General features: G+C 38.9%; 2 protein-coding genes across 6 annotated transcripts in view; one reads left to right on the forward strand and one right to left on the reverse strand.

The window, feature by feature from the left end:
- Positions 1–9,109: 9,109 nt before the first annotated feature.
- On the reverse strand, positions 9,110–45,267 carry LOC122079402 (protein MICRORCHIDIA 2-like). Of its 5 annotated transcripts, XR_006140430.1 has the most exons (20): positions 44,910–45,267; positions 44,752–44,826; positions 43,636–43,670; positions 43,240–43,318; positions 43,060–43,149; positions 39,165–39,240; positions 31,906–31,984; positions 31,667–31,795; positions 28,959–29,057; positions 26,598–26,705; positions 26,348–26,497; positions 23,380–23,469; positions 23,176–23,227; positions 22,983–23,094; positions 14,737–15,040; positions 14,278–14,366; positions 11,237–11,279; positions 10,822–11,121; positions 10,673–10,690; positions 9,110–10,113 (listed from the first exon to the last, which is right to left on the reverse strand). XR_006140430.1 is itself a non-coding variant. In XM_042645836.1 (18 exons), exons 1-18 carry the CDS (start codon positions 45,148–45,150, stop codon positions 11,005–11,007), a joined length of 1,968 nt encoding a protein of 655 aa, XP_042501770.1. In that variant the 5' UTR covers positions 45,151–45,267; the 3' UTR covers positions 10,559–11,004. The 5 variants fall into 5 exon arrangements, 2 of the variants coding, with proteins under 2 accessions (XP_042501770.1, XP_042501771.1); XR_006140429.1 differs by lacking the exon at positions 9,110–10,113 and having other exon boundaries at positions 10,289–10,690; XR_006140431.1 differs by lacking the exon at positions 9,110–10,113 and having other exon boundaries at positions 10,559–10,777; positions 10,882–11,121.
- Positions 45,268–49,516: 4,249 nt separating this feature from the next.
- Positions 49,517–72,089, forward strand: part of LOC122077788 (V-type proton ATPase subunit a2-like) — a 26,583-nt gene continuing 4,010 nt past the window's right edge. The window contains exons 1-11 of the mRNA XM_042643660.1: positions 49,517–49,771; positions 51,227–51,271; positions 52,210–52,335; positions 52,429–52,536; positions 52,620–52,730; positions 52,856–53,029; positions 54,542–54,679; positions 55,420–55,527; positions 56,002–56,109; positions 65,184–65,332; positions 69,828–69,981. Coding sequence (XP_042499594.1) covers positions 49,631–49,771; positions 51,227–51,271; positions 52,210–52,335; positions 52,429–52,536; positions 52,620–52,730; positions 52,856–53,029; positions 54,542–54,679; positions 55,420–55,527; positions 56,002–56,109; positions 65,184–65,332; positions 69,828–69,981 — 1,362 coding nt within the window. The 5' untranslated portion in view covers positions 49,517–49,630. The remainder of the gene's footprint in view (positions 49,772–51,226; positions 51,272–52,209; positions 52,336–52,428; positions 52,537–52,619; positions 52,731–52,855; positions 53,030–54,541; positions 54,680–55,419; positions 55,528–56,001; positions 56,110–65,183; positions 65,333–69,827; positions 69,982–72,089) is intronic.

Below are 72,089 nucleotides of genomic sequence, written 5' to 3' on the forward strand. Positions count from 1 at the left end.
TCATGAAATGTAACCCAAGTGTCTAGATGTATGGATATTCTTTCAAATACTTAACCTACTTTGTTGAATCCAAGAAACATGGTGAAGTCTACTGAGTGGAAGTGATGTTAGATGATCTAGTCATTGGAAAAGGACAATAATTGCAACTAGAGCAAGACTAGGGAGCATGTCTTCTGGTATTTTCTCCCTTTCTGTTACTGTGCATTGATTTATGTACCTTGGGAGGGGGAAAGCAAGGAAGATAAAGGTAAATATGGCATAATATATAGTAGGCAATGTGCTTATTATAATATACAAGATACTAAAATTATGCTTTGCCCACTGGAGTTCATCACTCAGTGATGCCTCTAATCTGAATGACTGTATTCCTCCAACTTTATATGTATAATTCCAATAGAAATCTTTCAAGGTGTAATTAGTTTATTAAACCTAATTTTTCTAAAGGATAATCTCTTGGGAGAATAAATTTGTATGGCTCTTATGAGATTTCAATGGAAAATATTATTCTTCTGATAAAAGGTTGCAGTTTGGACCAAGTTTTATGGGTTTACCGTATCCCTTAAGGATGCGATCAGATGGCTATTATTTTTTATCAATTATAAATCTTAGCTTTCATCAAAAGTTGATTGTCTTGCATAGCTACATTTGGTTTTGTGTGTGTGTGGCTTCCCATTCCAAAATTGAAGCAACATAAAGCCCAAAATTTGGTTGCTTCATATAGGGTTCCTTTCTTGACACACTTGTTAAATAGCGAACCCAAAAATTGGGTTTCTGTACCTTGTTTTCTCATACTTGGTTTGGTTTCAGCTGTATGATTTTCTCTTATTTAGGTCAGTAATTTCCTATAGCTCTAAAATATGAGGATCTTCTTGTTGGCCACACACTATACACCATTCATGTTACATTTAATGGTAATGTGGAATTCATATGTATATTTATGTGCCGGTAAATTATATTTTCGACTTGATTATGGAAGGGAATTATTTTCCGCTTTCAGGATCAGTTGCATACTTATATGATAAACTGTATAGTCAAACAAAACCACCATTCAGAAAATGAACTTTTCAAATAAGTCCAGCCAATTTGTCAATAAAGGAAGAAAGCAGATGAGATAGATGGGTTTGTAACTAAAGTAGCTATATACATGTTTCTTTCAAGACATTAGCCCCACCTCGTGATGTTTATGAAGATTTGATCACTGAATTCCTAGCTGGATTCTCATTTTAACTTTGGAAAGGAACTACCAAGAAAAGGAACTTTTGAAAGAAAAGATGGGAGAGACAGATTAATGTCCCTAAATATGCATGAGAGAGAGAGAGAGAGAGAGAGAGAGAGAGAGAGAGAGAGAGAGGGTTTGAACAAGACTGCATGCGAGACTAAGTCCTGCAAGGAATGCTAGGGTTTCATTATAGGAAAGAGAATTGGACTAGCGTAGGGCAGGGCGTGGCAATGTTTAGGGTAGTAGGGTGAGGCCTCGAGAATGGGAATCTAAAGTCTTAAGTTGAATGATAGATTTGTGGGGATAGTTTGTTTGATGAGCTGTGTTGAGAGTGGTCCCTGTTACCTTCTTGTTCTTACAGAATTAAAAAAACACTGAAAAGGTGTTTTGAGTTGTTGGTGAATGTTTTGTTGCTGGTGTAACATGGATAGTACTGTCTCTGTGGTTGGTTAGGTATCTTAGCTTTATATGAACTACTGAGATCGCTATGTTGAAGTATGTACTACGTATGTGCTTGTGAGTAGTACTAGCAGAGATGAAATGAATAGCTACCATAGTTGCAGTGACCTTCCCTTCTCTGCAAACATAACTTCTTATCTGTAAACATTTTGGGTTGTCCTCTTAACTCTAACCTAAGTATGGAAGTTTTGATTTTGCGGAGTTTAGGGTTTTTTTTTCTCACATAATTGCTGGGTTTTTCAGATTTGAGAGGTCGATTCTAGTGTTTCTGAGACTGATTCCAGCCGATTCTTGCTAATTCTGATTGAATTGTTCACGACCGATCTTGATTTTGGACGTTCTATTTTGCAGGTTTTAGGGTTTTCTCATAGAATCACCAGGTTTTTCAGATTTGAGAGGCTGATTCTAACTGGTTACAATCTAATTACTGATTGATTTGGCCTAGATTCCGATTTTCATAAAACTGGGTACAATATATTAACACAAACACACGAAGGTTTCTTAATTTGTAGGATAAATTATGACAAATGTTTGTTACAAACTTTCTGAACTGTTCTTCCCAAATCAGGGTTTAGAAAGAACAAAATCGGGATCTGGATTGGAATTGGAATTGGTTTGAATTAGTTAACTCTGAGAAATAGTGAAGTTGGTAAGGGACCTCCACCTTAGCGTGTGGTTCTGAGTTTTGACTCCTTTTATTTCCTTGGGGGCAATCGCACAGGAATGTTTTGTGCTCTTCACTACTTTTGGTGAAAGTTGAATGTTTTCATTCAACCTCGGTTTGACTTGATCCATGCAGTTGTTCGGTTGATATGTACTTATGGGACTAGTTAGGCCTTCACTGTCAATAGGATCATAAATGGTGATCGCCAACTAACTGATCTTCCAATTCACTAGTCTAGCTGATTCTGATCGAATTTGCCATGGCTGATCCCAATTCTGGACGTTTTTATTTTGCCCTTTTTAGGGTTTTTCTCACCGAAGCATTAGGGTTTTCAGATTTGGAGGCCGATAGTGTTTTGAAAACTGATTCCAGCTGATTCTGACCGATCTTAATCTGATTATGATCAAATTGGCCAAGGTTCCGATTTCTTAACACTGGGTACAAACCTACAAGGTATTAACACAAACACATGAAGGTTTCTTAATCTGATGAGTAAAAGACAAATTATTTTAAAAGAAAAAAAAAAGTAAGAGAGATAAATGTTTGTTACAAGCTCTCTAAATGCAAATTACCTTCAAAACTGTTCTTCCCAAATCAGGTTTAAAGAGAACAGAATTGGGATCCGGATTGGATTGGAATCGGTTTGGAATAGTTAGGAGTAGGGGTGTCAATTAGTGGCCCGACCCGACTAAACCGATCGAGAACGACCGTTTATAGACCGGCCCGACCCGGACCATTTATTAAACATGTCGGGCTTGAGCCCGGCCTCCTGTTTATAAATGGTCGGTCTCGGTTTTGTTACTTAGACCGTCGGGCGCCCGATCGAGACCAATCGAATAACACCCGACCGAGACCGGCCTATTGTGCACCGACTTGGCCCGACCTTTTAATGATTGTAAAATACCTATTTTACCCCCCAAATTAAAGAATAAAAACTAAAAAGTAAAGACATTTTCACATTTTAAATAATGGTTATATTGGGTATCATATATTGATTTATTGTCATTTTTTTGGGCTTGCATGAGTGGGCCAGAATATAATAGCACATTTTAAAGAGGGTCCGTTTAAAAACTGGTTAAAGCCCGTTTAACATTAAACATGTCCGTAGCCGGGTTAAGGCCGGATTAAAGCCCGATTAAGGTAGTCCGATTATAGCCCGAGACCGACGGATCGACCGAATATAAAGTGTACCATGCCCTCAATAACTAAGCCCGATTAGTTAAATGGGAGGACACGGTGTAGCCTTTGAAAGTCTTCAAGCCCGATTAAGCCCGACCGAAACTGAACCGGCCCGACCGGTTGACACCCTAGTTAGGAGTCAGTTAGAATCGGTTAAAATGTGCCCTAACCCTAGAAATGGTGTGGTTGCCTTCTTTTTCTTTTATTCCCCTAATAGCTGTTTGTGGATGCAAATATAAGGTTGCACATGTATAGGAAAACAAAAGGAAGGAAAGCAAAATTGATATAAAAGAGAAAAATGGAAAGTTTTATAATCTTGATCATGTAACTTACTTGGCAACTCTTATCATATTTGGCAGCTATAGTTTTCAGGTAAAAATTTTCCCTTTTCAAATCAAAAGAATTTGATTGCGAAGTCAAGTATAACTAGTTTTGGAAGGTTTTTGGATTTAATCAATAATCTTGTTAGATAATAATTATAAAAAAAAAATTATTATTTTACTATTGTTTTGATTTCATTTTCCTTAGCTTTATTTCTTTACACAACAAGATGGAGTTCATAGGAAACATAACTGACCAATATGGTAATCCTTCACTTTTTTCCGTCTTTAATCCGAGAGGTATCCGAGAGGTGTCTGAGAGGTGACATGTCACGATTATCCTTAGAATTCATGAATTATATTATTCCACAGTATAGTTATTTATTTTGCCCTTCTATAATTCTACGGCAAGAGAACCGTGTCCACTTGCAAGGCCATTACGTCAGGCGCCAATGTGTAGACCAGTGGGAGGTCATATGGAGGCATCTAGGCTAGGGGTAATGTAGTCATTTCACACCTTCTCCATTTTACCATTATTTTTTATCAGTTTGAATTTATTTTTTTTTTGTTAAGAATCCCAGTTACCTCTCTCTCTCTCTCTCTCTCTCTCTCTCTCTCTCTCTCTCTCTCTCTCTCTCTCTTCACAGTATAGTTATTTATTTTGCCCATATATAATTCTAGGGCAAGAGAACCGAGTCCCTTGCAGGGCAATTGCGTTAAGCGCCAACATGCAAACCAATATCATGTGGAGGCATCTAGGCAGGGGCAATGCAATTATTTCACACCTCCATCATTTTATCTCAGTTATCAATCTTTTTTGTTAGGAATCCAATTACATCTCTCTCTATGTTCAGGTGTAGAGCCATGTACACGGACTGGGTTTTTTTCTCCATAATTCTATTATCCCCATTACATTTTTTTCCTAGGATTCCCTATTACATGGCATCTAGGCAGGGGCAATGCAATTATTTCACACCTCCATCATTTTATCTCAGTTATCAATCTTTTTTGTTAGGAATCCCAATTACATCTCTCTCTATGTTCAGGTGTAGAGCCATGTACACGGACTGGGTTTTTTTCTCCATAATTCTATTATCCCCATTACATTTTTTTCCCAGGATTCCCTATTACATCTCTCTCTCTCTCTCTCTCCAAGCTTTTTGGATGCAAATTACCATCAAAACTGAATTAGGGGTTAGAAGGAATACAATCGAAATGTGGATAAGATTGGGATCGGTCTGGATCAGTCAAGAAGTGATTGCAATTGTTTAAAATGTGCCCTAATATTAGAAATCCAGTACGGATATATTCATCCAGCTGTGCTCCCCATTTTTAGAACATTGGCCCAAATCCTCTCACATGCAACAGAACAGTCCAAGTAGAAATAATGGTGTGGTTCCCTTTTTTTTTTTTAATCGTTCTCTTAACATTTCTATAGGGTTGCTTGTATATAGGGTTGCAGGCATAGGGAAATAAAAGGAAAGAAAGTTAAATTGATTTAAGAAAGATGAGGGATGGTTTTTTTTGTTTTTTTTTTTTTTTTTTTTTTTTTTTTTACAATCATGATAGGTACGGTTACAAACATTTTCATTGTAATATTGATTTGATCTCATTTCCCTTTAGTTTATTTCCCTCGCAACCTAATGGAGCCTGTAAGAAATAGAATTGACCAATATTGCCATCTTCCAATTTTTGCCTCTTAATCCAAAAAGGCGACATGGCGTTTATTCCTAGAATTCGCATTCGGGTGCTGGAATTCTATTATTCCATTGTAGTTACTCTCTCTCTCTCTCTCTCTCTCTCTTTCTTTATATATATATATATATATATATATATATAGAGGTAAAACTTGGGAAATGCATAAGCATTTTGACACACTTTTTTTTCGCTATAAATTCATAGATATTAAAATAACAGGATCAGCACCCGTGACTCTTTTAATGTCTAGTTGTAGAATTCCTAGTTAGAGTAGCAAGGAGGGGTATAATTAATTTTTCCAAAAATTGAAAAACAATCTCAGTGGAGTGACCTTTGACTCCAAAATTTTGGTATTTTTTGTTAGATCTAAATCCAACATTTTTTGCCCCCAAAGGAAAAAAAAAAAGTATGATCTATTCATAGGGTAGTCCATGTTCAAACTCTTACTGCAATAAACTGACTTGGGGTAGGAGCTATCTTGGGTTCAATGGCTACTGACATAGAAACATCCAAGAGTAGTTGAGAGAGGATTTCAATCTCAAATGAACCAACTCCAGACAACTCCCAGAAACAAACAGAATGTAAAAAGGGTTTAGATTCATGCACTGAACAGTTACAACGGATGAAAGCAAAGATTGAATTGTAAGAGTTGAAACATCAAATGTAAGTACTTTTCCAGGCAGATTGCATATAGAAGAAATTGGAATCGAATGGTTTACTTGTTTAGGTGTTGTTCCTAAATTATTGTCCATCTGCAAAGGTTTTGGATATATAATCCAAAGTTAAGAAGAATGGATTCCTTCCACATTGACACATTTCTCCTCCCAACCTCAGTGTACACCTTTATCTCCCCTGGCAATGGATTCCTTCCACAATGATCAATCTCAACTTTAAAGGTAAAAGTTTCTTGCACAACCTTCTTAAGGGACACATTTAGTTTCGCAATATGGAAGAATGATGTGATTAATCCGACCATTACATATATATATATATATATATGTATGAAATTTCATACAAATTCAATTATATATCCTCCCATGTATATTTGTTCATCCGGATACTCCGAAACATTCTCTTGGTAGTCATAAGTTTTTTAAAGGTTTGGGGTTTCTACTTGTATAGAAATTTTCAGTCTCATTTGACTTGTTAACGTAGCAGAACTAGATGAGCTGCCTTCCTCCATTACCTTTTATATCAACCTAAAGAGTTGCCAACTTGCCATTGTCTTATTTTGTAGGGAAAATTTTATCTTGTTGTAACCAAAGTAAGTCAAAAGAGTTCAAAATTTTACTTTGTCCTTTTAACACAATACATTTTTTTTATGGTTCATTCATTTCACGTGTTAAAAAAAAAAAAATGCTCACCCTATAACGTGTACCTGCATCAGGACAACTTTTATGATTGATAATAGTAAGTTATTTTTAATTATCTTAAAGGTAAAAAAAAACCCTGATAATGTTGTACCTATGTCAAGACACAATGGTTGCGAAAGATCGCACTGCCTACATTGAAAATGCTTGTGCACACTCTCCCATTGGCCACGGCCACTGGTGTGTATGTATGCTATTGGATAGCATTCTCTCACCCTATTTAAAAACTCTCTTTCCCGACACCCTAACTTTAAGATTATTGAGAAGAAAACAAAGAACAATCAAACCAAAGTTACAACTTTTTCATTCACTACATTTTTAATGGTCTCAATTGTTTTTAGAATTAGACATCAAATGTTCGTTTGTGCAGTTATTGGTAGAAAAGAAGGCTAATACGACTAAAGAGGAATGCAGTGACGGGTAACGCAACAGGCTAGAATTGGGTGTGGGGTTGCAGAATATCAATGAATATTATAAGGAAAGTATGTTTATAAAAGTTTAACGATACTTGTATATAATTGATAACTTATCTCTTTTGTACGAGCCGTAAACTCGGACGTCCTAAGTTCAATTCTCACTGGGTATATCTTGAGCCGCTCACAGGGGGGTGTTTAATGCCCTTCACTGCTTTCAGTGAAAGTTTCCATGCCTAAATGGTCTACTGATTGTGTATACAATCCAAAGGTCAAAGGTTTAAGGCTTGTTCTCAACTCAATAAAAAGAAAACTTAACTCTTATAGTTTAAAACTCGAACTCGTGGCCTATGACCTTGGGCTCTCGAGCACGGTTGGTCGATTGGATTTGTATTGATCATTCTCTAAAACTATCATTATGCACTCTTGTCCTCAAACACATGAACAGTAAAATGACCACCATATCCCCTTTATTGGATACCTCAAATCGTGCTCCCATTGGCCCCTGTGATGGCACAACCAGGGCCCCACGACTAGGTAGCATTGTCTCTTTCTTATCTTAATCTTATTTTTCTTTGCCATAAAAAAGGGAAATGGTTTTCATGCACAGACGCACAAGAGGGCCGGTGTTAAGATGTGTTAAAAAAAAAAGGGGGAAGATTTTCATGCACGGAACCATTTTCCAAAAAAAACGTATGTTTATAAAAGTTAAAACGGACTGAGATATTAGTCTTCTAATTTCAGATTTGTTGGATCATGTTCAACTGATGGGACAGAAAGAAAAAGAGATCCCCGACTTCCACTCTGTTTCATCCTATACTGATATACATCTGATACGTGTATCAATCAATATGGTTAAAAAGTGGGGGCCGGGGGGAATTATTTGATAAAATTAAAATCTCATGCGTCAAGAACGATTATTTAGGAAAAGTTTGAGATTAATCATTAAATTTGATATTTAATTTTTATAAGGATTTCCCCATCTATTGAATTTGATGCTTGTGGACCGCCATACCAGCTTGGCGGCAGTGCATCATCGTGGGTTGATGTGTCCAATTGCTTATGACAATTGAACGACTGATCTCAAGGAATCGCCTAGCAGAAATCACTAGCCAAACATGTTCACAACCTCAACCCAAGGAAAAATCAAGGTGTTCTGGGTGAAAGCACCTCCCATCCTCAAATCTAAACGCCAAGCAACCCAAGCTTAATATATAATCTAAGGCTCCATTTGGTTGCAAGAGAAATAATTAAGCGAGGGAAATGAAATTTTCAATCCTAAAAATTAAACTTTGATAATCATTATCCAATATGATTGTAAAAACTATATAAATATCTTATCATATTTGGTAGTGAACTTTTTAGATGTAATTTTATTTTACCAAGGGATTAATATGCAAAAAAAAAAAAAAGTGCAGTTTTATAATCATATATAAAATGATATAATGATTTAAAATAACTAATATAATCATGTGTGGTAATGATTATAAAAAGTTTTATTTTTATGTTTGAAAATTTCACTTCCCTTCCCTTCCCTTAATTTCCCTTGCAACCAAACAGAGCCAAATGCATTCCAAGAGAGAATTTTGTGGGTAGGTAATTCCATCATACACATATCAAGTTTTAGTCTTAATCAAATTTGTCAATGCAAACTAGAACTTTGAAAATCCACAACGCTGTGGCGCTTTTTTTTTTTTTTCGGGTGATAAAGAAAATGCACAACCATGGTAGAGATGATAGTAGTGAGTACCATACGCATGCAGTATGTTGATAGATAGTGCATTATATGATTAAATTTGAGCCTCAAATTTGACAATTCACCTACCAAGATCATATCCATCCAACGCCCGACTAACCACATCATTATTCTACCAAATGGCAAAATTTTACAACCATAAAATAGAGGGTTTCCCACCCTGTCAATCTTGGGATGAATCTGCACAGTACATCAATATGTGTTTTGATCTACTTAGACCCACATTTTCAATAGAAAAGTGAAAAAAAAATTTATGTGATCAGGAAATTGACCACTAGCAGTGTAACAATCTTTTTCCCTTAAAAATTATAAAAGATCAAGGGTGCCACTCTGCTAGTCTCGCATGGGTGTCCTTCCTAGTTCCTAGTATTGTAATAGATACTAAAATAAGGGTGATTAATGTCACAACAATTTGTGCCATTTTCAAAAAGTCTCAAAAAGACAAATCCAAGCAACCCAATTTTTGTTGGTATTCCTATCTAAATCGTTTATTCCTACTCAAGTTAGTGAAAGTGCATAATAATGACTAGAATACTGGTACACATGCATGAACATACACAAGATGCATGTCAATATACGAGGATATTCGATTGAATATTCTGAAATTTTACACATGATTAGTCTAGAATATGTTCTCTATCCAACGGTCAAAATGGACATGTCATCTATACTTGTGACAAAATGGGTGTCTAACGAGGTTTGAAAAAGTCACAAACCCTTGTGATTAAAATATTCCACCAAAGACAAGCAAAACTTATACTCATTTGAATTCAAAAGATGAAGCTCTGAACGACCACCTAATTCTGGCACATGGAATGATGCATTAAGCATTCACACTATTGGATATCCAAGGAATGACTTTCGTTTGGGTAGAAAAGGACGATATGGCTTAGCAATGTATCAAATCTCATAATCAAATTCGATCATATACCATATGCTGCCCTTTTAATATTGTACTCACCCAACTTTAGCGTTCCCTACCATAGACTTGGATTTTCAAAACTAAATATTTCCACTTGGCCAACTCCACTTGACCTGAAACTTAACACGAGAGGCTAGACTAAGTGGATATTATTTGAGAAAAAAAAAACGGAGAAATTATTGTAACACAAAAATACCCTTAATAACACCCACTTCCATGCTAAGTGGGGAGAAAAGACTATGCCAATCTCAGAAATTTTTTTAGCATTTACTACATATTCCCCATTTCTTTTTCGTTTTGTATTTTTATCCTAATTTTGAGGCAAAAGTTTTCCTTCGTGGGAGATGAATCCCCTCACCATTGGTGGTGTGACCATGCGATGGGACTATAGTATCATCACAAGCTTCCACCCCCCTATTGTTTAGGGTTGAAATTATCCCTCTCCTTGGGTATCCAATGGTACCAATACCCATGATGAAGGGTTCCTTCGGTGAAAGGTTACTCGGTCTAATGTTTTAGGGGTTTAATCCGACAGCAATACCAGACACTGCCAAGAGATGCTGTTCTGGGAATGCCACCCAGTAGAATTGTTCCCACGATTGAAATTCCGCATACAAAAATCCAAGGCAAGAAGTTTGGTCACCATGGGAGAACTTGGGCTAAACAAAATACCTGAAGAAAGTTCAGCACCTGCATATCCAAACCTCTGGGTGTCAACCTTTCAATTACACCAACCCGGTTCAAAAACTAATGGATTGCGGATGCATGACCACGGACCTACAAGAATATGATACAGGAAAAACAAAGTCGTCGATACTTACAGATTGCCATAGAGACGAAGGAAATTGCAGACACTTCACATATAAACCAATAACTGCTACCTTCCAACCCGCTCTATCTTACAAATTTAGAAGGCAGCGTAGACTTCTGCAGCTGATACAATAATGAACTTTCTTCAGGTCATGCCATACTGATCTATCCTCTCAGAAGATTAACCTGTGGTATCAAATCTCATTAGTTCGTAGCTTCATAAGCTTTTGCTTCCTTTGACTTTCTAAATGTGAAGAAAGTTGAGCACATTTTCTTCTAGTTTCTTCCAATTCCCTCTCTAGTTCTGCGATCTGGAAAAATGCAGGAAGATGAAGGCAGATATTAACTGCTTAGTACTTGAAAAATATGCATTCCAATTAACGGAAAATACTGTGAATAAGCTCACAGAAGCATCATTTTCCATACCGTCTGTTTTAAATCACTCTCCTTCTCTATGTGCTCTTCACACCTGTTCAAGAAGGTTTCCTTTGGTTTATATCAACAATAAAGTACAGCAACTATGACAAACAACACTTGCCCTATCAATAACCCCCCCCCCTTCTCATAAGTCTTGGCAGTACAGTAGGTTCTCCTAAAATTTTCCAATTTGCAAGTTATCAAGATTTTAATTGTTGATTTTGTGTATAAGCATGGTGTTGGGTGGACTCCATCACATTCCCCAGGAAGTTAAATAAAGAAAATAAATACAACCATGTATAGATCATCTTTGATAAATGCCCCAAAATTTGGACATCCCATTATTGGAATCATTAAGATTAAAACAAAGTGTTACAGGGTTGAATTCTAATAGAAGGTTGAAAGATAGAGCAGGAGGTAGAGGATATAGATGAGGAAGAAGATATGTTAGGCACAACAAAAATAAAGGAAATAGAAAGGACTATCACATTCCACCACATGGCAGAAAGAGGTCATCAGTGGCCAAAAGCTCCAACTCTGATAGACACGAACCCAGATCCCCACCAATAAAAAGGGGGGGGGAGGGAAAGCAGCTACAATTGATGTTATCAAGGGCTATCATGAACTACTATCTACCCTTTAAGTTTTACGAAATACTGGAAGAAAATGAAAATATTAAAAAGTATAGTTCTTACTATTTGAATTGGTTGAATCGCCGAGACAAGTCAAAAAATGGGCAAACCAGGTAAAAATTATGGTCCGAGTTTGTCCAAGTCACTAGTGACTCGGTGTTTATACCCAAGTCACATGAACTCAGAGTCTGATCACTTCTCTCCCCTTACCTGTGTCCCCATTCAAGACTCTGAACTCTGGAAACCAGCCATTACAGTCTTGGTGATGATGGCGCTTTTCATGTCACAGCTGTTGTCGGTGAAAATTCCCGGCTCCACAGCAATAGCTACGTTCATTGCTCTAACACAAATTCTCAAAGCAAAATGGACTTCAGAATTCCCCAGCCACTAACAACCAGACTACCCAAGAGAATCTCTCTTTAAATATCCCCGGTTCCACAGCAATGGCTATGTTCATTGCTGTCCAAAGCTGTGAAGCAATCACTACAGCCGGCATTGGCACCACCATCTCCGGTGGCACAGCAGTGAAGTTCCAAAGTTGAAACAACCACTGCTGCCGGTCGATTGCTCTGCCCTAACTTTGATCCGTTCTTTCATTCCCTCTGTTGGTCGTTCTCTTTCCCTTTTGGTATTTTGGACACAAATGCCAACTAGTACGGCAGTTAAAGTGGATTGGAGAGATTGGGGATTTCAAGGTGGAGTGCAGACCAGATCGCAAATAGGCCGTAGCTCGCAAGCATTTCTCCAAAGAAAAGCAATCCGAACACACTTAGTAGCAAAGAGCACCAAACACTCACACACACACACAGTTACCAGAGGTTTGGCCTGCAACAATCTTGATTTCAAACACTGAATTACGGACAATCTCATTATCCAAACACTGAAAACAGTAGTATACCACTATACCTGCAACACTCCCTCCGACTGATTGATGTCAAGAATGGTGACAATGCTCTCGATTTTGACAATTCAAGTTTAGTAGTAACTGGCGAAGAAGAGCTGATTAGATACATAATCACAGCGAGAAGATAATCATGAAGATGAAGAGAGTAGGAAATTATGAATCATAGGAGATATGCGTAATACATATTTGCATTCACAAGGGAAGAGGGGAGAGAGAGAGAGAGAGAGAGAGAGAGTGGGATATTTTTCCGTCCAGCATCTGGAGGGACTGCAAAAGACAGGAAGACGTATTGTCCACAATCTTTTAGGAGAGAAGAGATGATAGGGGAGGGGAGCGGAGAGGAGTTGGTGGACCTAACTGTAGCTCTCCCACTTCCATTAACAGGAACCCCACCACTGGCAGTCTTATGTAAAGAGGACCGGAAGAGAGAGAGAGAGAGAGAGAGAGCTTTAGTGAGTGCAACAGTGAGTACTGGTGAGGAAAGAGTCAGAGACGTGAAGATACAGAAGTTGCCTGACATGCATTTTAAGAAAAAGAGCACCCCAGTGCATGAGGCTCCCACTACTGCAGGGTCTGGGAGGGGCAAATAAATGCAGTCTTACCCCTAATATACTGGGATTCCAGATCACTTGACATTTGTTTGGCCACCCCTGCTGGCTAAGTTGATCACCGCTAGCCACCCTACTGGCCTCGCTGACCATCGCCTGATAAAAGTATATTTTAACATAGAGATAGGGAGAGAGTTACTTAATGGCAGAATCAAAGAGCTTCCCTTATGAAAAGGCAAACCATTTTCTTGGAAAAGAGTTTCACCCAAAATAGGGATAGCGTAAGGAAATTGGGAGAAAGGGGGAATACACCTCACTAGACCATTTTTTCTGGACCAAAAGACTCTGGCATCGGCTATGAATCTTTGAGATCAGGCAACCATTGTAAGTATTATCCCTAAAAAAAGTCCCGAGACTTCATAGAATAATCAAAATTACCTTCACCTTCCCACAAGTGGCCTCTTTGAGTGAGGTGCAGACTCCACGAAGGCAACAGCTTTGAAGCCCAAGTTTCTTTAAATGTATCAAATGCAGAACATTGTTGAGAGCTCCATTGGCCCATGAAGAAAACATCGCTAGACCATTTTTTCTGGCCGAAAGGACTCTGGCTTAAAATAGCCAAGAGGCTGCATAGAATGATCAGAATTATCTTCACCTTCCCACGAGTGGCCTCTTTGAGTAACTCACAGTTTTCTGGAATTGAAAATGTTTTCAGGAATAGTTCTAGGGTGATTGTACTTAGTTTTCTAGAGTTCTTCAGGGGTAGAAAAGTCTACTAGAGCTCGGGAGGTTGCACACTTTTTGGAGTGGGAATATGTCAGGTTGTTTCCCCATTTTCATGAGGGTACCATTTTGTCAACCAGTTCCTTCTTCAGTTGGTTTGTTTCATATTCTGGTTTCTTTGTATACAATTTACCATTATTGATTTGAAAATACTTCGAAAAAAGAGAACTGGATGTTGGTTACCTCAAAAATAATTGTATGTTCTCTTCACATATCTGATCAACTAATGGGGTTGCTGAATTATCTAAAGATGCCATTCTGTTAGGGGAGCCCTGCATGATAAAAAAAATGAACTATGTGAAACTATTAATTATTTGATAAAAGACCACAGCTAAATAACGGTTATGCGCTAGAATAGATGCATGTAGCAGGCTTCCAGTGACAACCGCATGGAGATACACCATCCCGTATACATAAATACAATGTCTACATACATGATACATTTGCATACAAGCATAAACAAAAAACATAACCCCAGGTCAGTTTGCATAGGAGTCCGTTCTAGGAGTCCATTTCTACCAATTAAATCTGAAACAAACCATATTATCTTGCATCTGACCAACCTAAACAGGCACTGTTTCTGAGATGTTCTTCATGAAAATTAGCAGATATACTAGGAACAAAGATTCAAAATCAACTTACAGCTGTGAGACCAGTAACAGGTTGAACAGTAGGCATTCCTTCCTGAACATTAGAAGTGAGACAAGTACCAGATGGTGAATTGTTCAATTCTTGCCTCATGTTAGCAGCAAGGTCAATGACAGGTGGATCTGTATGCATTTCCTTTTGAGCATTAGCTGAACTACCAATGACATGACGATCAGCAGGAAATTCCTTCTGTGGATTAGTGGGAACTCTAACAGATGGCTGATCAGCAGAACATTCTCTGCGAGTACGATAAGCAGAGCCTGGAGTCTGATATCCTATCAAGTGACAGTGTTTTGTCCTGCATTCTCCATTACAAATTCCAGTAAGACATAAAATTCCAGTCGAATCATTAACAAAATTCTCTGTAAAACATTAGAATCAGGCATTCATTGTTTCTTGTTGAAAACTGGTCATATTAACCTGCTATACACAAAAAGGATCTCTCCATGGCCCTCAGAGATAGCTTCTCACCACAGGCTATCGTTTGCTGCTACAAGGATAGCTGATTTGGCTGTTCTCATAATTGGATAAATAGGTTAGGGGCTGGATTAGCCATCTATCGACTTCATGCTTCATCTCAATGTATGCCCACCAGTTATTGAACTATTCCATTATATTTTGGAAAATCCAACTGTTTACAGAATTTTTTTATCTTTTTATAACTTTTCTCAAAGCTTTACTTCCCAGTGGTGCAATATTATTCGGGATGAAACTTGCCACATGAGCAGATGCTGGTGTGGACAACATGACCAGAGAGTAGTAGAAAACATAGTTGTCAAGGCATCCGACTAGGCGTCCACGCTTTAATCTTAGGCCCAAGGCAACAGCACACCTTGTTGACACTTCACGAATTTTTGTGTTTAATGTTTTTTTTTTCCCAATGAATATGCTTATATTACATCCTTTTTTTTGTTATATGTTGATTTTCTCATATTAGGTTATTACTTGCATAATTATATCATACAACAACAACAATAACATCTAAGCCTTATCCCAACTAAATGGGTATTAAAGCCAAAGACCCCAAAGAGCAACAGACAACGAAACAAGAGCGGGCCACAGCTAACAAAAATCTAATAACCAATAATAAGGAGACCTAAAACCAAACAAAGCAGATCATCTCGAGAGAAAGCACTCAAACCAGAAAATGAGGATAGCTGCAATAACTACAGACTTGCCTATCAACACAACAAAAAGACACTGCAAAAGTCAAGACCACAGATAACCATCCCCTAACAAATGCCAAAACCATCCTCCGAGGCAGCAGAAGAAAGCTTGTTGGAGCCTGAGGGGAGAACGAAACACTCTGCATGGGCAAGGGAGAAAGACTACAAGAAGCCCAGGAGAATCCCTGATACATCAGACAGGATGGGATGGAAGCGACAAGAGCCTCTCTTAACTAGGCAATGAAGAGGCCAGGTGGGACAATCTCCTGGACTAAGGATGGGAGCTTAAATGAGGCCAGCAGAAATAAGTGAAACGTTGCAGCTTTGTCAGTTCTTGTCAACTTGGAATTTCCACACCTCAAGTTTCGATCTCTTAGCTTGTTGTCTCCCACTTGCTTTTTTCGGAAACAATGGTGAACAAATACAATGGGTTATAGTGTGGGGCTGCTGCTCCCAAACTGCTTCTTCCATGCAGGCACTCAGGTATCCTTCTGTCAGGATGTAGAAGCAAGCACGGTGTGCCAATTAAAGGCTGGTCAAAATTGGTTCATACCAACAACAACTGGTCTGCCAGAGATTATATATGATGCAGAGGATCGGCAGGAGAAGGTTGGGCTATCTCTGTCCAAGGACCTCACAGTGATAGCCAGCAAAGCTCTTAAAGAGTAACAACACATCAGTGAGGTTGAACAAGGTGTTTCACTTTCACTAACTACTATTTCAACTAATTTCTAAGTACTTGATAAAAGATCCAACTGGAGTTGCCGATTTTCTAGGACCAATGGGGAGATGAAGATTCAACATGGAGAGGGCAACGCTCATGAGTGTTGGTGGCATCTTATTGGTATCATTTCCATCTGCAACCATGGCATTGCAGTTCATTGTAGGACTACCGAAGAGTGTTGAAATATGGACGGAAGAATTGACAAGAGAGCTGAAGAAGAAGGTGAAGTGAAAGTACTTAATGACCCTCTCTAAATAATATGTCATAAGCCAAGGACATTTCTTTTTTTCAAAGAACAATGAGGATGGTGCTATATGGAAGGATAAGTCTCAGAAACCGACCTTTGGACAGGTAATAAACTCCATAGACTAGCCATGTATCAAATTTGGGTTCCATCTCAACCATATACCTGTCATTTTTTAGCTTTTACCCTTTTTGTTTTCAATGGTTTAAATGCTCTCAGACAGCCAAAACATGATTTTCAACCCATGACCAAAGCTTTATATCTCCACATTGGAGAATTCACTTGTGCTAAAACTTACCAGATGGACATATGCAAGGAATTAAAATATGGTATCGGAGATGGAGCGGGCTAAACTGCTTCCCATCTGAATCGACCTACCAAACCACTACTGCCTCTGACCTTTTGCCAACCAATTCAGTTATTTCATATTCAATATTAAACTTGGTTGAATTTGAATACAGATAGACCTATGCCCAATCCAAGACAAGTTTACCCTTCTCTAACCTATAACATGAATCTAAAAATAGGACTTTAGAGGCATCCAATATGTTTGTTTTTATAACTCGTAGGGATCTATAAGTTCAGTTCCTAGAAATTTGTAAGCTTTATGTAATTTATAGGGATACGTTTAAATGTATAAAGGTAAAGGTTGAGCTCAAGACAAACAAAAATGTATGACGTGGTACGCCTCAGGGCATGTCTACCCAAAGTTCCATTCCTCCTTGCAAAGGGGCAGAATCCTCCTCCTTGGCCAGCATTTGGCAAGAAGGCCTTTCCAAAGAGCTGAGGAGAACAGGCAATCAAAAAAGAGGTGATCTACATGATGTAGATAAGTCACTTAATGGGCTTATTTTATTGCAAATAAACCTTGGGTTGGGTTATGTATGTGTTGGGTTTTCTTTGTAACGGACCACTTTAATGGGCCTAAAATATGGGTAAAAAGTAGGAAAACATGATTTAATTCATTAGTTTAGTTAGAGTTCTGTTTTGAGTCTATTTTCTTTGTTATTTCAGTTCTTAGTCAATTTAGGTTAGTTAGTTACCTACTTCATGTTGGAGTTATAGTCCTAGTCCTAGTCCTATCATGAGTCCAAATCCTGCTAGGAGTGTCTAGTCCTATTTGTAAACTAGCTCCTACTTATGATAGGATTGCTATTCTACCCTCTTTAAATAGAGGAGCCTATGTACTCATAATTTCAGATTCGAAGAATGATGAATTGAGTTGGTGTTTGAGAGCCTTAGGGTTGTGAGTGATTCTTCCCCTCCCCTTTTTTTAAGTGATTTCTCTCCCTCCCTGGTTGGATCTGTGCAATATCTCTGTTCCTGTAAAATCCTTATCATTCTCTCTCCTAGGTCTGAAATCAAAAAGCGCATAACTCTCAAACCAGCGATCAAAAGCACTTCATATTTGGGGGTTTTTGTACCCTCCTTGGGCCCTACAATAGACCAAATTTGCAGCTCACTTGGAGCCCTACAAACCTGACCGCACCTCTCTCTCTCCAGCTCTATAGAAGGTCTTTCTCTCTCCTATCGAGTTGGGTATTGGGCTGGTTTTGCTCCTATATTGGTATTGTATCCTTGGGGGTTTATTTGAAGGTCTTATTTCTTTGTTTCCTGGTCATATTTGTCTTGTTTGAAGTTATAAACTGTGGAGGTTATTTCTTGTACTCTACTACATTACTACATCTTCCCAATCATTCCAACAAAGGCAAAAGTTAGGAGAGGCCATGGTTTAAAGTATCGGGGTGTATCGTATCGTATCGTATCGTATCGGCAGCTACATATCGGTATCGGGTTGATATCGATATGATACATACCGATAAGATACATGACCTTTTTCAAAATTTTGGGCATTGAACTGTATCAATGGGTATGATACGGTACGATATGTACCAATACATGTCGATACAATTAAAAATCTAAATGCATCAGTACGTATCATATGATATGGTTCAATGGGAACCGATATCATATGATACAGGTTGAAACGTCTCTTAAAATGGGGGCAGAACTCAGTTCAGTTCTCAGATATGAAACCAGAAGTGCAGAGGCGACTTTTTGGCTCCTTTTCTCTTGAAAAAAAATCAGATTTCTCAAAAGGGGCAGAATTCATTTCATGCAACCAGAATCTCAAAACCCTCACAACACACCTCCTTTGTAGATAATCCCTTATATATAGTCTCGCACATTACATAGATTAACCCTAATCCCAGAAAGTACAAAAATATCTCCAATAAACAATTCCCAAAAAAAATCGGGCTCTTGACCCTTTGCAACCCCCACGGTACGCTTATTGTGCATATGTTTAGAAAGTGCACAACATCATCCTAGCCACTCCTAATCTTGAAGAACCTCCCAGCAATGAATTTGAACCAGCCCGACACTCTTCATGGGACTAATGCCAATGGCAATAGACTACATGTAAAAAGCCTCACCCTCTATAACAGTTTCAATTGAATGAACTTGTCTCTCTAGACGGCGTTCTCAATATTAGTGTTTATGCATGATAAATGCTATATGTTGCTTATTTAAACTCTTTCTTTTATGCAAAAGTGTATTTACATATGTATCCTGTCCATTTATGTATATCTTTAGCGTATCTCTCATAGCTCTCTTAAAATGACCTGATTAATACGGCGATCGATACCGATATTTTAATCCTTGGGAGAGGCTGGAATCCAACTCTAAATATGGAAGGCTTGCGGTGGGAGAGAGCACACCAGACCATGAAGCTGTGACGGGGAATGTGACTTTTGAACCAAACAATCTTGAACCACGAGATCCTTGGGATCCTTTGCCCAGATGAGGTCCCAAGCTAAGGAAGAACTGAAAAGGCCCAAAGAGGAAGGGGCCAAGTAACAAGATGACCACTATCACCAGGCCTTCTATTGATGGAAGGAAGAGCCCTCCTAGATTTCCAAAAGAGTAGGGGAGGAGGAAGGTCTCAAAAGAATATCTTGGACCAAAGCCTTTTTGTCGAACCCCAAGTTGTACTTGATTCTGTTGGCAACAGAGGCGAATAAGAATACCCTGAGGGTGCCAATGGTCCAACCAAAGGCGGGTATAAGAACCATCATCAATCAGGGTCTTAATAGCCCCGGAAGTAACAATTTTCTGTTTTAGAATCTTCCCCTCAAAGAGTCGTATCAAAGGAGCCTAGAATAAATCCAATCGACCCACAGATGCTTGTCTTCTTTTCTAGAATCTTCCAAATCAACTTTGATGTAAGGCTAGTAAGAACTACCCAACCTCAGTTAGGATCCCAAAACTCCAACTAACAACTCACCTATCTATAGGGAAATCTAAAATCAGACTTACAGGCTTAGAGCGAGAGAGTCCAAACCTGGGCAGAATTGGGGAAGCCTACAGCTGCCTGTAGGGAGCTCTGATGTGGTCAATAGCTCCTCCTGTGTTGCTGATCAAACCCCCCAAAATATGTGGCTGATTGGGGTTCAGAGGGTGGAGATCTGGCTTGGTCAATCCACCCTCAAAACCCTGAAAGCTTGAGGCCGATCTGGTAGGTTGGTTCCTGCTCTTGTTCCTTGTAGATTACTAATCTTCTAGCTTCAATAAGTCTTCTAAAACACTAACTAACTCACAACAATAGGAAATAAAAGAGAAAAGAAAGAGAGTCGATGGAGGGGTTGAGAAGGGGGGAGAAGAAGTAACGAATGGGTATCTCACCCCTCAAGGTAACAGCAATCTCAACCACGAGTGAAAACTCAATTTCATTATTTAAAACTTGTCTAACTGATTACAATCGATGGTAGCCCCTTTATAGGCTTACATGAGTGAATTTAAAAAAGGAAACTAAAGCTGGAAATAAACTTCCTAACTCGCTAACCAAGTAAGAATAAGTTAAAAACTAACAACTAAACTCAAAAGAAAACTAGCCTAAGTTACAAAATAGGAAACTACCTTGACTAACTAGACAATCCAAAACAGTAAACTAAATCCTATGCTAGTTGGGCCAATTCGATGGCTGATGGAGCTCTTCTCTTGAAGCTGAATAAGGGACAGCAGTATAGATCCTTCTAGAAGATTCTTTTGAAGACAAAACTTGGAGATCAAATATGTGATCGACAGGAAGATGGGTTGGCTGCTGAGCAAGGAAACCGAACAACTGTCTAAATCTTGGCTGAGAACCTATTGCTTGATGGGGAAGAATACCTTGCTGTGGAGGAGTCCAAGAATGGAAACCTGGAGTGCTGCACAGCTGGATCGATAGGGCCAAACAAGGAAACTTCTAGAGGCTCCAGCTGGGGCTGCATAGCAACTGGTTCAATGACCCCTAAAGGCCTGGAAATCTGGTTCACAAGCAGGCCCAAGGTTGGCCCAGAATAGGCCAGATCTCGGTTGGTTCTTTGGGTGGTTCAGACCATCTACATCAAACTTGGTGATACCTGAAGAGTTGACATCTCTTATTCTTCTAATACCGAGACCCCCCTCCTCCTTGGGCAGACAAACAAAAGCCCAACTAGTGGCATGAAGGAACTTAGCACAATCTAAGCCTCTCCAGAGGAAGGCACACATCAACGAGTCAAGTTTCTGAATGCAAGTTTTGGGGAGCCCATAAATACCTGACCAATAGATGTAGCTTGCCCTTTCAAAGTTGGATTCTTTTGCCCATGTGGTTTAGGATAGTGGAGCAATGGTGAATGTCAACCTAAAGCGGATCAAAGGCAGCCGAAAGATACTTAACCGGAAGTCAGACTAAAGAAAACCCGGTTTTCTCACGCAAACAAAGCTTGAAAGCCTCAGAAACACCATACACAAACAAGAGAGATTTTTTAAGGTTAATGCGCAGACTTGAGAAGGTTTTAAAAATGGTCAAGCGGTCCATAATAGACTCAATAAAGAGTAGGTTCGCTTTTGAGAAGATATAACAAGAGAGGGCGGCTTGCGCCAACCCTGGCGAGTATCAACAGTGGAGGCAAAGTAGCCAGCCTGGTTACCGTTGATGAAAATAGACAATTGGACAGAACAAATACAATGATAAATCCAATTGACGAAGGGGGGAAGCCCATCTTGACAAAGATGTTTGAGATGAAGTCACACCTTGAGTAAAAATCTTTAAAAATGTCACCATTCATAAGAGCAACAGAGGAATGGTTTTGACATTTTATCTATCAAAACCTCTAACAATCTCATTACAAATGAGGATATTATCTGAAATACTTCTTCTAGGGATGAATGCAGACTGGCTAACAAGGGAGTCAACAACCAACTTGAGCTTGTTGGCAAGAACTTTGACTGTAAACTTAAAAGATCAGGTTGCATAGAGATATAGGCCTAAAGTCCCCCCCCCCATGGAAGAAGCTCCTTCTTTCTTGGGGATGAGGCAGGGAAGGTGTAATTAACCTCTTTGATTTGACTAGGGTTGAAGAAGAAGTTCTGAATGGCCTTAATGAGGGCCACTTCGATGATTTCACATGCTAAGATGAAGAAGCCCATACTGAACCCATCTGGACCTGGAAATTTGTTTCCTTTTTAATAAAGGTAAGCTTTCAAAACTTTGAATATGTAGTTACCTTAATGAGAGACCAACTAATACCTATTCAGGAGCTACCAGATAGCCTATTAACTATGCAGGGAAAACCAAAAATTATCTTTTCTTTTCTCTAAAAATTTCAAGTAATCAGACAGTGGTTATCATGACCTAATCTGGGTATAGAACATTTCAACAATCCAACTCAGGCAGTTCACCACAAAATTGCACAGTTTGAATGATCCTGTCCGGTTCCTTATGCACATTGGATCAAGACCAAACAGACCTGGCCAGCTGAATGGTCTGGCTTCCAAAACAATGGTTTGCAGCCTTATTCTTAGCAGCAAACCATAAGAAAGTAAAAAAGAAGACAGATAGGGTGACTAAACACCATCAAACTCAAGGAAATGGAATAGAGCTCCCTTAGAATTTCAATTACTGACTACATGGAGTCCTAGCTCCCACAGGCATATCTGCCACGGAATATATACCTACCTCATGATCATCCTCTTATAAAGAACTGAATAAATGATATCTCAATACAAATACCTCACATCAAATGATCACAATAAGAAACCTCCACAAAATAAGAGAACAAGTTATAAAGAGGAGGCAAACCAGTATTCGGTTATTATTTGTTTAAGCTTCATTTCCAGCCGAATAAACAGAGATGTTCTTTCAAAATCTTGCTTGTCATGTGCTGGTTCAATAAAATTGGCTTCAAGAACCCCTGGCAACATATAAGTGAACAAATAAATATAGGCATTTATTGGAAATATTTGACAATAGAACTGTAGCAGCTAGCGCATACCAATAACACCCAATCCCATGGAACCACCATCACTAGTTACTTTCCAGAAGGGCTGAAAGAAGAGAAAGTTACAACATTACCAAAATTATTTGAACAACATGCCAAAAATTTGAAAGATTGATGTCATCCATTAAGTCACAAGAAAACAAACCCAGCAGAAAGACAATGATAAATATCATAATTTTAATCACTAATGGAGCATACCCTGATGAGACGATTTTTATGGTAGACGTTGAACCCAGATATCGGTAGAGGAGCCTCTTTCATAAACCCAATAGTTGTCTCCACTAAAACCTAAAGCAGACATGACATAAGATTTTGCAGTGTGCAAAAATATCAAGGAGAGAGAAATGGCACCTCAACCATATAAAGACTTAAAAAAAAAAAAACAAAAAAAAAAAAAAAAAAAAAAAACAAAGTGAACGCCAACAAAAAAACAAAGTGAACGCCAACCCCTCGAAAAGGCCAAGCAACTTTGATATAATGTGCATACTATACATGCAACTTCAAAAGAAGGGGAACCATACATAAAATTGTAAAGGTCATCTATTATAAGCAAATACATATACCCTATATTTGAATCCAATAAAACAGTTCAAAAATCAAATTCCAAAAAGATAAAAAGTCAACCCCCCTATCCAAGAACAAAAACTGGATTTTTTGCTGTAGAGTCAATTTTTAACTTTCAAATGCTTGGGCCTTTTCTCAATTTTGAAAATTTCATAAATCTTCTCCATAAAATTATTTTCATTCAAGTGATTTTAACAACATTTGTGCACTTTAAAATAAGTTTGACCGGAACATAACACAATCATTGCAAGTTAATTTAAGTAATCTTAGATTTGTTGGAAAACTAGTTTTGTGTTGTACCTAATACAAAAAGTCCTGCGTAAAAATAAAATCATTTGACCATGCAAACTTATTAGAGAACAAGAACATTTCTCTTAGATTTTTATGACTTAATGTTGATTTTTTATGATATGCATATGTAACATACTAAATAATGTTAGAAAATAGTGGAAATAAAAAATAACACTTGGTCGCCTTAGCGCTTTGGCACCCCTCTACAGCCCTAGGTCGCTTAAGCGCCCCTCTACCGCCTTGGATCGCCGTGACAACTACAACTTCAACTGTCCGGTTTGAGCTACTAATCATGAAACATGAAAAGTATATATTTTTTTTAAATTCATAAACCGAGTCAATGATAGTTTAACTCAACTACCCTGTTAAGACGGTCAATGACTCACTCAATGATTTCAAGAATACTTGTGGTTTCAATGGCTAGTATGATTGTAAACGGAGCCATGCACTATTGGTCTGATCAGTGACTCCAGTTTTCAAAACACTTACTCCATCCTATTATAAATATCAGTCTATTTACAATTCAGCCACCATCCTTATAAAATTCATGTTATTTACAATTTTTCCACTAATCTTTGTTTTAAGTGTTCTCTTGCTATTGTTGGCCCATAGTGATTCCAAATAGGGTTTCTGAATCCACACCTATTTGGTGTATCCCTCATCTTCAACAATGAGTAATATTAATCAAGTCCAAAAAGGACTCGAACTTCTCTGTAGTAACTGGCTTGGTAAACATATATGCAAGATTGCGACCTGTATGAATTTTTCTCAAATGAATGCTGCCTTCTGACACGAGCTCCTTGATCCTGTAAAACCTAACATCACTATGCTTTGTCCTCGCATGAAATACCTCATTCTTTGTAAAATGTATGGCACTTTGACTATCACAATGTAACACTATACCTCATTGCTCCAATCCCAACTCACGAACCAATCTAGCCAACCAAACTCCTTCCTTGGCAGCCTCAACTGCCGCCATGTACCCTAAAAGCGATGTTGGAGGTAATGGAAAAACAAGAACAAACAATGCATTGATAGTGAAGTAGAATCTCATCTCATTGATGACGTAGGTAATCTTGCCGAACCTCATAAACCTATGTGCATTGTTTGTTCTCGCTTTTCCATTACCTCCTGCATCGCTTTTAGGATTGCGTTTCTACACAATATTCTTATGAACTCACAAATATGCAGAGGCATAAAGAACAGATGGGATCAAAAGGTCCAGGGGTTAACTGAAAACTTTTAAGGGATCGAAGATGCCAGCTCAACCATCCAGCATGTTTGGATGGAAAGGAACAGAAGATTCCGGAATTCTGTTTTGTCCACTAGCAAAAGAATTATATTTCTGCTACTCATCACACAAATATAAATTGTAGATTTCAATGATTCGTCTCATACCATTCAAGATGATCCAAGGAAAAGGGAGCCGTTATGTAGCTGGAATATTCAGGTACATTTAGTACAGATTGTAGCTGCACAAGTATCCCTTACTGGCAGTTCTGCCAGGTTTAATTGCATCTTCAGACTCTTCTGGGTCCCCACCCCAACCCAGCCATTGCAGTTGGAACTGTTCCCGAGATAATAATTATTCTTGATCTTGACAGGGTGGTATGGAGGGTGCAAGAAAAGCTGGAACGAGCACAATTTTTTCTATAGGTTCTTCCTGTGATCAACAGGGTGGTATATGGAGAGTGCAAGAAAAGCTGGAACAAGCACTATTTCTTCTATAAGTTCTCATGGATTACATGATTGCAATCGGCTCCCTCTTGAAGTGCAATTAATAGGAATAGAAGGACTATGGATAAAGAAGATTGGATAGATACCTCCCTCTCTTCACAGAGAAATGAACAGAAGGCAGACTTTTTGGTATGGTTAGAAATGACACTACTGTAATTATGTAGTTATGACTTACAACTCCACATGATCTCCCTGTTGACAATGTGACATTGTGTTATCTTTTAGGATAGTAGGGGATGTAGATACTTCCACTTGTAAGCAAGCTGAAGTGCTGGACATGGGGTTATACATCCACCACCATGTGAGGGTATTTTGGGTATTATGTCATCTTTTCACTTTGGAGAATGAGAAGCCAATTAATTCTCTATCTCATATGCTTTATTTCTCGTTAACTTTTCTTCTTTTTCTTCTCTTCATTTCTTTTCCTTATTTTCTAAAACCCAAACCTACATCAGGAAGTTTCTCAATCAAACCAACTAATGATGCAAGTAGCAGGAACATGATGACATTTTCTACTGCAAGCTGTGATGGCAGAACAAGAAGATGAAGAAGTTGTTTCACTTTACTTACTAACCTCCTTTGATGTAATCCCCAGTTTTGGTCTATACTTTACCACCTTTGGAAACTTCAACTCATCTGCAATATTAAACTGCTGAACAGACTTCCCCCTTAAAATAATACGGAAATTTGAGAATCTTCTGAGATACAAAATGGAAGCATATTCCTGAACAAAAGTCAATTATTTTATCAGTGTCATTAGGATGCATCACATGTATAAATCAATTGGCATGGAAACCAGATAGAAGATTATATTAAAAACTCACCCTTAGTGAAAAGCGAATGCGGTAGGATAAGAGGGACCTAACTAATCTGCTGTGCTTATTTGTTCTTGCAGAACTACCACAGATAGCTTCATCTCTCAAACGAATATCCTATATGTAGAAATTAGGTCAAAAACAGATAACTAAAATCAATAAGATGGTATGTTTGACATTTTTTCTTAATACAATTATACCACATTATGTAGAACAAACTAGAAAGTAAATTTTTATATCTAAAGACAACATTACATCTCTAATCAAAATATATACTTGCAGCACCATCCACATGGTGCTCAAAGCACACTATAGACATGGCACTTTATCTGCATCAAATGAGCACAACCTGAGAGTGCTCCTATGAAAAACGCCTCAGCCATCAACATTCTAATGGTAAGCACTAAGCAATAATACATGATGTCGGGCAGCAAGACATGAAGCGTTTTAGATTTGAGAAAAACCCTAGCATTTGAAAGTTGAAACCGCCCCTATGACAAAAAACTCAGTTTTTGTTCTTGATCTAGGGGGCTGAATTTTTTTTCCTTTTGGAATTTGAATTTTTTTTTCTTTTCTTTTCTTTTCTTTTTTCTTTTTTTTTTTTGTCTCTTTGTGAATATAAAACAGCATTAAAAGAAGGGGGAGGGGAATTTACAAACCCAAAAGGGATACAAAAGCCTAGAAGGGCATCAATCAGGGCCCACATGGCCTAAAAGAACTTCTACAGACCGATCCGAATGCCCAACCTGAGGAGAGGGGCAAATCTGTCTAAACTCACAATCCCTAACCCAAACATCTCGACACAACATTTCCTAGCCACCAACTCGAAGGAAGCACCGCTAAAGAAGAGGCAGCCATGATGGAGGAGTGCTGGCCTTACTGAGGGCCTCGGCCAAGCAGATAGCTGGCCTAGAGGGATGGGGTCTCCAGGGCGCCGGCCTGTCTAAGGGCAATGGCAGAGTGGCTGCCGACCGAGAACGGTCTAGCGGGCTGGTGTCGAAGAGGCTAACCAACAAACCAAAAGACAAGTTCCCTGCGGCCGACAGGCCCACTAGGGCAGGTGGGCAGCGATGGTGAAGGCCAATGTTGTGAGCAGGAGGACAGATTAAGCTATCCCGGCGGCCGGAAGGGGAGAGAACCAACGAGGCAGCAGGCCTAGAGAGTGGCATCCAAAAGGGCTGCAGGCATGGCGAGCAACCAACCGAGAGGCAGAATTGGAGGAGCAGATGAGCCAACGGATAGACCAAATGAGCCTGATGGCCAACCGGAAGGGTAGAAAGCAAGCCTGACGGGAGAGGAGTCCAAAGGGCAACAAGCATGGCGATACGGCGACCGGGAAGTAGCTAGCCCAGAAGGGGCCAGCACCAAGTCATCTACAAGCCAAGCAGGGAAGGCATCCAGCAGGAAGACAAGCCGAGGGGTTGCATCCGCCTCAACATTGATCGAGAAAACCGATGCTAGCAAGCATGGGAGAAGAAGGGAAAGGGAGTGGAGGAAGAAGGGAGAGGGCGAGAGAAGAAGAGGAATAAGGGAGAGGGGAAGAGGGGAGGCAGAGGAAGGCGGAGAAAAGCGGTGGAGGACGGAGGGAGGGAGAAGAGGAGAAGAGGAGAAGAGGAAGAAAGAGTGGGAGAAGACGAAGGGAGAGGGAGAGAGGAGAAGGAGGAAGAAGGGAGATTGCATGAGAAGAAGAGGAAGAGGGGAGATGCAGAGAAAGGGGAAGAAGAGCGAAAGAGGAGATAGTGAGGGAGAAGAGAAGAGAAGAGAAAGAGAGAGGGGGAGAAGGCGAAGGGAGAGGGAGAGGGAGAGAGGAGAGAGGAGAGAGGAGAGAGGAGAGAGTGGGGCCAGGCTGCTCCGCTGCTCTGTCACTAGGGTTTTCAGGAGTAAGGATTTTTGGGAGGTAAGCTGTTTATTCTCTTTCTTTTTTCTTTTTTTTTTTTTAATTTTTTTTTTTTAAATTGGATTCAAATAGGGGGTATTAAGGTATTTGGTTATTTAAGAATAATATCTTAAGTAAATGATATTACTTAAATGGTGCTTGGCATAAAAAGCTAGACACGTAATATTAAACCAACGCCTTGCACTAAGTTGCTGGTTGCCTAGACCACAGACAGACCGCTTGGATGCCAAGGCAGCACCTTGACACTATGCTTGATTGTATATGAATATTGGATGTTTAACTCTTTCTTCTTTTATGACAATTATACATAATCAAATCTTGTTGCCTCCACACACACACACACACCCCAAAACAAAAACAAAAAACAAAAACAAAAACAAAAACAAAAACAAAAACAAAAACAAAAACAACAACAAAAAAACAAAAAAAACAAAAAAAACAAAAAAAAAACAAACAAACAAACTATTGCTTACCTCCTCATCCTCATCAAATTCCAGCTCAAGCATCCCATCATCATTGAGCCAGAGGTTGAATATTATTACCTTGGTTCCATGAGGTCCAATATCCTCAAACTGAAAAGTGCAAAACAATTCAGTTAAGGTAACAAAAGATTAGGCTCATTGACCAAGATCAGAAATTATTTTATCCAACGGTATTCAGAATCAGGATATGGTAAAATCAGGCACTACAATAATACCCAATAAGCAGGTGGGGGAGGGAAGATAGCATGGAAACCAAAAGCCAAAAAATTGTGCAATCTCATTCTATATATCTTGCATAAAGAAACTATGTACAAGTTCTTTACAGAAATTAGTGGGTTCTGCTTGAGAAATTTCCTTCTCATATACTTCATTCCTTTGTTTTGTCTACATTTTTTTGGATTAGTAATTTCTCAATATTTTCTAGGGAATCCTTCTCCACTTCTTTCATCCCTTATTTATCATCTCCTTTCCATTTATTCCCAAGAAAATATCCATTTTTTATCTAGCATAAGAAAAGGTAAACTTGGTTAGAGGTCCAATGGTATTCAAAAGACCAGTGGGAAGTTCATCAGCATGTAATTCTTTGCTGACTAGTTAACCTTAGTAATGAGAATTAAACTCTAATTCAACTGAATAACTAGTTATTTTTCATTGTGCATGGATTACGAATCTCCTTAAACTACTTTAATGACTTGATATCAGAATCGTGCCATCGTACTGAAGATGTGAAGGATATTGTCTCAGAAGGAAACTGCAATAACCAATTTCTTAGATCATATTTGCAATAGTATTCCCCTTTCATGGTTCGTGATGCAGAACTAGAAGATAATATTGTTTGGACACCAAAAAGAATCCAACTCACTAAGCCTAATCCCAACTACTTCCAAATATTTGGGGTCGGCTACAGAAGTCCTGCTCCAATTTTCTCCTCAGATATCTTCACTCCTGCCTGGCATAAAATTTTATCTTGGGACCATAGAATCAATTGGTAGAAAAAGACATATCACATATCTCATCCGAAGAAGGTAGTTGCTTTTATCTGGTAAGCAATGCAAGATAAGACTAAACCCACATTTAGACCTTCAAAGGCTGGGAATCCCTATGGATGAGAGTAGATGCTGCAACAGAAAAAAATATAGAACGTTAAACTTTTTACACCAATATAGCTGTGCCTGGGCTTCAATCGTAATTGGTATTTTATCATGCAAAACCCAACCTCATAACAGAAAATGCTATGGTGGTGCAACTGACGGCAAATAAAATCTGTAGGTTGCTTTCTCACCTCTTCACTTCTTTTCTTTATCTCCTTGAGATCCTTGTTACATACCACTGGAGCAAGGACGGAGAGTAGCCCAATTAAAAAAATTATAAGGTGACAGGGATGTGGATAACCTCATTTGACCAAATAAAGTTCAAATAATGGAGTATTCATTTATAAAGCATCTTTGACATAAATGGACCTCAATTGAGGGCTCAACCGATATGGATGAGATGGTCCAGAAAAATAATAGGTAAATTAAGACTGAATACAGATGGCTTGTCATGAGGAATCCCAGGGTCTACCAGTGAATTTGGACTATAGAACATAATGCTTCTAGGCACAGGCACTAAAACATTGCCAGATTTTCTCATACTGAATGATGGTCTGAAGCTCCGTAGAGATCTAAAAGGATTTTGTCCTTGAGATTGAATTTCATTCTTTACAGATAGCTCATTCAAGGCAAACTTTCAGCCACCTTGAACCAAATGACATCACTGGAGGAAGCTTAGAAACTGATTAATCAACCTAGAGCTTGCCACTCTCACATTTACAGAAGAGAATTGGGTTATTGACAGCCTTTACACACTGCCTTCTGCAAAATCTCTCAATGGGGATTTTCCATGGACCAGTTACAATAGGCAATCAAGCTAGCATTATTTGATGATGTTGACTTACTGAACCAATGGTATTTCAGTTCTTTAGATAATTGGCTTTGCTCTTTGCTTTATTCTTATTCATGTTTCTTTTCAAGTTATTGTATTGAGAGGACATTATATTCTATACTCTGATCAGCAATGGAGTTCGGCCCACCACTGACATTTAGTTTATCACTTTCTCAATTTGATTAATTAAATTTTCAGGCATCCCAAGGTCATGAAGTTCTGGGTTGACAGTAGTAAAAAAAAAAGAAGAAGAAGAAGAAGAAGAAGAAAGACCGACGCCTAAAAAAACAACAATTTACTATCATTTCATTAACTATAATTGCAAAAATAACAATGACACCCCTTAACATAATTAAGTCAGGACACGATTATCAGTTCAACACCAAGAAATAAATCACCAAAGACAATGATCTTAAGACTTCCCAAACAATCATATTTTGGGTTACACCAAGAAAACAGCAGTGACTATCACAGGGGAGATAATAGCAATCATCCACAAGTATATATTGGAGTTACATGAAGGATTACAATTCCGAGCTAGTTTTAGAAATAAAGAAAACTATTCTTTGGAAGCATGCCAGCGACAAGCAACTGATCCTCCTATAGAAATCATGTGAAAAAAAATAAAAAAAATTCAAGCAGGCAGCACAAATGGGGACCAGACAACACAAGCACTGAAAACTTTTACTGACAAAACTGAAAGTTTCAGAATGTAACAGAAAACAAAAAAGACCCTAATATCAGCTAGAAGTAAGGCTCCCTGTCCTCCAAAGAACCTGTAGCATAAGCTCTTCCTTTGATGCAAACGGAGACCACCCAAGAATAATTTGTAAGTCAGCATCCCAATCATCTTGTGAGCTGTAAATTATTGGTTCCATCCGCTGCTCAGATAGTTCAAAATCGACCTGCATTACCAGTAAACAAACCAGAATGAAGTTAAAGAAATATATATATATATATATATATGCATGTGCTAAGACTCAAACAGGATACTCGAAATTAAGAAGAAAATTACCATGGGAACAATCACATCATCCTGCCCAGTTCTCCTCAAAAATGTATAAGAGAGAAGACCAATGCTCTGCGTTACATGGCTGGGCAAAAGATTATCACAGAGAAGTTAGAAACATTGAAGACTTCAATAATATTTTGTTCTTTATCAATCAAAAAGGAAATGAGAATTTTGAAACAAGCTCATTACTGGGAAATAAACAGAGTCATCCAAAATATTAGGGAACATACAGATAATGACTCAGCCTGTATACATTATTTTGGTTGTAACTGTCAAGTTTCGGTTAAAATCTCAGTAAGATTCGGTTGCGCATTTTCATTTCACTGAAACCGTACACCCAGTAATTTTACTCCTAAAGCAACTCCTAAAGCCGATCGAAATCACCACTGTTTCGATCGACTCAGAGGCTGGTTTCGTCAGGTTTCAACCGAAACCTCATTTTTTACTAAAAACTTGATTTTTAGCTTGTTTTTTTGGCATTCCACTTCCAATCCTTGGTGGAACACGTTGTTAGAAGCTTGTACAACTCATATACAACACAGTTTGGTGGATTTGAGGGAGATTGGTTGAATTCAAACTTTAAGGTAATACCCTTTTCCATAATTTTTTGCAAAAAAAAAAAGGATAAATATGTAGTGGTTAGCTTCAACTTTTTATATGTTAGATAGTATTAGTATTAAGCCAATCTACATCTACAACTCCACGGAGCCAGATTTAATTCTCTGTTATTAAATTATTTTTTGAATTTTCTGATTTAAAAATTCATTTTCTTGCAACAAGGTTCTTAGTTGATATACAAGTACATTGCTCATGGTAGGCCCATCTTACCTAACCATGAACTTCTTCTTCTACTTTGATCCTGATTAATAAACTCTGCTTTTGTAACAGAGTCTTAACCTGCCACAGAACAGGAGATTAATGAAGACAGAAGCGAAGAATGGAAAAGGGTCAAGCCGCAGGTCACATTAGAAGACACGAATATGTTCTAGATGTAATAGATCGATGCTTGGAAGGTTGTCCTGCAATATGGGGTGAAATCTGAAACTTGAAGGATATGAGAGACAGTTTAAGGGATGAGTTAAAACCCAGGAAAACAGCAGAAAAGTAAAGAAATAGAAACTAAAATAGTAGGGAAACAGACCTTGAAGAAGAAGGAAGAAGAACAGACATGACATAAGCTTCCCACCTTAGGCCTTGGCCAGATCTTACAAGTAACCGCGACGGTCATAGGTTTTTGGTCAAGTCGTCGGGTGTAGTATGAACCCCCTACTGGCTACTAGAGTACTACAAATTAACTAACTACATAATTTCGTGTAGGACCCAAAACCCTAATATTTGGGCTCCTAGAATTGGCCCATTACAATAGAAAACTCAAAAATACTAAGCTCATGGCCCACACAACCCATTGGGTATTCAAAATTAAGCCCAACTTGACCCAAGAGGGTGAACCAAACCCAAAACAACAGGCCCAACTTCTCATCTAGTTGAAATTCTGCATCAAGGTTCCCCTACTGCATCCCACAATAGAGAAGTTCTAAATACCACAATCCGTCTCTAACAGAACTCACAAGCTCAAGGCTAAATTATTTCTCAAATCTTTTCTTCTATTACAGCAATACATTGTTTAATAAAAGACCCAAAGACCGAAAATATCAACTAACTAGAACCTTCCCTACATGGACAGCACTACTCAAACAAGGAAGCAATAGAAATAGTAACCATCTACGAATGAAACTTTCTAAAATAACCTCCATTGAAATCTTCTCGGCAGAATCTTCATTCAGACGCAAACTATCAACCCCATGCAAACAGTGCCCACGTGAACAGTACTAACATGAATAGTAAACCAGACCAGATTCTGGCTCAATCCAGAACCGTGGACTGAAATCTTCCTGCCCTTTATTCTCATCCATGTTCTGGATTTCCTCCTCCTTGAACTGATCTGCATCAGTTTGCCGCCCCTCATCCCCTCCTGCTCTCTTCTTCCTCTTCTCCTTCTTCTCCTTCTCCTCCTCCTCCTCTCCCTTTCTTCTTTCTTCTTTGGCTTCTTCTATTTTATTGTCTTCTCCTGTCTTCCATTTTTTCCCCTCCCCTTTTTCCCTTTTTTCTCTCTTAAAATAAATAAATAAAGGAGGATTTGGAAGAGGGTCTTGTCAGATGTGCACCCGTGGCCAAATCCGTTCCAATCATATGGGCAAGTGATCCGGCAAGGCAACAGCCAAATTCAGGTAATGTAGGTATCAAATCACAAAAGGTATGAAACAAAATTGAATCTTGAATATTTTCATTTATCTATGACTAATCTATTGATAAAAACTTATAAAAAAAATTACCAGATATTATGGCAAGTTTTTAAAATTTGGCAAAATAATGCAATATGAAAATCCAGATTATGGATCTCAGATACAAGCAGGCTCAATGATCAGATCTTGTGATCAAATTTGAGATAAAGGAAGCAACTTGATTGCTAAGGAAAAAATTCAGATCGACAGGATGGGAGGAAGGAGAGATGAGATCAATATACTTGTAGGGAAGAAGAGAAGGGAGAGTGATGTGGAAACCCGGGTGACAAAACCCTATTTTGGTTCTCTATAGGCCCACCCAAATGTTAAATAATATGATTCCAATAACAGGGTATGGAAAGTATAGGAGCCATTTTAGGCAAGAGATGGAATCAGGACATGGGCGTAATTATAATTTAAAGTGGAAGCCATAGTTCAAAAACTAGTCAAAATTTCCCTATTTTCGACAATTTGGACAAGGCCAAGATGAAACAAGAGGAAGATTACCGAATTGGCACAATTTGAGTCGAAATTTCGGTGTTGCACCAAAACTTTGACTTTGCGTCATAAAATTTCAGCGAAACTACTTTTGGGCCTTTATAGAAGGCATGGTTTAGCGTGTTCTGGTCGATTTTGAGTCTCAAATGTTTTGCCTACAAGGAGAAAACACATTTTTTTTTGCCACCTCACCTCCACACTACTAGAATACACTGCTGGAGTTTGCCATATCACTCCAACAACATAGTTTGAGACATATTGGTAAATATTTTCCAACAATCAACAGTTCCAGGCAAGATTTAAAGTTTCGGCATCGTATGGGAAGGGCGATTTTAAGAGATGTATCATATAAAAAAGATGCAACATACACTTAAGATTCATATGTAAGTCAAGAAACGTATGAAATGCTTAGGATATATGCAGAATACAGTTTTGAAGCATCAAACATTATAAATAAGTATGAAGAAAGAACCCTGCCAGTCTGATGTAGGCAACACCAATGCACAGGGTGGGGGCAGAGTGGTCTTTTCATGCCCGCCTGTGTCTGGGCATAGGCAACACCAAACTGGCAGGATTCTGTCTCCCAATAAGTATTAAATACGAACAAAGTACGATTAGACAAGTGCATTCAATTCAATATGTATAAAAGAAAAGGTTTCTAATGTGTACTAATGCTAATTTTTTTAGGTATCGTAGTATCAACACCTTAAAGATAGGATATGTATCGGTTAGTATCAACGGATACAAAAGGATACTTAAAACCTTGGTTCTAGGTAACGAACTTCTTCCCAAAAATATTTTTTTTACAAAAAATATGATAAATACCCAGAAGTTGGTGACTTGGTGCATAATTAACAGTTCCAGGTGAAGATTTTGTCTTCATTTATGGTGCATAATTCATTTGTTTTACTTGCCTTTTCTATCTTCTAGAACTAAAACAATTTGTAGAATAGGCAGAATATTACACAAGGTATACAATAAGGTCCATCATATACTGCCAAACAAGGGTGCATATTCAAACCACCACTCTGTGTGACATTTCTCGCAATATAAAGTTTTACATACGTTTATATAGGCTACAATAAAGTTTCCCTGAAGTATTGGAGCTTAATATGGCCTTTTCCCCTCAAAATAGCCAACCGAAACATACCTGCAAAAAAAACACGGTTTTGCCGAAATTTGGCCCATTCCGATATATTTCGGTCTGACCGAAACAAAGCAAAAATATTAGTTTTTTTGAACCTTGGTGGAAGGGCAAACTAGGAATAAAAAAAAAACTTAAAGGACAAGATAGAACTAAGAATGAAAGGGGGCTAATTTCGGTAATAAGAAATAAGGGTTAAAGAATCAATGAAAGAAGAAGGGAGGCTGTCGTCCCCTACCTCCAGAGGCAGCCAGAGACGGCAACAGCAACAGTCCTTGAAGGTGTCAAACACCTTCACCCTTCTTCTATTCGATCTGAGGTTTTAGGCATAGGTTGATGATCTCCAACCCTTTGAACCCAAAGCAACCGACCCTCAATTCAGCAAGTGAAAGAAGGGTATTAATCACTGAAACCAGATCTAGCAGTAGCGTTGCAGTAACTTGGTTTTGCAGTTTTTTATCCTCACAGCAGAGGGGCTTGGTGGAATCAAAAACCCATGACTTGGGTCACTTAACTCCCAAAATACCAAGCTAAACGAGCAAGTAACCAGGGAGATCCCACGGTTTCTTTCCAACCCAACCAGTATTGCAGGTAACAGCAGAATAACGTAATAGAAGAAGAGAAGGAAGTGAAGAACACCTCTACCATAGGAAGTTCTGAAACGCAGGGAAGAAAGGAGAAGAGAGAGAAGGGGCCCGGGAGCAAAACCACAGGCCACACTCAACACAAGTTCAAATCTCCATTCTCAAATCTGGTTTTTTTCACCCAATGTTGAGTACAAATATATAGATAAGAAATAAAGACTCCTTTTCAAACTCTAAAGCTAGAACGGGAATGGAACTCAACCACTACATAACCTAGTCAAAACAAAAGATTACAAGAAATAACTAAATAAATTACTAATATCCTATTTAACCACAAAAGCCAATTGGACCCGGTTCTCTGTCAGAGCTCTCAAACAGGTTCAGCCCGGTCCAAAGAACTGCTTCTGCATCAGAGAGAGAAGAGATCGTGGGGTGGGAAGAGAGAAGAGAGATCAAGACAAAGGGGATTGGGAGCTGTCACGCATTACTTTTTAAAACAGGGTATTTAATCCATTCTATTAATTCGACGGGAGAACAGCTTTATAATCTTTAACTAAGAATAAACAACCAAACTTATAGTCAATCAAAGACTCCTTAAGTAATAATCCAAAATTAATCAAATCAGACTGTTAGGAGTAATATACTCCCGAATCCTAACTTATGGCCAGATTGGGGCACACTTCTAGTGGCAACTATTTAAAATAATTTAACTAATGGACCCCACATAATCTTATCCATATACTTAATCCCATGTACAGGATTAAGACCCCAAATAGGGGATTATAATCTAGGCCCATTACCTCCGTAAACATAAAAAATAAGAAGCCTAAGGCCTATAGAAACCCATCCATGGGCCAAAATAAAATCACCTGGCCCCAATTGCATAATATTATCTGCATCACAAAATTTAGTTTCGACACTTCAAATTCCAGTTGACTTAAAACAATAGCATGGCATCTCAAGCCTACAAATCAATAATTCCATTGTATATCACTGCTTTTACAACTTTTCACAAAAGCTTTTGAGGTCAAAATTATAAGCCATTTCCAAAATTTCCATGACAATAGTGTAATTATATGCTCACGAGAAGCAAACTTGCCAATAACAACCCACAAATGGTAACTCTCCAACAAAATTAATAATATAATACACGGTTCGCTCCTTAATGATTGTTCACTTAAACTATGGGCTTTAGCTAATCCAAGTTCAACCCAAGAATTTAATACATGTAGTTTAGTTGTTTTGACGTGTTACCCATCATAACACTAATGCAAACTTGGAATCCACATTGTCAATGACGACAAACTTTGAAAAATATCCAAAGAAAGTGAGAAGTTGTATTATTAAGACAACTCCTTAAAATGTATGTTTTTGCAAAATGGATAAATTTTAACCAAGAAAGTATAACACCAGACTTTTGGTAAGACTCTTATAGCATTTTTCTCAAACTCTAAACACATGGTTCAAAATATTTACCAAATCTTCTGATGTAGATCGGAGGAGGAGGAAGAAAAGAAAGGCCAGGCCAGCCAACCATCATACAGCCTATTTGTCGAGCCAAGCGGCCAATCTAGCCAGCCAGCATAGGTCCAAGATGGTCTTCATGGGCCAGGCCTAGGCCCATTACTACATGTTATTTAGCCCTCGCTTGGAAGACTTAAGAAGTTTCTACTTGTTTCTATTTTTAATAGATCCTACTTTATTATGCAGTTTAGTTGCTCCCTATTAGTTAATTTCTGTTTTGGTGTCCAATGTTTGTTTTAGTGGGCTGGATTGTATAAAGCCCTTTTAGTTTCTCTTTTGTTACTACATGTATGGTTGTAGATAGATACTATTCTGTTACTACATGTTAGTTACTAATTTGGCAGTCCCTAGAAGTCGTCTATTTTGTACCATTGATTAGAAGTTTATAGATGAGAAAAGAGGGCTGTAGCAGCCCACGATTTTGATGGAAAACTCCATGGCTGTCATGCTGTTTACTCATGTCAAGCAGGAATTCTGTGAGATGCAGAAAACTCTAGTGCAAAACTAGAGATGGCTGGTCAGAGACTAACAAAGCATGACTGCATGAGTGAGAAGCTACATCCCCAACCCCTATTCTTCTTTCATTCTATTTTCTACAGTGCAAGTACGTTTCAGGTCTTTTTCAACCAAACGTGTTAATTCAATAGTTTGGAAATATACTGTTACCCTACAGTCTAAATACTTTGTTGAGTACTTTGCACTGCTACTTGGTGAACATTGGAGGAGGTTCATTCAATAATGGAAAGAGGAACGGCTACTGTCTGCAGGTATCTTTGGGAGGTAACAGTTCCTGCAACACCCCTTCTGTTACTATTTTGATGTGGGAATATCTAGCTATTAATTTGGGCTGATTTTTGGAATGATTTGATCTCTATACTTGAAGTAAGGTTTGAACAAGGGTAGTTAATTATCTGTCCAACAGATCTGGAGTTTTGGTAGGGTTACGAAATCTAAAACTTAAGTTTCTACTTTTTTATTTCAACCAACTACCAGAGAACAGAATAAAACCTATTAGATTCTTATCATATTTTGAAGTCTTATTCAACAGTTTTAAGGGCATACTAAACCGGAAAACTAGCCCGATCAGAGTTGCGGATCTTAAGATTTTTTTTTTTTTCCCTATTCTGGTCTTTTATTGATGTCCCGAAATCCTGCCTTTGGGAAGAATCTGAGACCTGCTGTGACGCTAATTCAGATTCCATTACTCTCCTTTTATAGTAGAAACAATACCTTGCACAAGAGGCACGAGAAAAAACAATAACATCAGCACCCAATCGCATGGTACTTGTCTTGAACCCATTACCATCTGGAAAAGTAAACACACTTGTTAGGTCACAAAAAACAGAAGAAGAACCAAAGAAGATCTCTCAGGGGTAAAAGAATATGCAAAGCATTAAAATTTTTGTAAAGATCTCTTGATGTACAGGACATGGTTATCAAATACTTAGAAGATAGTGGCAGAAAAGAGAAAAGAAAGGAAATTTAAAAAAAATAAAACTTACACCAGTAAATTCTTCATTAAATTCTTTCTTATCAATTCCTTCCAGTTAGAATTGATTTCTCCTCTCCTTTCAGTCCAAGTTAGATTCTAGCTGTGACAAGAAGATTAAAGGAGCCACCAGCTAATTCTAAGTTGAACCAGAAATTACACCTCTAACTGTTTCAGATCTTTGATTCTTCTTCTATCTTGGTTTAAATTAAACCAAGTTCTGTTAGTTCATGACTTCATGTAATCTTTGCCTCTAATAAGGGTCCTGAGCTGGTTTTGGAAGAAGGAATTGGTTTGGGCTGGTTCAAGACTACTCCTAGCAGAACTAGGTATACTGTTATGTGCAAATATGACTCAATGTTTATATTTTATTTCTTTTTCTTTCTTCCTCATTTTTGCCTTAGTCTTCATCTGATGAAATAACAATATTTTATTGGGCAAAACACCAAAGATAATCATGCATCTCATATGATATCTACAAAGAGCACACAACAAAGAAACTCTCATTACAATTGGATATGATCCTCTACATGTAACCTCTCTCACAACCCTTCTCGAACCAGAGCATCTGCTAAGGAGTTTGCACTTCTAGGTTGCCAAATGTTAGATTGAGAGGAATGATTGACAGTCTAGACTGACAGCCCTACTCATTTATAATAAGTAAAATGAGGTACAAGTACAAGAATGCCCTTTTATGACAGATTTACCCTTATACCCATATTACACCATATTTACAACACCAAGAAAATGGGATGTTCCCTTGGTAACATAACAATTGAGCCTCGAAATCAGATAAGCTAGCTTCCAGGGATTGCACTCAGTGACCATCCACCTGGACCGAAGTCCAGCTGTACAACTCCACTTGACATGATCAGATGGATCCAAAGATTAAAATGTACAATAGAAGACTTTCGTGACTCCAGCACCCCTACCCTCTGCTCCCCCTCCACCACACTCAGCTCCTTCCCACACCCCCTTCCGTGCTGGGTTGGTGCTGCAACAAATCAACCAGAGAAGAAAAGCAGAGAACAGAGAGGAAAAGGAGTGTTCCAAACCTAACATAATACAACCTGGTTTATAAGACCAAAGTTTTGGGTCACTATGGACAAACAAATCAAATAACAGGGTTTATCGCAATTCTATTATTATCTTGAAATTCAGAATAAATCAAGTGAAGAGAAGTAGAGTTACGGATGTAACTGGAAGCAACTACTTAAAGGGGATATTTCAGGGAACTAATAAAGGGATGGGGAAGGAATTGAAAAAAAGGGACTCGAGGGGTATTTATGTAACTTAAGACAAGAGAGCTTTAGAAATTGATGCAGCTTAAAAGGAGAGGCAAAATAAGAAAGAAAATGAAGAAAAAATCTAATGCAAAGCAAGAACCGAGTACAGGATAACGAGGGTCAGAGAGGACCACTTAGCATTGAGGTCTCCTGACACTCCCACAAGTTCCAAAAATACAAATTATCAACTGATTCAACTCTTCTCTTCAAACCAAAGATACATATAAAGGGGAGAGGGAAAAGAGCTGTTGGAACAGATATTCCAACGAATAATTGCTTGTTGTTCGATTACATATAGAACTTGGAATTTTTTTCAGGTCCATAAATAGGACCCAGACCAGATCCTGTGGCTGGTACAGGAATTTCTCTGATAAGTGATAACTAGATAGGTACATTCATTTTCAGCAATTCTTTTTCTTCGTTTTACTGGTTTTCAGATTAGAAGGCGTTTAGCATAGGTTGCTTCTACGTAACCAAACCTCGCCTGCCCCATTCTAAAATTCATGAAACACTTCCCTCAAATTGTTACTTACCATCTCTTTAACCAAAAATTAAAAACCTTCAAGTTGTTTCCGTTACAATTGCTTATCCAAAAATCTCAAGCTTTATGTAAGTGCTACAATAATGTATATCAACACACAACTACCCCTGTATGTGACACTATCATGAGGCACTGAGGGGCACAACAACACAAACCCTTCGCAACTACCAAGGATTGAACAGCTGACCTCCTGCCTCTAATACCATGTTACAACTGCTCATCCAAAAAGCTCGAGCTATTAGGTAAGAGCTACAAACCTACAACAATGTATATCAACACACACGACAAAACAATAGTTTCCAAAGATAATCCATCCCTTCTTGTAAAAAGCCAAGTTAAACACCACTGACCCCAAGAATTTTTCTCGTTTCAAGCATTTCAAAGGAAAAAATCTCTTGTTCCATTAATTCACGTTCCAATGACACCCTCTATGGTGTTCATTAATGGAAGCCAGCTCAACAACACCCAGATGTGGATGCTGAATCCAATCCAATTGATATAGGTATCATAAACAGAGCCAGTTGCATCCATTTCCTTCAATTTCAAGCTTGCCCTTTATCTTGCAACGTGACTAATTCTACAAACTGATGGAAAAATCTCATATCTAAATCCCATCTTTGGTCCGAATAGCCCTATAATTCTGTTTCCAATGATCTTTCTCCAAGTTGGCAGTCTATGTCTAGTCATCTCAAGGACTTCATGTCAAATGCCTTCTATGGAGCTATACCAGCCTTTTCTTCCTTTAATCGAAAACCATCAGTTGATTTTAGTCTCCTTGAAACCTTCATGAATATTTCTCTATTCCATTTCCTAATATACTCTTTTAGCAACTTTGATTTCAAAGTGAATTCTGACCAGCCCAACAACCACCCCAAAGAGTTATCAATTCTCCCACCAATTTGGCAAATCTTGACTCAAATTTGAACATGCATGTGCAACATTTCCATTAATTGAGGCCAACTGCTTATATGTCAAAACTTACCCATTATGCACTAATTTAATGTTATTTGAACTGACCACTTTTATGAATAGGGATTGAAAATATATTTATCTAACCTTCCAATGAGAACAGGATCTCCAAACCCAAATTGGTTTGCGAAAGTTAAGACCAAAAAACTAGCAGGAATCATTTGGATGGGTTTTCTATTTTGGAGTCGTGGTTTACTCAAGAGTCCAAAATTCTATAAACAGCCCATGTTGCCAGGTGGGCATTCTCGGCCTCTTTTTTAACAGTAATGCTGGAATGGGAGGAAGGACCTGTAGAAGGATAAGAAAAAATAGTGAGAAGCAAGATTGCCTTGTTGTAAATGTGGAGAAAAGATCAGAAGAATCATTAAAGAGAAGTCTGTGTACAAGGTCGTTACCATGGTAAAAAGGTTTTTTAATTGTCCCATAGTTTGGGGGACAGAATGCTTATGTTGTCTGGGATAATTGGGAGGATTTTGTGGAGGGGAATGAATTTTTGAATTGGATAAATTGGCCTTTTCTGTGTGGATTCTATGTTGGCGTATAGCACCCTTGTATAAGGTTGCATTTTTTGGCGAATAGTTAACAAGATATTTGCAAACATTAAAAAAATAAATAAATAAATAAAGTCATACTTCAGTCTATGAAGACGTATGAAAAAGTTTTCATTAGACAGCTCAGCAATGAATTTGTAAAGCACAATCATTTGGATTCATTTTTGGAGTTAGCCAGTTATTCAATCTACAAAACCCATGAATTTGAGGGTAAAAGGACACCACAACAAAATTGTACAATGAACATTAAGCCAACTGGTTAATGACATGAAAAGCCCATGAAATTTACATTGACCAATTGTTGTATTTGCCTTCTTTGAGGAGTACCCCAGGCTCATACATTTCCGCATACTCTCAGGATCCATTCCCCCTCCATCATCTGCAAGGGACATTCCGAATAGTTACTGTAATTAACAACTACTACACACCATTTATCATGATTCCGATAAATGAAATATTCGTATTATACCCTGGAAAAGTAAAGCTGGAGTATTATCCTTCATGTTACAGATTTTATCCACCTTCACAAAAGTTGCACCATTACAGATCTGGAAAATCATGGAATCAACATGGGAACGAAAGGTTAGTCCTGACTGCCAAATCTATTAGTTACACATAAGATTTTGATGTAGTTGAATTCTTCAAGGGGAGACGAATCGATGTAGGCAAATTAACATACGACTCATTGACTAATTGTGACATGAATTATACTTCAATCTGAGCATGCAAGTGGAGTTAGGAAAATGAGTTTTTTTCTGCAGCAGCTGGAGCTGCACATCACACTACCATGTTGCATCAAAAGAAAATGTTGTCCAGTCCAAAATAACAAACAGCGCATAAATTACACGGGAACTATGCTGTTTACCTCATCAACCGCATTATCCAGAAGCTCCGCAATTGCTGTATGAAACAGAGAACAATAGGGTATGACCAAACAATGCTCTTCATAAGAGGAACCAATCAAAAATTAATTCCATAAAAATAGCTTACAAATCAGTATGTCTGATTAGACTGAAAATTAAAATGAGTAAATGAATGTGTTGACAATATGTCCATAAAAATCAAGTGCTACCCAAAATGCCACATGTCAGGTATTGTCAACACTCAAAAATGGCTCCAGTAGCTGTTTGTGCTGAAACCCCAACACCAAAATAGTTCTTTACCTTATTATGAATATCAAAGTTAGGAGTTACTGAATCCAGTGCATCAAAAACTTTATTCTGGTAGTCCACCACGTGGTTTCAGCCACTTGTGCTTCACATAACAAGTTCTTGTCCATTGGATCAACTTCCAATGATTAGAGGATACCTTCAATGAAGTTCAAGGACTACTTAAATACACATGATATGGTATGAATCGGTCTTAATGCTTTTTGGCTTTGGGCAAATGGATGCCTTTCTCTCCATGATGTGCTAGCATCACCAATATTACATATATGATTACACGTTAAAGTTGGAGCATCTAAATAAAGAACATTCCAAAGGACCAAAAGTTGTTATATCCGCGGGAAGGAGGAAACCCTAACCTGTTTATTTCTCCTCTCTGAAACAATATGGGTAATTGGGCTAACAATTTACGGAATTATGCCCTTGCAATGTGCATCAAGTGACCCCTAGAAACAAACGAACATTGTTTACAAGTTGAAATGGAGCGACCGGACCAGATAATACCGGTAGAATCTCTTTCAGATTCAGTTGAAACAAGTTTAATGGAAGGATTAAGATCATAACTTTCTTTACAGGTTTCCTGCATTTGAATGTATGAGGAGAAACTACAAAGATAAAAGCACCAGGTATATATGAGGATTAATTGGAAAAATTCGTGTAATATTGATACAAAATGACAAACTCATTTCTTTGCTATCGAAACAATAAAAAATACAAGAAGTGGATGAAAATGATTGAGTACATACGAAAATTTACAAACTAAAACCTAATATACACACCGACAGGAAACTTGAAACCATGGCAAGATAATTAACCTCCAAAAGCCCATTTGTGAGATGTCGCATTGGAATGAAGAAATTTCGGATGAACACGTGCATGTTCGAGCTGACCTGATAACAGAGCATGCCCATTTATTCAGTATTGGAAGAGCAACAAAGAAAATACTTGGAACTTGAGGAAGGAGTGGGGAGACCTCTTTCGAGAGCAGAATACGAATGTCCGACATCATAGTCCCCTGCTTTCCAGAAACAACGCGACTCCGATCTCAGGTTCATCTTACTGTAACTACTACTAGGCTGAGGAATTGCTACGGAAGTCTGCACTTGCGCTGTTACTCCTGTGTGCAGCGGCTGATCAATTGACGGCTTCTTCTCTATTCTGGTATCGTCTTCGTCGTCGCTACTAGGGATATCGACGACATTGGCAGGCTCCATTTCTCGTTCCTGAACCTAGGGCTGGGGAGTTTTTATTCTCCGCTGCATGAATTCAGTATCCGGAGCGACGCTTTCAAGAATCACAAGCACAGTGACAACGGAACCAATCAAAAATGGCAACTTAAACAATGAGGTGCGACGAATTTCGGTTTATACGTACGGGGTCATTTCGATTCGATCCAATATCGGTCGGTTCGGTCTCAACTTGGTCCGGAGGGTTCAATCGGCCAGGTTCGGTTTCTGCCCTGGTGTAACGAACTTGAGACCTCCTAGTGAGGATGAGTTTTTTGCACACCACAGCTCACCAACTGCGCTAGACAGTTGTTGTTAACAGAAAACAAAATTGAAATATTTTAATCATTGAAAATAAATAAATAAAAAAAAATTTGTGGGATAATAAATTTGGAAACCCTTAACGGGCCTTCGATTTCATTCTTATTAGTTACTATACTCTCACGGGACTCGATTGAGCTCAAAGTTTTGGCAATAAGAATCGGTCCTTGCCGATTTTGAACCAATTCATATCAAATTGGAATCGGTCCCAAAACTCATAAATCAACCATTAGATCTCAAAACCCATGGGTCAAGGTAATCTTGGCCTGCATATCTCATGATCGATCCCGACTAATGATGATATGAATTAAAGATGGATCAAGTTCTCGCACAAGTAACTAATGCGCACCCATACAATTGGCCAATTCCTAATGCAATTCATTGATTTTTGAAACATTGATTCTTTTGCTCTAATTTAACACTTCCGAAAAGTCCAATTTAATGTGTGAAGAAAATGGACATTATGTTTATAGCTTCAAATGTATTGAATAAACGAGAACATCCAACCAATTTAACCCATGGTTTTTTATCCTTTCTTTATCATGCGTCAGAGCTCAAAGCACCTGTAATAAGAACTCATGGTTGTCTCCCTTTTTCTTTTTTTTTTGGTATAAATGGTGATCTCTAAGAGCTCGTTTGGTAACGATTCCGTTCTAAGAACATCGTTCTTCGACAAAATCATCTATTTGTGTTACATTATTAAAAGATGATTCTTTCACTCGGTTTAGGCGTTTGGTAAACTTGCTCCGAAATCGTTATGAGGGATAATTTTGGAGTGAAATGGCGTTTGGTAAGAATTATTGCTTGGCATACTTTTTTTTATTTTAATATTTACACAAACGCCATAATGGATCATAATAAATAATGGGTGAGTCATAATGTATATGAACATAAGTTGCAAATCAATTGGTTGATTTCATTTGGTCTCTATCTCAATTAATCTGATCGACTTTAGTCCAAAAATGTTGTTTAAGAGAATGTAGGAGATGGGTGAATGAGTAGGATTAAAAAAGTTCTACGAGGTTCTTGCAAACCAAGGAATAAATTGAGCAGAGTTAATTGTTGAGGGCAATGTTGTTTAAGAGATAGGTGGAGATGGGTCAATTGGGTTGTACAAATATATGATAGAGATTATCACTTTTCATAAATTCAAATTTGCAGATGCATTTGGCTTAATGAGATAATAAAAATCCAAACATAATCCAACTGTAAGAGAATAAATAAAGAAGCTATTAAATCCTCTAAAATCTGGAACAAAACTAAAAAATTCCTATCAAACGAGACTGCGTAGGTAGTATCTTCAACGTCTCTTCTCTAATTAAGGTACCTGAACAGGTGTAATTTTGGATTACAATGCGGTTGAACAACCAAAGCAGCAACTCAACTGAGACAAGCAAACAACTCAAACTCAACGATGCAGTTTATTTGGCTTTTAGATTGCTATCACAAGGGTGGGGGGGTAAACTCTTCATTTCCTGAACCCAAAAATCCCAAAAGCACTATTGCGCACATCCATTATATGCCCCCCCCCCCAAAAAAAACAAGGTTACAATAAAAAAAAGAAAAGAAAATAAGAAGCATCTCTTTGTTTTAAGTTTATCTGGGAGGGGAAGAGAGGAATCTCGATTGTTGCAGGGTATTGTTCTTGTTGTCTGAAAGCGAACACCGGAGTGAATTCATAGGGTTTCGGGAGTAGAGGCAAGGTCAACTTCCCAGAGTGAGTTAAGAGGCAAGATGGATTTCCCGAAGTGAGCAATGTCGAAGCTCGTCATCCAGCTGAAGGCAAGAGCGGTTCCTTCTCCTTCGCAAAGTGATGGTAGATTTTAGGGAAGAGGAGGTTTTGAGGTTTATATTGGGAACAATTTAATTTTGTATTTCCTTGAATACCATATTGGGAATGAAGTAACACATTACTTGATTTTCATTATTGAGATGATATTTTGGACCGGTTCATTTATTGGGCATAAAAATGATAGAGGAATTACCAAACGGGCTTTAAGGGGTTTCAAATTTTAGGCAATGTGAAATCCAGTGAAACTAGCACAGTCACTCCCCTTAAGGAGCAGGTCAGTCATTAACCCTGCAGTGCCTAGTAGGGGTGCTCTAAGTTATATTAGGGGAAAAAATATTTATATAGATAATAAATAATTAAAAACCATAGATCGTTAACGAAATTAAAAACCTTTATGAATGGGGGTTTTGGTAGCCTAGTGGAAGGAAGCCTTGTTACATCATCACTCCAGTTGGCACGTCCCACTATTGCTTGTTGGTCTTACGAAAGCACTACTTACTGAATTGGGGTTTTGGCCTAGGGGGCTATGATCACTACCATGGAGCACCCGTTTTTTATTTACCCAAAAAAAATAATATTGAAATTAAGAGTATTATACATAGGTTCCAACCCACACTCAAAGCCTAGACCTGTCTCAGTTGAAGCCATCCTAACCTAGCATTGGGCCAGGCTAGGCCCAAGCCAAGGGTAAGTTAGGACTCTCAACTGATTGGGCCAAGACATGCTTAATTGGTCCCCATCATTTTAGGGTTTAATGTTATTTTTTGCTTGTTTAGGAAATTAGGACTTCTAAGCTAGGATGTACAGGACACGTTTATATACGATTGATCAGTTATCAATCCATAATAGGGCTAAATGTAATTGAGCTAATCATAATGATGCCAATTTACTACTTTGGACTATTGTATGTTTTATAATCACGCCATGGGCAATCTTTAAACATACAATAGTTGGGTTAGATGGGCTTAAGCAATCTAATCGATTGATCCTGGCTACGACCATCATGCCACTACCATGCATCGAGAATGCCAGATCATTAATTGGCTAGTGCTTAGCACAACACATTTTGTATTTTTTTTTTGCTAACGATAGGTTTCCAGGCTTTCGACCTGACTACTCTCACGGGTCCATACTGACCACACAAAATCATGGAGCGGGTCATATTGGGGTCAAATGAGAACATTCAACTTTCACTTAAAGTAGTGAAGAGCATTAAACACCCCCGTGTGAGTGGCGCAAGGTATGCATAGTGGGAGTCAAACCTAGGACGTTCGAGTTTATGGCTCGTACCAAGTCCATTGCTCACCAACTAAACTACCCCCTTGGGTTAGCACAACACATTTAGTAATTGATGGAATTGGTCTCGAACTTTAACATGCCGGTTCAGGTCATATTTAATTGTGGGGGCCCATTTTTTACACTTATAGGCTAAGGTACACTAGAGTCTAGAGGGCTAGCCACTGGGCTTGGACCTTCATAAAAACAGACCCAGTTGGCTCGCTTGCACACCATGTCGCCATGAGTAAGGATGTGAATTTGAAATCGAAATCGAACCATACCGTTTACATCGAAACATTGAAACCATTTATTAAATGGTTCAATTTTGGTTTTAAAATTGAAATCGTGATTCTGTTTTGGTTTTAAAGTTTAAGCTATCGATAAATTGTTTAACTAAACAGTTAAACTAATTAACACATAAATAGTAAGTTTAAGTCATCAAATATTAAGTTTACATTTAATAAAAGCATATGACAAAAACAATTCAATTCAATTTTATAATTTACGTTCATTTTCACTATAGATTTTAGAGGTAAAGAAGTTGTTTGGATAAAATTTAGAAAACATAAGAAAACCTTCAAAACTATTTAAATCGAAACCGTTTATAAATGGTTTCGATTATAATCTATGAAACTATTTACTAAATGGTTCGATTTTAATTTCATCTAAAAAACCTTACATTGAACCGTATCAAACCGAAACGAAACGATTAACACCATTTGGCCCATGAGGTGTGTGGGTTTGAAAATAATGAATGGTCTTTAGAAAAGACAAAAGTGGACGAACTGATAATACTGATAACTAATACAGATCGACCGTATTGGGCAGAAATCTGACCAATCGCCAATCGGCATCAATACATGATGATAGGATGAGTAGACCATAGGAAAGACCGCAGATAATTTTTAACAAATATTCTTTATAAAAAAATAAAAAAATCAACATCATCATCTCCTAGCATTTTTTTTTTCTTTTTGGATCTTGAAAATCTTGGGGTAAGGAGAGAAATTTCAGTTTCGTGAATAAGATATAAACGAACGGTTTGGGGTTGGGTGTTTGGAGTTAGGGAACGAGGCAATGGGGGAGGGCGGGTGCTGTCCGTCGATGGAGCTGTTCCGCTCGGAGTCGATGCAACTGGTGCAGCTGATCATCCCCATCGAATCCGCCCACCTGACCATTTCAAACCTTGGCGATCTCGGCCTCATTCAATTCAAAGATGTAATCCTTATTCTGTTTATTATGTTGTTTCTGACCTGTTACTCTTTGATTTTGATTCAATAAAATCCTTGATTGCTTTTGCAGTATAAAATTCATATAGTTTTTTGTGCCGGGAATCTGAACTTTAGTTGTTTATCCGAATAGATAACTCCCAAGCGATCGGATCCAGCGGGTTAAAAAAAGAAAAAAGAAAAAAAAAAAGAGCCTCAATTGATTATGGGGTAGCTCTAAATTCTTGCCTGCTCCTTAATTAAGCGAATTTGACGATTGGGATATTGGAATATGCTCTTGATCGACATCCCTGCTTATATGAGCTTCGACATTGTGGTTTATTTACTCAGTAGTTTTATGTGCTGAACATTTCGGTGTAATAGATTAACGTAGTTCAGTATCCTTCGAAAAATAGTTCAATTCTTCCAAGACTGCTGAACATGTAACTATTGATTTGTTGTTGTAGTTCAGGACTTCAGCAGTGGTTCTCGGTTTAGTGATCTTTAGAAGTCAGTGCGGTGCAGTGTTTGATAACCCTAATGGTTGCAATTTGCAACAGATGATACAGTTCAACTCAACCTAGCAGGGCTTGGCTATGCGAATGCCATTTGACAATCCCACCTAATTTGCAGCCCCTTGCTTATGTTTAATACTAATTAGCAGCAGATGATGATCTTACCATATTGTTATCAGTATGCATGCATACAATTGAATTCCTCACCCAACACCCACCCCTTCCCCACAACCCCCCACCCAAAAAAAAAAAAAAAGGAAAGAAAAAAAGAAGTCATTGGATTGCGACCCATTAACTTGCCATACCTGCTGCTGGTGGTACAAAAGAGTCAATAATTTATCTCTGTGAACTCTTAGAGGATAGAAGACTTAAGGAACAAAAGAGGGCTTCCATGGTTTTACCAATGAAGATTCCAATTTTTCATGCTGGTTCATAGAGTTTTTATTTTTATCTTATTTGTTTAATTCTCTGAAAGCATCAACTGATTACAAAGGGCATCAACCTGGGTCAAGATATTCTTTAGCTGGTTGAGTGATCCACCCAATGCTTTGTCTCAAGTTATGTTCCAGTTGGCCACTGAGCATCTCGGTTGGTTGAGGGGGTGGCTGACTTGGCAATAATCCTGCGTGTTTAAGGGATGGGCAGGTGAACATTTTGAGGCAAGAGCAGAAACAAGGAAAGAGAATCTATCGTGATGTGTGCCTTGAAATGTGGCACAAAAGTTTGATAGCTCCTATGGTTGGGAACATACTTTTTGAGTCAATCAGACCAGGCTTTTTTATTTTTTATTTTTGAGAAAAAAAATATTAATGGGTAATCGGACCTGGCTTTTCTCGAGTCTGACCCCCCGTTCTTTGAATACTTATGTTTGTACTGCATAACTTTGATTTCTTATGAATGTTACATTTCTATTAGTCACTTTAACACATCTAACGCCCCATCTCTTTCAGCTAAATGCAGAAAAAAGCCCTTTCCAGCGGACATATGCTACTCAGGTACCTTTATGCTCTTCTTCTTTATTTTGTTAATATTGCCCATCCGTATCATCATGAAATTGTACTCTACCTATTTAGTCTGTAGGGTTGTGCCAGCGGAAATACTATACATTCGCTACGTTCTGTCGAAGTAAGTTGAATCAATTACCTTATTTATTCAGGTTTCACAAGTCAGTAGTTGCACTGATGCAAGAAATGAAATTTGTAGTGCTCAAATCCCTTTTAATTATGAGAATCAAGAGGGGTAACAGAATAATTTGGAGCTTATTTATCTGAAGGAGAGTATGATGCAATTCTGTTGCGAGCACATCAAAATTTTATCTAGAAGTGCTGACTGTTTTTTCTGAAAAAGAAGTGCTTGATAAATTTGTGAATTTAGCTGATTTCAAGTTGACGTTAAAACTAGAATTGCTGTAAAGAGGTTGTTTTGAGATATTTTAGACTATGAAGTTCTGTTCCAGTATCCTCTGTTGGAAATGAATGTAATGGATTCTCTTTCATTGCTAGATATGGTTACTCAAGTATTTTCAGTTCCATATAGGCTTTTTTGGGATGTAGTTCTGTACCATACAATTGATCATTGAGCTATAATTCATTGCAAAGAAATTTTAGTGCACAATGTTCATTAAAAAGAATTTCATGACGTAATGATATTGACTAGCACATCAACAGCGTAACAAAGGATAATGACACATTTACTTTTTTACCTTTTAAATAATGTGGTTTTCTTTTTTTTCTTTTTCTGATACAACCTCTATTCAAGAATGGGGGTAAAAACTGCACGAGTGTCTTGCTTATCAATAGAAATGATATGACCCATGCTGAGGTGGATACTTCAAACTGAATAAAGATATGTGCTTCATATTTCTTTGTATATGTTGCAAAAATCATGTGGTCAATAATATATGTATGCAAGTTTATATTATTTTTCTATGCAGATTAAGAGATGTGGTGAAATGGCACGTAAGCTACGTTTCTTTAGAGAACAGATGTCGAAGGCTGGGTTATTATTACCTTCAACCACTCCTATGACACAAGTTGATATTGATCTGGATGACTTGGAGGTATTGTCTCTGTTAACTTCTACTTGTTCTTCTAGATATTTTACATATTTTAATCCTCTCTCCTTTTTTTATTTTTATTGCTAATATTTCTAGGTTAAACTTGGAGAACTTGAAGCTGAGTTGATGGAGATTAACGCAAACAGTGAAAAGTTGCAACGCACTTATAATGAACTTCTAGAATATAAGCTAGTGCTGCAGAAGGTAGTAATTATTTTTGCTGGTGTCATTTGGAAATTATCTCTATCAATTATTCCTCTAATTTTTTGCTCCTGTTGAACCTTCAGGCTGGAGAGTTCTTTTACACAGCTCAGAGTAGTGCTGCTGCTCAGCAGAGAGAAATTGATGCTCATCAATTTGATGAAGGATCCATTGACAGTCCTTTATTATTAGAGCAAGTAAAATTCGCTGTCTGCCATTTCATTTTATCAATGATAATTGCTTTCTGCAATTTCATTTTGTTAATGACAGAGTGATCCTGTTTTTCTCCAGAAATAAAATTTATGTATTGGTGGATGTCTAGGAAATTTCAGCAGATCCTTCAAAGCAACTGAAACTGGGTTTCATCAGTGGCCTTATACCTAGAGAAAAGTCCATGGCATTTGAAAGGATTCTATTTCGTGCTACCAGGGGCAATGTGTTTCTGAAGCAAGCTGCGGTTGAATATTCTGTAACTGATCCTGTCTCTGGGGAGAAGGTAATAGCAAGAAATCCCTTAATTGTATATTTACTTAAATATATATGGAGCTGTGTTCTTTCCATTTTTCCTTACAGCTTAGAACTATACATCAATCCTGTGATTGAATCAGGGTCCATCACATGGTTGTGGGATGGCACTGATAGTGGATAGTTTATTAAATTCTTGATGGCTAAGGTTTTCACTCTTGTTGGATTCAACCTTGAGACTTCTCACTCTCTATCCCTTCTTTAGACAACCAACCAAGGCATGGCACTGTTCATTGTTAATTTTTTGCTTTTTTATTGGAATCACAAGAAATACTTATTTATAGGAAAAAATTTCCCATGACATTACGGTACTATTTCTTCCTCACATGGGATTTGGTTTGCATTGCAGATTCGTCCCCACACTGGCATCATGGGGAATCCTCTCTCTTATTTATATATCAAAAAGTAGCAAAAAATTTACAACCACAGAAAAAAAGGGAGAAAAAATGAGATGCATATGAAATGCTGAATTCAGAAAAACATAGTCCACTGGGTACGTGTGAGCTCCTGGTAGCTATTCTTTAATGCCCCATAACTTAATTCACTCCACAAAACCCAACATAGAGGAAAAGGAATAAGGATCCATACGTCAATATCAACACTGCTTTTGGGGCATGGTTTGAAATTTCGGTTTCGAGAAGCCTCGAAACGAAGTAGGTGTTGACTCAACAGGGATACCAGATTGCAACTGTAATTTTGACTGAAATGATTGACACATTTTGGAAAAATTTAGAGATTTTGCTCCTATTTTCTTGAGAACTTCAAAACTATTTGTAAACCGACGTGGACAACTGGGCTACAAAATTTGAGGACCTACGGAATCTCCACGTGGTGGAAAATTGGGCCTTCAATAGAGGTTTCTCATGATGGCTGTCCAACTGATGACAAAAATTGTGCTTAAACGATCTGATATTTGTCAAAAAAATAAAATAAAAATCAATCTAATATTATCCTACCAACACATTTTATGCCGAAATTGCATTCCAAGTATGCACTCCCGACACTGCATAGGTTAGTCAGTATCCTATAATTGCAATTTCTCCCTAGTATTTTTTGTCGTGTCCACCAGTGTTATGTTGGAAAATGTGGACACGGCTAGACATTTCTTTGGATGCTCGTAGATTTTTAGCATATAATCTGTTTGTACAGTTTGCTTTTTGTGCTGGAGGGTGCTAACAGATGTTTATATTTGCTGGCTTCCTCCGTATTCCTTGAATTTTGATTTTCTAATGGATAGCAACTTTGCTCACTGCTGTGGCATGTAGTGCAAATGTGCAATTGCATTTACTATTCTTGCTAGGGTGTCCCTCATACTATAAATTTTGCTTTAGACCCATGCAAAGTAAACTCCACTTTATAACTTTGTCAATAAGCCGAAAAGTTTCATGTTTCTTCGCGTTGTGGGAGTTCGTTTTTTGTGTTTTAACCAAGAAAACTCAGTGTTCTGCTCTGTACTATGTTCTCACTTAATATCACTCTACAGGTTGAGAAAAATGCATTTGTGGTCTTCTATTCTGGTGAAAAGGCAAAGACCAAAATTCTCAAGATATGTGAAGCTTTTGGAGCGAATCGTTACCCATTTACTGAAGACTTACGGAAGCAAGCTCAGATGATCACTGAGGTATGCATTGCACTTCATTCGCAGTTTCTTTGTTCTCATCCCTGTGATGGGGCTGAAGAGTTCCTAGTGTTAGAAGTCTCTTCCATGTTCCATTTTACTGTATCATGATATTATTTTGTTGATTATTGGGCTATCGTTACCAACTATTCTTTCTCAAGGATCCTGACAAAGTAGCGTTATTCATTCATTCTGTAATTCAAATATTTTTAGTATGTTATTTTGCTTGCAGCTAATGGCTTGACTGTTTCACATTGTGCATACTGCATGAACTAATGCCAACAAATGGTCTGCACTTCAGCTTGGATTTAGTATTGTGCCTCAGGGATGTGCCCTACCTGTCATCAGGCACTTATTTTTGGTCAGGCCTGAACATTTATGCAACTGGATTCTGTCTCAAGGCATAACATACATTTTACTGTACTACAGTATTGTTATCGTTATCTTTAGTATATGATTTGCTTGCAAACTTGTTAATACATACTAGTCTTGGTTTCTTTACCAAATATGCTTGTTTGGTCAGGTGCATTCCTTGCCTGGTTCTTCAGGCAGTTGGAGGCCTTGTTGCCCTATTTTGTGCTTCTTGCCCTTATAAACTCTGAATGTACATTTTCTTAGATATAATTGTATTGTGAATTTTTTATTTATCTATGTACTTAGCAGTCATCTGCAGGAGATTAATTATTGGTTGCACTGGGAACTTTACGAGATAGTCTGAATAAGTGACAATTTCAATCTTTTAGGTCTCTGAGAAAATTGCAGAGATGAAGGCCACTATCGATGTTGGGCTACTACACCGAGAGAATCTCTTAAAGACCATCAGCTATCAATTTGAGCAGTGGGACTTTTTGGTTAGTTCAACTAATTTTATGAAATATGCTTTTGGGCCCTGAAAACCTATGCATTGACATTTATTTTGGGAGGGGGTTTCTTTTTGGTTGTGCGGAGGATGTTTGAAAGTTCCACAGGGAAAAAAAAAGGGTGAAAATTTGCACTTTATTTTTTTCATATGGGAATAAAGCATTTTGAGGCACCAATGCTTTTCTATTTTCCTACCTAACCCCCAACTCCCCCCAAAACCCAAAAAAAAAAAAAAAATTGAAGACAATTTTGATTGGATTTTAGAAAGTTAACTTTGTTTCAATATTCCTTCACTTGCTTTACTTCCTTAATTTTCTTTTCATTTTCTGCCACCCTCAAGGCAACAAATGTAGCCTTCATGTCCTTCGTGTTGGAACTGGTTATTTACCACATTGCAATTTATGTATGATATTTGTTGAGGAAATTGTGACTAATTATCTAAATTTGTCTTTGAAATTGTAAAGGTGAGGAAGGAGAAATCTATTTATCACACTTTAAACATGCTCAACATTGATGTGACGAAGAAGTGTCTTGTGGCAGAAGGATGGAGCCCCGTTTTTGCAACAAAACAGGTATCCTTTTTCTCTCCGTGCGTGTGTATATATGTATGGGAAGCGGATCGACACACTACCGTTGTGTAAGAGGGTTCTTACATTCTAGCACTTCTTGACCATTGGATGGAGGAAAAATGTCTAAACCGTTCAATTCTTCACCGTATTTGATGTAGATAAGTCACTTGGGCTTATTTTATTGCAAATAAGCCTTGGGTTGTGTTATGTATGTGTTGGACCTTTGATCCCATGTGTTTTCTTTGAAATGAGCCACTTTAATGAGCCTAAATTATGGGTAGAAGGTAGGAAAACAAGATTTAATTTATTAGTTTAATTAGTTGCTATTTAATTCAATAAAGGCCCATTAGGCCATTAGTTGGTTGTAAAGTCCTATATAGACTATTAGTTAGTTAGTCCTACTTTGTTGGAGTCATAAAATCAAGTTCTAGTCCTATTTTGAATTCCTAGTTGTAGACTTGTAGTAGGAGTGTCTAGTCCTCTTTGGAAACTAACTCCTAGTCTTAGTATGATTGTAAACTTTCCTTCTATAAATAGAGAGACATATGTATAATTATTGGACAGATTTGAATGAATGAATTATTGAGTGATTACTCTTTAGGTAAAAAAACTGTTATTGAGAGGTGAGATGCCTAAACCTTTGAGGGGTGTGATACCCAAAACCTGAGGGGTGAGATACCCATTTCTTTATTCTCTTTCACCCTTTTCAACCCTCCATTGATTCTTCTTTTTCTATTTTTATTTTCTGTTTATTGTTATTAGAAGTTCAGACCTGTTAAAGCACACAAAATTAGAAATAGCAGCCAAAGAGTTATTGTTCTTGAAGCCAATCGACCCTCATTGCTGCCCAAGTTTGAAATCTGATCTGCAGATCCTTTGGAGGACTGTTCTATACTCTAAGAAGGTCAATCGATCCTCTTTTGAAGGTTATCTGAAGAAGACAAGTTGCTGTTCCTGCAGAATTCTTCACATTCTTTCTCCTAGGTCTGAAAATCAAGAAAGCGCATAACTCCATAACCAGCTGTCAGAAGCCCTTCATATTTGGGGGTTTTTGTACCCTCCCTAGGGACTGTCTACACCGAAAAGTGCAGCTCAATTGGACTCCCACAGACCTGGCCGCAACTTTCTCTCTCCAGCTCTATAGAAGGTCTTTCTTTCTCCTATCGGGTTGGGTTTTGGGTTGGTTTTGCTCCTATATGGGTATTGTATCCTTGGGGGTTTATTTGATGACCTTATTTCTTTGTTTCCTGCTCCTATTTGTATTGTTTGGGGTTATAAACTCTGGAGTAGTTTCTTGTAATCTACTCCTGCATTAGTATCTCTCCACTGTGTAGCACCATATCTCCCCCTTTTCCCCTGAGCATCGCTGCCACCTCACCTCCTCCCTCACTCTCTAACCCCACCCCCTCTGGCTCTCTCACTCCCTTCTGCTCTCCCTCTCCGTTGGGTTGGCCTAGGAGCAGAAAACGGCGTCATTGCAAGTGTTGACATCATCTTCATCATTGGTATTGCTATAACAGCCACCCTTGCTGCACCTCTCTTTTTTATAAAGGCACTCGCTGCACCTCGCCATTGCAGATTGGAAGAAATGCAATTCATTCCACTGAGGGTTGTTCGGAACTTACTTGTGGAAGCAGAAAAGATAAGATAGAGTGAGTGAAATTTGTTCTGAAAAAGAAAGCCTTCCCAAATTTTACAAGGTGTTGGTACGGGAACTTCAGTGATTGAGTGGAAGTAGGACCAGTACAAACTTGGACAATGGGATCAAATTTAAAAATGAAAACTAGTTCCAAATTCCAATAGCTGAAACAAATAAAATCAAAATTCTTCACTGAAAATCAGATCACAAGCTTCTCTTAAAAGAAGAAAACCAGCAAGTTCAGCCGTTGTGAAAAGAGCTGTGAGAACTAACAATCGTCCACGAGCTGCAAATGATGGTTTAATACTTCCCGTCTTAACTAGGAATCACCACAACCTAATGTAGGACTAGATTGGACACCCAATTAGACCCAAATATGCAGGAACTTTTAGACTAAAGAACAACCAAACCAGTCTAAAATAGGTAGCAGAAAATCCGACTTGAAAACAGTCCAGAATTACTATCGGTCTCTAGAACAGTAACACAGAGAACCAATAGTATAGCAGCAGCCCTTAGAATTATACCAGGGATAAAATAAGACCATTAACAGATTTGAATAACAGAATACACAGTCTGCAGTCCAGGAATCAGCAGCAACACTAACAGAAATATCGGCTTCAGGAAATAGCAGTTTCAGTCCACTAGAAGACAAAAAAAAGGAGATTTTGAATATCTCTTCAATGACTTGAAATTAGAAACTAATTAAGGACTTCAAAATAGAAACTAAATAACTAATTAGTAACCCCATCAGCAGCCTAAATCGTGGGCTGACTTGGACCAGATCTGGGTCGACCCAGTCAGCCACTTGGGTCGACCTTGGTCTTGGTTCTCCTTGTGTAAATCCTTGTCGGTACTGCATCAGCTCTCCCCGGCTTGAAAACATTCGACTCCGACGAATGGGCAAGGGACATGTAGGGTTTATACAAGTCGGGATCAAGCCTCTTGAAATCATTAGCATGAATCCAAGTACAATCACTACGGGGACGGCCTTTCCACTTGACAAGAAAAGTGTGATAACCGGTGCCACGGCGGGGGGTTTTGTAATTATCATCCAAGACGTCTTCAATAATTTCAGAAGTAGGTGGCTTCAGTTGGGGCAACCTCAGCATTTGCTCCATTCTCCATCATCCGAGTGATGCCCAACATAAAGGTGAAGATCAGCCACATTAAACACGTTGCTTATGGTCATGTCATCAGGCAGCTCAAGCACATAAGCATTAGGTCCTATACGTTTCAGCACCTTGTAGGGACCCATCTTCGTGGATGTAACTTGGTATTAACACCTGTCTGAAACCGTTCAAGATTTACTCGAATCATCACCATGTCCCCAGGTTTGAACTCCACATGACGCCGATGACGATCAACAGAAGCCTTATACACCTCATTGTTCAAGGCAATATGTCGTCGGACGTTGGCATGCACCTCAGTGATATGACGCAAGAACTCATCAGCTTCAATACTAACTCGAGCCTGGGGTGGAAGTGACATAAGGTCAATAGGCCACTTAGGTTGAACTCCAAGCAAGATCTCAAAGGGGGTACGACCTGTTGTCCTATTCACTGAGTTGTTGTAGGAAAATTCTGTAATGTCAAGAATAGAAGGCCATGTCTTCTCATAGTCTCGAACCAAACACCTCAACAAGTTTCCCAAGCTACGGTTCACCACCTTCGTCTGTTTGTCTGTCTGTGGATGAAATGCAGTTGAAAAGTTCAACTTTGTATTTGTCTTCAACCACAATGTCTTCCAAAAATAACTCATGAACTTAACATCACGGTCAGACACAATACTAGTTGGCAGCCCATGTAGTCGTACTACTTCTTTAAAGAAGAGCTTTGCAACCTGATAAGCATCAGAAGTCTTACGATAAGGTATAAAATGAGCCATCTTAGAGAAATGATCCACAACCACCATAATGGAATCATATTGTTCTTTAGTAGGAGGTAGTCCAAGAACAAAATCCATGCTAATATCAAGCCACGGTGCATGAGGAACAGGTAGTGGAGAGTATAAACCTGTGTTTCTGTTTTCCCCCTTTTGCCAACTGACATACACGGCATCTCTTGATCATATGATCGACATCCTTTGCTATGTATGGCCAATAATATTGATCAGTCACCTGTGCAAGAGTCTTATCTTTCCCAAAATGTCCTCCTAATCCTCCTCCATGTAACTCTCGTATGATGTAATGACATAGGGAAGAGTTTGGGATACAAAGCCGTGTGCCAAAAAACAAGTACCCATCATGAATAGAGTATTTTAGGTGCTACCCACCCTGTTGTAACTTCATAAAAACAGTGTTGAAATCAGAATCAGATGCGTACTCACCTCGTATCTGAACTATGCTAATAACATGTGCTGAAAATGTATTAAGTGTGAGCACTTTCTGGCTAAGTGCATCAGTCACTGTATTCTCTTTTCCCACCTTGTACTTCATAGCCAATGCAAACTCTTGCAAATAGGCTACCCATTTGGCATGTCTATGGCTAATCGACTTCTGTGAGTGAAGGTGTTTCAAGGCCTCATGATCAGTGTACAAAATGAATTCCTTACCAATGAGATAGTGTCTCTAATGGCGTAGCACTTGGGTGACTGCATACAACTCCAGATCATATGTCGAATAGCGCTTCTTGGCCTCATTCAATTTCTCGCTATAGAAAGCGATTGGGTGTCCTCCTTGCATTATCACTCCTCCTAGCCCAATATGTGAAGCATCTGTAGCTACCTCAAATACTCTGTCAAAATCTGGTAGGCGTAGGATGGGTGCCTCTGTCATCTTCCTCTTCACAAGAGCGAAGGCTTTGGTCACTGTAGCTGTCCATTCAAACTTCCCTTTACTTGACTTCATACATTCAGTGATGGGTGCCATAACTGCATTGAAATTCCGAATAAATCTCCTGTAGAAGGAAGCCAAGCTATGGAAGCTTCGGACTTCTGTTAGTGTCTTAGGTGTGGGCCAATCAGTGATGCTCTTGATCTTCTTTGGATCAGCTTCAACCCCCCTTGATGACACTATAAATCCAAGGAATACAACCTTAGGCAGCATGAAGGAACACTTCTTGAGATTAATGTATAACTTCTCAGCACGGAGTACTCTCAAGACTTGCCTCAAGTGACCCATATGTTCTTTTTGGTTCTTACTGTATATTAAAATGTCATCAAAATAAACAACCAAAAAGCGACCAATGAAGGGACGAAGGACCTGCGTCATAACCCTTATAAAGGTACTAGGTGCATTCGTCAGACCGAAAGGCATGACTTTCCACTCATATAAGCCATCCTTGGTCTTAAAGGCGGTCTTCCACTAATCCCCAGAACGGATGCGAATCTGATGATAGCCACTCCTCAGATCTAACTTGGAAAAGACCTTTGCCCCAGACAGCATATCCAACATATCATCGAGTCGTGGTATAGGAAACCTATACTTGACTATTATCTTGTTGATAGCACGGCTGTCCACACATATAAGCCAAGAACCATCCTTCTTTGGCGTGAGTAAAGTTGGTACTGCACAAGGACTTAAGCTCTCATTAATGAAGCCCTTCTGTAGTAACCCATCCACTTGCCGTTTTAGCTCGGCATGCTCAGTAGGACTAAGTTTGTAAGTAGGAAGGTTGGGTAAGACCGAATCAGGTACCAAGTCAATAGCATGCTCTATGTCTCTTATGGGAGGCAACTCATCTGGAAGATCATCAGGAACTAGGTCGGAAAAATCAGATAGGAGCTCTCTGATAGGTGCACTATGTGTTACCTCAGGTTGGGGAGTGATTTTCCTAGTAACAAGAGCCATAACCATTCCAGTCTCATGACTTGTGCGTAAGAACTGTTTGCGGGGAATAGCTAGCAACTCCTTTGTGGGCATAGCTACTACCTTCTCATTGTCAATGTCCTTCTGATTTGACCTTGGGGATCTCTTTCGCCGTATTTCAGCCGGCACATTTACCGGATAGAAAGTTGTAGGAACACCCTTCTACATGAAAGTACACAAATTCTTCTTCCCTCCAACCATGGCATCATTATCATACATCCAGGGACGACCAAGCAATACATCTATGAGTTTCATTGGGTTCACATCACACAAAACTTTCTCTTCATATCGGTAAAGTTTCAAAGGAACTGAGCACCTTTTATTCACCTCTAAAATATTACCATTCAGCAAGGATACCTTATAAGGCTGAGGATGTGGGTCAGCTTTCAAGGTTGCTTTCTTCACAAAGGCTTTAGAAACAACATTGACACAACTGCCACTATCAATAATAATCTGACAAGTATGCTCACCTGACTTCATACGGCTGTAGAATATGCAGTTACGTCGCCAATCCTCTCCTTTGGTTTTAGTCACCAATATGCGAGTAACAATATTTATTCCCTGAGTATCATCCTCATTAGTGTCTTCCATAACATAGTTATATCCACCACCATCATCATCATCATCATCTAAAGGATAGGGGTAAAGAGCTGACTCATCCTCCTCATTGGAGTCTTCAACCTCAGCCACTGCATTAATCCTCTGCTTATGCGGACAAGACTTAGCCAAATGTCCTAACTCTTGGCAATAGAAACACTGTACCTTATTACTACCTGTCATGGGTGCCTTTCCTTTATGATCAGCTCGTGGAGAAAAAGTGGACTTTGGAGGTGCTGAGCTACTAGGTTTAGTGGCTGAAAAATTCTTATTTACCTCCCCATCTTGGAAACCAAACTTTCTAACTGATTGTGTTAGAAGCTCCTCTGCTCGTAGGGCCTTGTCAAAACAATCCCTCACTGAGTGCACATCAACAACTCTGATACCCCTGTTGATTTCAGCTCGCAATCCCAGTCGAAACCGAGATAACAGTTGCCTTTCATTCTCCCTTATGCTTGTACGAGAATAAAGTGTGTTAAACTTGTTCGTGTACTCGGCAACAGTCATAGACCCTTGACGAAGAGAGTTCAGCTAGTCTTGTATGTGAGCTTTAAGTTGTGTGGCAAGTATTTATCTAATAGCTCAAGCTTCATCTCCTCCCAACTAGTAGATTCTCTACCACGGTCTTCTAACTCTAGCTCATAGGTCCTCCACCAATCACGAGCAGCCCCAACTAGCTTTGCAAGAGCTAGTTTCATCTTCCGTTCCTCAGGTAATTCATAATAGTCAAAATAGTCGTCCAGTGCCACTACCCAATCATAGAACAATTGGGGGTCATGTCTCTCATCAAACTCCTTCAGATCGAGCTTGACCTTCTGTGAATCTCCAGAGTACCTCTGTTGCACGGGACTTTCAGTCTCAAAATATCCTCTTACATGCTCTTCAAAAGTAGGTCGTGTTACCGGGACTCTCTGTGGTGCTCTCAGATTAGGGTTTGCTCTCCTGTTAGTCAACTGAGCAACTACATTAAATGGGGTTTCCACTTCGGGTGTTGTACGTGAATCGCCTGTAGGTTGTTGTGGTGGGGTCTTTTCATTCAACAACCTGGCATCCAATTCAGCCTTCAATTCAGTCCGTAAGGCTTGCTGTTCAGCCTTCATCTCAGTCCTCATAGTCTGTAGCACTTCCATAGGAGAAGCTTGGGGTGGGGGTGTTGTTCTCAGCCATGCTCTGATACCACTTAATGTAGGACTAGATTGGACACCCAACTAGACCCAAATCTGCAGGAACTTTTAGACTAAACAACAACCAAACCAGTCTCAAATAGGTAGTAGAAAATCCAACTTGAAACACAGTCCAGAATTACTATCGGTCTCTAGAATAGTAGCACAAAGAACCAATAGTATAGCAGCAGCCCTTAGAATTATACCAGGGATAAAATAAGACCATTAACAGATTTGAATAACAGAATACACAATCTGCAATCCAGGAATCAGCAGCAACACTAACAGAAATATCGGCTTCAGGAAATAGCAGTTTCAGTCCACTAGAAGACAAAAAAAAGGAGATTTTGAATATCTCTTCAATGACTTGAAATTAGAAACTAATTTAGGACTTCAAAATAGAAACTAAATAACTAATTAGTAACCCCATCAGCGGCCTAAATCGTGGGCTGACTTGGACCAGATCTGGGTCGACCCAGTCAGCCACTTGGGTCGACCTTGGTCTTGGTTCTCCTTGTGTAAACTGCATCACAACCCAAATGGCAACTTTAGATGCAGGGGCTTGGCAGCAGTGGTGGGTGATACACCTTACCCACAAAGTATTGAGAAATTCAGACAAACTAACCAGACGCAGTCACTGATTCCGACTTGAGGTGGTAGCTTCACGGAACTCCTTTGTAGCCGTGAATCTCCCTACACTTACAACATAGGGAGCTTCCCAGCAACAAGTGGCCTTTATTTAAGTGATAGGGGGGTAGCCTTACACCTTTTTCTCGTGCACATCGTCGAGGTCTCCGCAAGTAACCCAACTAAGAAGAGATCCCATTGCAGACTGAGTAACATTTCCAACGCCATATATGATCACTCCACCATCGTTTCCCTCCTTACCACATTAACTTCACGATCTCTGCTTCTAGTAGTCACCGTAGGTCTGATTAGAGGACTGGATTAGGGGGGGAAGGAATGAGGGGGCATGAGGGTGTTTTGGGGTGGTGAGGTAGAGCGAGATGAGGGTGCGGGATGCTAGGGGGTTTGGCGGCTAGTAGGGATGATTGAGCGGAGGGGGGGGCGGGGGTAGGGAGATGAGGGGCAGAGTGCAGGGGGTGGGTGCCAGACTTGTAGAGCAGGGGCGGGGAGGGTCGGGGGTTGGGGTAGGTGCTTGGAGAGGGAAAAGGAGAGGGGCCAGCTGGAGCTGGCAAGGGAGGGGGACTTGTGGTCCAGTGGCAGTGGATCATGGGTGATCCATTGACGGTGGGAACGAACAGCTAAGATGCATTCTATTCTATCCAGTGGTCATTATGTTGCTAGTGTATAAGATTCCATTATATCCTGCTATTGAATTTTTTACCTGGAAGGTTTTCTGCCATGCCTCCTGTTTTTCTTCCTTGCTGACTAATGATTTGATAGTCTGACCATTGAATAAATGAGGTGTTCTCTGGATAGGCTACCTGCTTATCTCAACCATATAGCCCGCATATTTAGGGCTTTCCTTCTTGGTTTCTCAATGTTTCCTGTTGAGCTCAGCTCCTTTGGTTTATTAAAGCACCAAAATGACATGTGGATGTCAGATTGGGCACCATAATAACACATGGAAAATTTTACCTATGACTGGATAATGTTGTGGACATCTGTCCACCATGTTTCTGCACTGACCAAACTTGCACGTGGCAGTTATAAGTGGTGACTGGTATGGCAAGAAACCTTCTGTGTAGTGTTAGGTGGCCATCCTCCTCTATTTTTTACATTCCTCCTTTTGATGCTATGGACTTTTGGCTCAAAATTTTGTTGATCCTTCTCATGCCAGCTATAAATGCTATATTTCATGTGGGGGTTCTCACTTCTCACTGAACAAGTGTAGGCCTGATTTTTGCAGATTCAGGATGCGTTGCACCGGGCCGCATTGGAGAGCAACTCACAAGTTGGTGCAATACTTCAGGTTTTGCAGACAAAGGAATCACCACCTACATATTTTCGGACAAACAAATTCACTTCTGTTTTTCAATCAATTGTTGATGCATATGGGTGAGTTTTTCTGAGATAAGTTCGCTGAATCAATACTCTTGAAATTTAAAAGGAATCAAACTTACTGTATGTAATATTGTTCCATTGGCTATTGACCATGTCTGATGATTATTCCTTGTCTTGGAAGTATGATATGAATTCTGCTTGAAGAGGATGTTATATGGATTTTAGTATCATAGAGTGTATTGGTTTTATTGCTCATATGGTATCTCTTCTCATGTTCTGCAAATGCAGTTTTAAAGTTGCTGAGAAATTAGGAACAGTAATCAAATAAATGAGAATATTAAGAATTAGAAAAGATTAAAAGAAGAAGAAAACAAATATATCCTTGAAGTGGCAAAAAGTGTTGCATTCAAAGAAATTTTGTTGTAGGATCAGAACTGGCATCAAGTTTATAGGTTTCTTCATTAATTTTGGAAGTGAAAAATTGCAAAACCTTTTAATAGGGTTCCCCCATGCATCTGGGGCCTTTTCATACTAAAAAATTCACTCCTAGGATTTTGTAATCTTAGACCAACAAAAGAGTTTGCAGTTAAATGCCCAAAGGAGACAAATAAATGACAGAAAAAAAGAAGCCCAAAGATGTGATAGAACTGATGAAACTTAAATCTTTTGAAAAAGCTATGGCCCAAACAGTATAGTATCCCGACAGACTGAATATTTAGAAATTTAATAATTTAAAATAGAAAACTGGACGACTAGTTTATTCCACCCTCTCATATTTGTCCCTCTTGATGGAATGTGTATGTTGGGTTCCCAAGTGGGACCTCGTCATCACAAATGGTGTTAGGATTGATTGAAGAGAGGAGAAGGTAAGAGGTGAGAAGAGAAGAAGAGGAGATGAGGGCAAGAGAAGAGAGGAGAAGAAGAGAGAAGGATATGTGCAACCAAATGTGGCAGAGAAAAGATTCCTCTCCCCCGTTTGATTTACTAGCATGATGTAAGAAATTATACACACCTCCCTGTTAAACGGTAAAAGAGTAAAATTACAACATAAGACGACAAGATACTAAGGTAGTGCCCAAACCCCTTATTACATAAACTCAAAACAATGAGTGGTTTGATTAACTAATTTTTTTTTTTGGTGAATAATAAATTCTTTTCCAAGCAGAAGAAGGGGGGAGAATATACAAGCTCTAAGGGAAAAAATAAACCAATAACAAGCAAAATTGGGCAACATGCCCTTAAAGGGGGGGGGGGAGACTGCATAATGGACGAGGAGAGACCCCAAGAAACAATAATGAACCTATTCCTTGGGGAATCCCTTACATGTTTTTGGGGAAGCATGTGGAGCTTATAACTAACATCAAAGTAAATGTCATTCCAAATCTTGTTGAAAGAGCGGGAGTTAGAAGTTCATCTTTGAAGATTCCGTTCCATCTTGATGTGATTAATGGCGGTACAAAAGGTGAGTTTCCAGCAGTGTCATAAATAGAAGATCCATAAGTCATACGAACCCAAATCCACTTCCTATGAAGCGGAAGGATTCTTCTCCTACAAGGCCAACAAGTGAAAGGGAATTTTTTCCAAACTGTGGAAGAGAAGGGGTAGTAGGAAAAAAGATGATATGGGTCTTCCATTCCATTCCAGTAGAGACAACAGGAGGGAGGCATGGATATGCCAGTAAAGGAGGAAGGATTGGGTAGGGAGGTAGTTGGAGAGGGCTCTCCAGGCAATTAAACTATGATGGGGGATGTGGCTTTTGAACCAAACAATCTTCCGCCAGGGGGCAAGAGGATTGTGAGAACAAACAAAATCCCAAGCTGAGGAGTTGAAGATGCCAGAAGGCGAGGGGGACCAACCGACCAAATGACTTGTCTCATCTACCACTATGACCAGGAGGGAGAGGGGGGAAGGGAGGACCAGATATCCAAGAGGGAGGGGGACCAATCCTCATTGAAAATGGAGGAGACAATAGCATCTCTACTCAAACCTATGGAGTAGACAGATGGCCCCCACAGTAGAGGGAACTCCAGAAGCGTGCCAGTTGTCAAGCCAGAGAGAAGTGGAAAAGATGGTCCAATCCCGATTAACTATTTTTATTTTTTCCCTTTTCGGTTCTGTTATACTCCCTTGCATCTTGCAAAGACGGTCCTTCGCGTTTTATTGGCAATTCTGAATTCTTTGTCTATCCCACCAATTAAGTATGTTATTAAGTCTACTTTTTTTGTGCTCTTGCATTGATTAGCACGGTTATTTCTCAACTTGAAAAGAGTCTAGATAAAAAATGGGAGGGCCATGATGAAAAAATGACTGTATTTAATGCTTTAAAAAAGGGTGCACGTAGTGCACGAGGCTTCCGCCATTGTGGGGTCTGGGGAGGGTCAAATGTGGAGAGGCTGTTTCCTGACTCGAACCCTTGATCACTTGGTCACAATGGGGCAACCTTACAATTGCATCATGGTCCAAGGTATTTAATGCATTAACTACTTCTGAAACTTGGGAACGTTTCAAAGGGGCATACACTATGTGATGCAGTAGCATTATCATGGCTGGACCAGCATGACCCTCTTTCGAACCCAGCCAGGCTTTTTATTTAATAAAGGTTGGTAGGGGATTTAAATATTTCTTAGGGTTGTTTTGTAATTGCATTTTTTTATATTGGAGAGATAGCTACGTAGGAGTTGTTTCAAGTTTCCTAGTTTGTTTAGTTTCGTTCTTTGAGTTAACTTCGGTTTTATAGCCTCTATATGTAAGCAGTTGATAGAGATTGAATAAAGTCGAATATTGAGTTGAAACTGAGATCTGTTACACATGATGCGAGTGTGTTGTGCTGCTGCCCTTTTTCCTCTCTCTTCTTTCTTGGATCGGATCTGACATTCTTCCCTCAAGTGAGTTCCTCCCTTTTCCTATGCTCCTTCCTGTTTCTTTTCTTCTTCCTTCTATTATCTTCCCCCTGTTTGAGTTTTGAATTTAAATCAACTATACTCTGTTCTCGGCAACCATTCAGTCGATTACGACTTAGGATTGAGTCTTCTCATTCTTTCTTCTTTCTTCTTTCTCTCTAATATTCCAGAACTTAGTTTGTCTGTCAAGGGCGACTCAACCCCTTGATTACCATCCCCTAAAACTCTCCCTGTAGTGGTCCAGTAACCTGGAACCAGACCTTGTATTCCCTCTTCCACTAGGTTCAGTTTCAGACCTTAAGTCCTCCTATTCACTTACTGTTTGGAGTGCTCAATAGTTGCACTCAAGAGGAATTTAAGTTGGCAATCGTACCCTGCTATTTAAGGGTAATCAGAACTTGGATGAGGGAGTTCTCTCATTTCATTTGAGTGCTGGTTATCATAACCCATTGCTGTAACACAAGGTAGAAGAAGGCCTCTTCTTATTTTGTTACTAAAGACAACTTTTTTTATTTTCCAAATACCCCTCCAAATTCTGAATTCTTTATGTTTTGCCCCCACTATTAATACATGAGTCCAGAGTAGCATATTTCTTCAATTCTAATTACGTTTCAGTCCCAGGGTATGTTTACCTCTCAAAAGGGGGTCCTAAATTATTCTAGACATTACAAAATTGCCATCACCTTTAATTTTTTATCCTTTTAGCACCTGGGTGGGTCATAAGGACCTATAATCTGGGTTTCTGAACCCTGAGTTTTGTCATTATGAGATGGAAGGAGTTACATGTTACCAATTGATTCTTGCTAATTATGTTTGTGAGATATCAAGTAGATTGTATTAGAGAGATGACCAGAACAAAAACCTGTTTTATTCCACATGGTAAGGATCAATCGTCCATGTTTTGTTTACAACTTTGGAAGGGAACTTTCTTTTCCTTTTTTAAGTGGCATTTGTTAATGCTAGGAATTGCTCCTTTTGTCTAGATGTGACAGATACAATGAAGTGCTATGAATGCCATCCAAATAAAAACAACAATATATGGCTAGTTAAACTTTATTTCTGGGTTCGCAGTATGAATGTCTATGCTTCCATTCGTTTCACCTGGAGTGGAACTCTGTATAAGGGAAATGCAGTATGCCAGTATGTACAGCCTATTTGTATCTTCTAGACTGCAATCAAGCATACTTTTTGTGAACATCACAGGGTTGATACATAGAGCTAATTTAGGAGTAGCTCTGATGCATGATAAATTGCGAGAATGTAGTTTGAGGTAGCATGGACATGTGAAACGGAGGCCTTTGAATGCTCCAGAACGGAGGGGTGGTTTGATTCAGGAAGGAGGTAAAAGAGTCAATGGGTAGGCTTAAAATGACTCTAGGAGAAGTGGTGAGGATGACATGCATAGATTAGGACTTGTAAGTTGTAACAAGTATGGTTTTGAATAGAGCTTATTGGAGAAAAGGATCCATGTAGCCCCGAGGCCCCCGACCCCATTTAGTTGGTTAAGGCTGAGTTGAATTGAGTTTATATATAAAAATAAGATATTTTTTTGTGGTTTGGATATCTTGCTTCTTTATTTACTATGGAATTTTGTTAAAGAAAGGGATCTTTGACTGGATTATTTACCCTATGGTTTCTTGTCCTTGCAGGGTGGTAAAATATCAAGAAGCAAATCCTGGTTTATTTACTATTATCACATTCCCGTTTCTGTTTGCAGTCATGTTTGGTGATTGGGGCCATGGTATATGCTTGTTCATTGCATCATTGTTCTTTATATCCAGAGAAAAGAAATATTCTGGTCAGGTAATCATCATATAACTCCTTGTTAGTTGACTCTAAACCCTGTGATTGGGGGGTTGTCATTTCTGGCTATGTGCAAAATATCATATTTGATTGTATCTTTTTCTGATTTCGTTAATTGTGGCCCACATTATGGCTGTATGATGTTGTAGACCCTCTGTCTATGTATCCTAGTCCTGCTAAGCCTTCTGCTTTGAAGGACCTTGGCGAAATGCTTCCGTTATCTGATAACATCACTTGTTTCTTTAGTTTACATGCTACAAATTCTGTAGTCTGACATTGTTTAGGTTGCAGTAATAACTAGCTGAAACTTGGCTGTCATTCTTACGAGGATAAATTACTCTTACGGTCTTTGATAAAATAATAGTTTCTTATTTTGTAAAAAACTATGATTAAGGTACTTGGGGGTGATTGTGTTCGAAAATTTGACGTAAAATATGAATATACCAAAATTCTCCTCTCGCCATCTCTCTCTCTCATTGCTGCCCCTTTCTGTGAAAGCCCAAAACTTATTTAGGTGGCTACAACAGGCAACCACATTAAGGTAGATTTGGAATGACTATGAGATATGGCACCTGTGACGATATTCCAAACCTGTAAACCAGCACATGTAAGAGAAAGAGGAGAAAGAAGAAGAAGAAAGAAGACAAGACAATATGATTGAGGAAGGAAAGAGAGAGAGCTAGGAATCACAACAGAATTTTGAATGTGTATCGTGGTCTAGCCCCATCACTTATGTCATATTCAAGTAGTTGATTCTCAGTAGGAAACCTAACAAATGTCTTAAGTCTAATTACAGTGAAAGTAAATAACTGAAAGTAAGTAAACATGTAAAAGCAAACTGCAACTACAACATAACCCAACGACCTCAACAGGGACACTCCCCTTCACGGTAATCCTTAACAGCACTTATTTTGACCCAAAAGGAAAGTGAAAATCTTCCCTGTGAATGCACCCCAACCCCTTCCCTCCCTCCCTCTCCAACCCCGCACCGTCCAAATTCCAATCTCCCCCCTCTGCCTAGGACATGTAACAATTAAAGTCGTCATCCAACTTGGAATATAAACCTTTTGCACTTATCCAGCACATCACCATATACATTTGATTTTAACTTAATGCTTTGGGAAGGCCACCATGCCACTCCTAATGTTAATTTATCAACCATTTTCCAGTCATGGGATGCGACCATTCATAAGAAACCTTTTCTTGCTAACTAAGTTATTCAGCTATGCTTGATCGGCAGCCACTCCGCAGTTGCCCTTTGAAAGGCCGGCGTCCCTCTGCCTTGGCTACCTCCTCCGTAGGTCAGCTGCCTGCTTGGTCGTGGCCCTCCGCAAGGCCAGAACCCCTCCGCCGTGGCTGCCTCTTTTCCGGAGGTGCTCCTTCTTGTTGGCGGCTAGGATCTGTAATGTTGAGATTTGATTTTCAGGGTTTGTGGTTGAAGTGGTTCCCTTCCCGGTTTTGAATGGTTTGCCCTTCTCTTCTGTTTGGGATTCCTGGCCGGGTTTGAGTCCCTTTTGGGTTTGTTCCTTGGGCTTACTTGCTCTGAAATGGGTATGGTTTTAGCCATTGTCTTTAAAGTGAACATGGGCTGTTTCATGCGACGAGCTTGTTCTTGCTGTAGCCTATTTGGGCAATTGATGTATAGCCCTCATGGCCTTGCTCCCCACTTCTTGGGGCTTTTAATATACCTTTTTAATTCAACCAGGAAAAAAGTTATTCACCATCCCACACACACAAATGGTCACTTGAGAACTCCATATCAAGATTGTCGGGCATAGGTACGATTCCCTTGAGGGTGAAGAAGAGGGATAATCCTCAAGTCTCATGTCCCATATCCATAATCTTATATCTTCATTTGGACTGATCTTTACATTACCCAGGCAACCTAGTACCATTAGGCTAGCCAATACATTTAGAGGAGGGAATCCAGATTACATAATCTAATCCAAGAGTGAAAGGGGGGAGAGGAAAGGGAGCAGGGGGGGTAGGGGAGAGAGGGGTCAAGAGATAATGCTCTCTGCACACTTTTGCCAGAGCTACTAGTGACTGGATTGCTATCCCATCCAATACTGCATTTTCCAATTGTTGCATCAGTTTGCTTGTTTTTT

The sequence above is a fragment of the Macadamia integrifolia genome, chromosome 5 (assembly GCF_013358625.1).
Source record: "Macadamia integrifolia cultivar HAES 741 chromosome 5, SCU_Mint_v3, whole genome shotgun sequence".
Classification (NCBI taxonomy): Eukaryota; Viridiplantae; Streptophyta; class Magnoliopsida; order Proteales; family Proteaceae; genus Macadamia; species Macadamia integrifolia.

Bases quoted from the DNA above. Each gene is read 5' to 3' on its own strand.
- LOC122079402 (XM_042645836.1), bottom strand. From the start codon at position 45,150: ATGGAGCCTGCCAATGTCGTCGATATCCCTAGTAGCGACGACGAAGAC. The intron at 43,150-43,239 runs GTATAATACGAA...TGTCCCTTGCAG, and splicing joins TCCAGCTTTACTTTTCCAGG to ATGATGGAGGGGGAATGGAT. The intron at 14,367-14,736 runs GTAAGTTGATTT...TTTATCATGCAG, and splicing joins CTGTTACTGGTCTCACAGCT to GGCTCCCCTAACAGAATGGC.